General features: G+C 37.6%; 5 protein-coding genes across 14 annotated transcripts in view; all 5 read right to left on the reverse strand.

Moving 5' to 3' along the window:
• Positions 1-10,469: 10,469 nt before the first annotated feature.
• Positions 10,470-13,623, reverse strand: LOC114825979 (uncharacterized). The gene has a single exon (XM_029105424.2). The coding sequence runs from the start codon at positions 13,149-13,151 to the stop codon at positions 12,627-12,629; it is 525 nt and encodes a 174-aa protein (XP_028961257.1). The 5' UTR covers positions 13,152-13,623; the 3' UTR covers positions 10,470-12,626.
• A 469-nt stretch (positions 13,624-14,092) lies between these two features.
• LOC103410030 (5-oxoprolinase 1) lies at positions 14,093-19,228 on the reverse strand. The gene is made up of 2 exons (XM_029105423.2): positions 19,097-19,228; positions 14,093-18,143 (listed from the first exon to the last, which is right to left on the reverse strand). Exon 2 carries the CDS (start codon positions 18,109-18,111, stop codon positions 14,308-14,310), a length of 3,804 nt encoding a protein of 1,267 aa, XP_028961256.1. The 5' UTR covers positions 18,112-18,143; positions 19,097-19,228; the 3' UTR covers positions 14,093-14,307.
• A 15,201-nt stretch (positions 19,229-34,429) lies between these two features.
• LOC114825980 (putative acyl-activating enzyme 19) lies at positions 34,430-45,122 on the reverse strand. Of its 10 annotated transcripts, none has more exons than XR_011582637.1 (15): positions 44,107-45,122; positions 43,435-43,638; positions 42,202-42,927; positions 40,755-41,428; positions 40,362-40,437; positions 40,174-40,260; positions 39,998-40,041; positions 39,385-39,493; positions 38,487-38,546; positions 37,614-37,698; positions 37,433-37,471; positions 36,642-36,701; positions 35,952-35,996; positions 34,883-34,992; positions 34,430-34,785 (listed from the first exon to the last, which is right to left on the reverse strand). XR_011582637.1 is itself a non-coding variant. In XM_029105428.2 (15 exons), the coding sequence occupies exons 1-15, from the start codon at positions 45,001-45,003 to the stop codon at positions 34,596-34,598; spliced, it is 3,432 nt and encodes a 1,143-aa protein (XP_028961261.2). In that variant the 5' UTR covers positions 45,004-45,121; the 3' UTR covers positions 34,430-34,595. The 10 variants fall into 10 exon arrangements, 6 of the variants coding, with proteins under 6 accessions (XP_028961261.2, XP_028961260.2, XP_028961259.2 ...); XR_003774736.2 differs by having other exon boundaries at positions 34,430-34,806; XM_029105428.2 differs by having other exon boundaries at positions 37,433-37,497; positions 44,107-45,121.
• A 13,166-nt stretch (positions 45,123-58,288) lies between these two features.
• LOC114825981 (non-specific phospholipase C3-like) lies at positions 58,289-63,047 on the reverse strand. The gene is made up of 4 exons (XM_029105433.2): positions 62,177-63,047; positions 59,273-59,682; positions 58,942-59,112; positions 58,289-58,766 (listed from the first exon to the last, which is right to left on the reverse strand). The coding sequence occupies exons 1-4, from the start codon at positions 62,800-62,802 to the stop codon at positions 58,432-58,434; spliced, it is 1,542 nt and encodes a 513-aa protein (XP_028961266.2). The 5' UTR covers positions 62,803-63,047; the 3' UTR covers positions 58,289-58,431.
• A 2,974-nt stretch (positions 63,048-66,021) lies between these two features.
• LOC103438873 (non-specific phospholipase C3-like) overlaps positions 66,022-72,089 on the reverse strand; it is a 6,936-nt gene continuing 868 nt past the window's right edge. The window contains exons 1-4 of the mRNA XM_008377416.4: positions 71,936-72,089; positions 70,870-71,279; positions 66,912-67,082; positions 66,022-66,583 (exon numbers count right to left, since the gene is read on the reverse strand). The exon at positions 71,936-72,089 is cut by the window's right edge and continues 868 nt beyond it. Coding sequence (XP_008375638.3) covers positions 66,249-66,583; positions 66,912-67,082; positions 70,870-71,279; positions 71,936-72,089 — 1,070 coding nt within the window. The 3' untranslated portion in view covers positions 66,022-66,248. The remainder of the gene's footprint in view (positions 66,584-66,911; positions 67,083-70,869; positions 71,280-71,935) is intronic.

Raw genomic sequence — 72,089 nt, forward strand, 5'->3', positions numbered from 1 at the left:
ATCTAAGATCAATTGTTCGAATCCTGCCCACCTCAGTTGAGATGTATACGGGCCGTGCTGTCGGTCCTAATTATGAGTCCAAAACGATTGATGAGTTGCTTCTGCTTGATCCTGTGTTACACAAGGTTAGTTTCTTATCACCAGCCTGTTAACAAAAATAGCATCTTTTTAATAATAGAATTTTAGTGGTGCATCTTCCTTGGCTATCTCTTGCTTTGTTTCTTTATTCATTTATATTCCATGTTTACAAAGTGATGGTTAAATGTCTTTCATTATCTGTGATTCCATAACAGAATGCAAGTTTCGCATGCTAAGCGACTGTCGTTGGATTCGATTTGACTAGGGATTGGTGGTACAAGTCGTGCCTGTCCTGCCATAAAGCTGTCAAGAAAATGTCTGGATCGTTTGAGTGCAATGAACATGGTTTGTTAAACAGTTTACTCGAACCATGGTAATTTTCATTTTCACATGTTTTACATCTAACTGTTATATTAAGTTGCTTAGTCATTTTTTAATTTCTTGCAATTATAAAATTGATGATTGATGATGTTTTTATACCTATAATCTTTTGTGCAACAAGAAGATTTAATGCATGACAAAACTTGCGTTACGTATGTCTTTGCACTTAATAGAGAGATTGGTGTGCATGTGTTATGAAACTGCCCTTTTTGTGTTTATCAATCGTTAATTTTGCTATAACGAAGAATGTCTTTTAGTTTATCTTTATACTTCATGACTCAATCTACAACCTCTTGAATTCACTCTGATATACATATGGATGGAAGTGTGTTTGGTTGATAAAAGTTTTGGAACACTCATGGATTTTTATTGGAAGTTGTTTTTGTAAAGAAAGCATCTTTGTATTTGGAGTTCCAATTGTTGGACTTGCTGTAGATGTCGGGCCATCGAACCCTCATCATTGCATGTGAAATTAACACAAAAATTGAATTCGATTGCATTTTTTGTAGTGCATCCCATCTGGAAAGTGAGTGTCTTTGATGATTATAAAGGGGTTGGGCCATCAAACCCTTATCACTCATGGATATTTATTAATGTAGTGCATTTTTTGTAAACAACGGGAGGAAAGTGTACATCATATATGTGTTTCACTATTCTCACTCCTTACATTTGTGGTTGAAACTGTTTAAATAATTCATTGTGTGCTACGTTATCCACAATGGTGCATTGAGTTGTTCAACATTCAATTCAAGGCTTTCCAAAAGGGCATTTGGTGTTTCCAAAGTCATGTTGATGGAGTTTAATGTGAATGTATTTGGTTGTTGGTTGTTGGTTGCTGCAGATTTTAGGGATTCCTTATTCAACTATTTACACGTGTTTATTAGTTTGGGATCCAATGGATCCCCTTCAATTTGAAAAGGTATACTCTTACTATGTTTTTCAATCGGATCTTGAACTTCTTCTGCTCAGTTTTGCAACTTTATTACTTTCATTTGCTTTTTATAATTTTTTGTATTTTATTTGCATTTAATTTGTTGAGAAATATTGAATTCGATTGCTTGAGTGATTAGAGATTTGATTGCAATTGCTTGAGTGATTAGGGATTTGATTGCTTGAGTGTCCTTAAGAGTAGTAGATTGAATCAATTTTTGCAGCTCTATATATGCCCCACACACTGTCACTATGCATATTTGTGTGGCGGTGAGGGCAATTTTGGTGGTGTTTGGTACCCGACAGTGTTACAAGAAAAAAATGCGTAGAGAAAGATGAAATTGGAATCTATGTTTGTCTAATTTTTTAAGCTGTGTTGAAATCCAGAGGTTTATTTGACTATCTATATATTTGATTTAAGCACGGGTTCTGCCATGGTTTTGCATTCAATGTGCATCCCATCTAGAAAGAATGAGAGATGTGAGATTTGTGAAACTGTTTTCATTTGGGTAAACTTTGTTTTCATTTGTGTGATGTCTGGAGGGAGATTGGTTTTCTGTCTAAATTTTTTATTGAGATGTTTTTGGCAATCTGGTGTTTCATATTGATATTGGCAGTAATGGTTGCCTGACATAAAAATATCCAACCCTTGCATAGGTTCAAAATAAATCTTATTATGAAAGGTAGCATGAATCAGCACAACTTCCTCATGATAGGAAGGCACACCGAAAAGATACTATGTTTCTTGCCACACTTTGGTGATAGATGACAGATATGAGGATCTTTTCGTGGTGCCGCAGGCTCTGAAAAAATTGCTTAGCGAGGCAAAAAGATTTCAGCTCTTTTGGGAATCAAAACAATGACTTCCGGAAGACAGACTTCATCATTTATGGACCGCTTCAAGATTAGCTGCCCTCGAACCCAGCGATTGCTTCAATCGATCCACAAACGCCAGCTGCCACCACAGGAAAACAAATTATGAGTGAAGCGACCCCCGCCCCATTGACACCTTCCCAGCGACTAAATCAATAGCCTCAATCAGTTGCACCTGCCAAGACTTCAAAGAGAGCGTTGTTCCTTAATCAAGCAGACAAATCTGACAGGTAAAGTTTTCCTCTCAATTATCGTCTCATGTGTAAATCTTAATGAATATGCTTGCTTATCTTGGGTATACATATGTTTTTGCCGCTTATCAAAAACTGTTAGCCAATCTTTTCGCACCACTCTTTCACACACTTTTCGATGCCTATCACGATTCTCTCTGGCCTTATAAATTGTACCTTCATTCACAACAAAAAAACCTCGCAGCGGGCAAACAGAGACAACCAATTCTGCTAGAATTGCTAGAGAATTCCACAATCTGGTTGTCCCTAAGATTGAGCCCACGAACAAGAGCCGATAGCCGCAGTCAAAACAAAATCTCAAGCCAAAAAAAATCAAAGATAGGTAAATTACAATTTGTTTTTCGCACGCACGCCTGCATAACATCTGTCATACCAATGTTTGCTAAACTATGATTTATGTTTTTTGCTATAGTGCCGAAGATGTCCGCCTACAAAAAAAAAAATTGAATGACCCCAGTCTCCATTATCAACTGATACAAAGCCGTTCTCCATGTTTTTGCCTTTGAACATGTGTGCTTGAAAACTTGCTGAAACGACAGCAAAACAGTTTTTTTTTGTTTTTTGTTAACTGCTTAAACAGGTGCCTAGCCTGGAGGACATGTATTTTGCCACCTTAACTGCAAGGACAAAATGTGTGTGGACTGCATCTTCCTTTTGTTTCTTCTGTAACTTATGGAACAGGCATCTTGCATCTTTTTTGCTTTGAACATTAGTGCTTGAAAGATTAGCTGCTGAAACAAGAACACACTTTTTTTGTTTTTTTGTTTAGTTGTTAAAACCATGGATTTAAATATCGATATTATCGGCGAAATATCACCGATAATATCGATTTTTCGGGTAATGGATATTTAAACTGGTTTCCGTGTGGTTTTCGTCCAAATATCGCGATATTTATCGATATTATCGATAATATCGCGATATTTTGGAAATATCGAGAAATTTCGTTGAACGGTGCAATCGGACTCCGATATCGGATGCCGGAGAAGAACGCCGGAGATGGTGTGCCTGTTCCCGAGCCCATTTCGTCCCAAAAACCTTGCAAAAACATGAATTTTAACTTAAATTTCACATATAAGCTTCAAATTTCACGCATGCATCAACGATTCAACATATGTGATATCGGTTTAGGGCTTAGGGTTTCAAATTGAAACTTTCAATGGAATCTCACCTGAAATATCGATGACTGGGCCAACTCCTTGCTCAGCGGCGCACCACCAGAGACGACTGAGCCAAGTTCGACTTCGGCAGACCCACGATCAACGGCAGCGAAGGATCGAGAGAGTGGGAGAAGGGGGAGATATGTGTGTGTGTGTGGGTCGAATGGAGAAGGGGGAGAAGAGAGGTCAGGCCTCAGAGAAGAAGAGAGAATGATCGAGGGCCTCAGAGAAGAAGAGAGAAGGATCGAGAAGGGGGAGATATGTGTGTGTGTGGGTCGAAAGGAGAAGGGGGAGAATAGAGGTCATGCGCCTCAGAGAAGAAGAGAGAATGATCGAGGGCCTCAGAGAAGAAGAGAGAAGGATGGAGAAGGGGGAGATCTGTGTGTGGGTGTGGGTCGAATGGAGAAGGGGGAGAAGAGAGGTCCGGCGCCTCAGACTCAGAGAAGAAGAGAGAAGGATTGAGAATGAAAGAGAGAGAGAGAAAGAGAGAGCCGTATGCGTGTGTGATATGTGTGCGTGTGTTGTGTGCGTGTGTGATGGCATGTCTCTGTGTGTGTGTGCCTCTGTGGTTGAGTGACCCATCTGACTCACCTCATGAATTATTCAATCACTTTTTACAATTGTAGACAATGGACAACGAATAATAGCATGTCTGTGTGTGTGCCTCTGTGGTTGATTGACCCCATCTGACTCACCTCACTAATTTTTCAATCACTTTTTACAATTGCAGACCATGGACAACGAATAATAGAACTTTAATAATGAAACCGTGTATCACTGTGAGTCTGTGATATGCTTTCACAGGCAAAACCATGTTCCACTCTCTGTTATATACTTATATTCCCTCAGAGCATGTGCAAAACCTTATGAGAGTTGGAGTATCAGAGGCATTCCCTCATAGCAATTTCGTTTCTTCTTCTTCCCTTACCATTTTCAAAGTCATTCCAGATCCATTCCAAAGGTTGAACACAAAGGGTTCCATATTTAAGGTAAGTTTACAAACTTATATTTATATTATTGTAATTTATACAACAACAAATAAATTTGTATGGACTCGTATGTTAATTTTTTTAAGTAATTAATACTTGCATGTTAATTTTTGTAGGTAATTAAGTAATGTTAACAATTACATGTTAATTTTTTTTAAGTAATTAAGTAATGTTGTATAATTATTCCCTAGGATTATTTTAATATGTTTAATGTTATTTATTATTTTATTTCCCTTACCATTTTCAAAGCCATTCCAGATCCATTCCAAATCTTGAACACAAAGGGTTCCATATTTAAAGTAAGTTTACAAACTTATATTTATATTATTGTAATTTATACAACAACAAATAAATTTGTGTGGACTCGTATGTTAATTTTTTTAAGTAATTAATACTTGCATGTTAATTTTTGTAAGTAGTTAAGTAATGTTAACAATTACTTGTTAATTTTTGTAAGTAATTAAGTAATGTTGTATAATTATTCCCTAGGATAATTTTAATATGTTTAATGTTATTTATTATTTTATTAATATTAGGTTTTATTATCAAATAGGATTATTATTCATTAATATTAGGTTTTTTTATTATCAAATTGGATTATTATTCATTAAATTAGATTATTATAAAATTGGATTATTATTCATTAAATTGGATTATTCATTAAATTGGCTTATTATCAAATTGGACTATTCATTAAAGCCCGCTCAATGTACTCTCCAAACTTGACCTTAGGCCCAATTCTCAAACATAACCACACTTGGGTTGGGTTGGGTTGAACCAAAAGGTCCAAAACTTAGGGAAAAAAAACGAATTATTCATTTTTATTCATTAATATTAGGTTTTTTTTATTATCAAATTGGATTATTCATTAATATTAGGTTTTTTTTTATTATCAAATTGGATTATTCATTAAATTGGATTATTATTAAAGTGGATTATTATTAAATTGGATTATTATCAAAAAGGAATATTATTCATCACTATGTTTTATATTAGGATTATTTTCATGAAACATAATTATCATCATTTATAGTAGGATTATTTATATTAGGATTATTATCAAAAAGGAATATTATTCATCATTTATATTAGGATTATTTTTTTATCAAATTGGATTATTATTCATTAATATTAGGTTTTATTATTCCATATTATTTTTTTAATTACTTAAATTTTTACAATCATTTTCTTTACTTCATATTGTATTCTTCTGTAGAATAACTTTATTATTTAGGTTCTCTTAAAAAACTTTATTATTTAATTCTTTTGTCTAATTTTCATGAAAAATAAATGTAGGTGCGTTTAAGATGTCTAGTGGAGCTAGTAAACGTGATCCAGCATGAGAACATGGCGACCCAATAGACGGAAACAAACATGGCACAATTTGCAAATATTGTGGTCAGGTAATGAAGAGTGGTGGAGTGACACGACTTAAGTACCATCTTAGTGGATTAGATCCAGCAAAAAATGTCCAACGATGCGATAGTGTCCCCCCAGAAGTGAAGGCATTCATCAGCACATTATTAAAAAATAAAAAACAGCAGAAGGAAAAGATGACACAAGGAATGGAAAATATTCGAGCTGGGCTACGGGGAGAAGTCTATGGCCAAGCGGTTGACAGTGATGATGATGACGATGAGGACGAATGTGATGATGACATGGGACCTGAAGAACGACGTAGTTTGAAACAAGCATTACGTGCCTCCAAACAGTCAGCATGGGAAAGAGAACACCTTCATAAAATTCCTAATAGGGGACAAGGTTCCGGGACAAGTGGTGGTGCACAAATGAGACGGGGAGGCAGTCTTAGAGAATCACAACCAACACCACCAATAGCCCCAAGTTTATATAAGTCATCCAACGCACGTCAAAAGAGTGTTTGGAGTTATTTCAAGGGAGGTAATGTGAAGGAGGGAATAGGGCGTCTAATTAGCAAGTTCTTTATCTATGAAAATGTCCCTGCTGCGAAGGCATCATCACATCATTTCAAAAATATGGTAGTGGGATGTCAACAGGCCGGTGTTGGAGTACAACCTCCCACTCCCTATGAGATAAGAAACAAATATTTGGATATGGAGTATAAAGACATTGGCGAGTATGTTAACAAGTTGAGGTCAAAGTGGGAAACTAATGGTTGCACAATCATGTGTGACGGATGGACCGGCCCGACCAGATTATCTATCATCAACTTCATGGTATACTCCAAGGGAAAGACAATTTTTTTGAAGTCTGTTGATGCTTCAGACCATATAAATAATTACAAGTATATTTACAAATTATTGAGGGATGCAATCATGGAGGTGGGAGAGCATAATGTTGTCCAAGTCGTGACCGACAACGGTTCTGCATTTGTCAAAGCTGGAAAAAAGTTAATGAAGCATCATAATGTGTTTTGGACATCATGTGCAGCACATTGTATTGATCTTATGTTTGAGGCAATGGGGAAGAGAGAGAATGTTGCTACTGTGGTCAAAAGAGCTAGAACGATCACAAATTATATTTACAATCACGGTTGGTTGTTGGCAAAGATGCGTGAATTTTGCAGAGGAGAAATTATTCGTCCAGCTACCACTCGATTCGCCACCAACTATATTGCATTAAACAGCCTACTCAAGAAGAAAGCAGGGTTGAAGTAACTATTCACTAGTGACGATTGGGCCAACCACAATTTCAGCCGCTCAAATACAGGTCGTATGGTGGAAAGTATAGTGCTTGATCATGCTTTTTGGAGTCAAACAGAACATGTGTGTCAAGTGTTTGAACCTCTTTACAAAGTTTTACGGATCGTTGACACAGAAGTGTATCCTACTATGGGGGCAGTATATGAGTTGATGCGTGTAGTGAATGATGAATTGGAAAGAAAACATGGTGCAAGGTGGGTCGTAAAAATAATTGAAGACCGATGGTATAAAACATTATACCACGATTTGCATGCAGCAGGTATAAATTATGTCATAATTTGCAATTCATTTCTTTAGTTGCATAAGTATTATTTATCTTATTAGAGTATGTGTTTCTTTGAACAGCATATTATTTGAATACCCGATACCAATACAGACCCGGTGTTGGAGATGATGGTAACCTTATACGTGTTGTACATAATGTATACTCTAAATTAGACCCTGCATCACCAGCAGTTGGCCAATTTGGAAATGAGGTACACAATTACTTAAATTATAATAATTACTTTGTTGGATTAAACTAACACAATTTATTGTATTCAGCTAACATGGTTTAAAGATGCAAGAAGAACATTTGGAGAACCAACATCAGTTGCTGCTCGACCAAATATGTCTCCTAGTGAGTATAAACATATTTCACTATAAGTTTATAATAGAATTTGTTGGAGTTATTAGGCTTATCAACATTATTTTTCATTGTAGCTGAATGGTGGATCATGTATGGGACCGATGCACCAACTGTGAGAAAGTTAGCAATAAAAGTATTATCACAAACAGCTTCCTCATCTGCTTGTGAAAGAAATTGGAGCACATTTGCACTCATACACACAAAGCAAAGAAATAAGTTGGCTCATAGTAGCTTGGAAAAATTAGTTTATTGCTACTACAACATGAAGCTTCAAATTCGAGATAAGGAAGCAGAAATCGATCATGTCGACCGTGGTGACCCACTAGATGTGTTTGATATTGTTGGTGAAGATGATGATACGGAGGGTAACCAACTTTTTCAATGGATTAGACCTCTTCATTTAGATGATGATGAAGGCAACCCAGCTCCCAGAGTTGCTGAAGAAGCACGTAATGAAGGGATAAATGTAGAAAGAGTATTAGAGGAGGAGGTGGGATCTAGCAGCGCTGACTCTTTCGAAGAACTTTTGCACCCAAGACCAAACAACACTGGAATTCCACATTTTTCCAATCCTACACAACCACAACATCGTGCTGATACTAATGATAGCTCTAGTACAAGATCAGGAGACTCACCTACCACCGGAGGTGGGAATGATGAAGGACATAGTGGAGCTGGAGGTAGTGGAGCTGGAGGTAGTGGTGGTGGATATGGAAACTATTATGGACCACCACCTCTCGGATATATGAGCCCCTTCACTGGTGAGGCAAACTTCACGCATGCAACACAGGATGATGACCATGGCAGTAGGCGGGCAGGACCAGGAATTGGTGCCATAGGGAAGGACTATACTCGCAGAGAAAGAGACAAAGGGATTTTGTCAAGTCAAGAAGATGACTCGTTATCTAGAACTTCAGACTCTGTTGGATTGGGAAGTAGTAACTATGGTTATACTCATAACCAACCATTTCCCTACCCTTCATATCCCATTCCTGTTGGGATGGAATCGAGCGACTCATGGAAACAATCCCAGCCTCAATCTTCAAATGATTTTTCTTATGGACAACCTCAACCAATCTCGGATCCATATGGGTGGCATATTAACAATTACATGCAAAACTATTTTGGGGATTTATCATTTGATAACTACTCTTCACAATACACTCATTCTACACATAGAGATGATGAAGATAGTGACAAATTTGAACCTCATAGGAACTCTATGTGGTACTAAAGTGTAAAATATTGTACTAATTCATTATATATAAATGATTATGGTGTGTTTAGACTTCTTTCATTAATTACTACATATTTTCTACACTCATAATGTTTGTCAGATCGCTATATAATCAACTTGATAATGTTAAATCCATCATGCAATGCATTTCCTTCCAATTTTTTGTGATAAACTAATAGATAATTGACTAAATAAACATCCTACAAAGTTTCAATAAAAATTTCCAAGTTTTTCTTACAATTTCCGTGGTTTCCATGTAATTTTTATCGATATCGATATTTTACCGATATTTCCATCGATATTTCCGTGTTTTCGGACTACCGATATTTCCAATATCACCGATATTTTCTTCCTTGGTTAAAACACATGTCTGACCTGTAGAACATATATTTTTCCATCTTAACTTGAAGTGCAATATAAGTGTTAAATGCATGTTGCTTCTGTTTCTTAGGGAAACATAGCATTTTTTGCAACTATATCTTTTGTCATCAACTTGGTTATGTAAAAGTCGAACTGCTCATCTTACCGACACCGTTCACTCATCTATCCCTTTTGTTCGTTCATGGTTATATTGAATTTTTTTTTCCAAATTAAATGTGTCTTATTCATATGGTTAAAGTTGATGCATTCAAGTCCCATAGCAATGCGTGGACATTTTTACTAGTTTGACCGAAAAAGGAAACAAAGAGAGATAATTTTGATTTAAAAAACAGAGAATTTTGTTGACTAAATTAATCACCAATAATTTGTAACTAAAAATGTCCGTGCAAATAAGGAAACAAAAATAAAACCTACAACTAAAAAGACAAGTTTGAAAATCAATATATGGCATTTTGGTTTAAAAAAACACAATAATTACATGAAAATTAAATTAAATATGCTGACATGGCCTTTAGTCAAAGCGCCATGATTAAACTTTGAAAAAGAATGGATGTTCAATAAAAAAAAGTTGGAAATCATCAGCAAGGTTTTAGTTCATTTTTGCACTCTACTCCCAAGTTTTGTGTGTTTTCAATTTCATCAATGAATATCGTATTGTTTTCTCAAAATAAAAAAAAAAAATTCTGAAAATGAGTGAGCGGTTCTAATTATCTCATTCTCCCGCATTGGTCATGCTAACCTTCTATATATTTTTCCAATTTTACTAGAAGGGTAATATGAAACCATATTTCCTTCCTCAATCACAAAACATTGCGGAGTATTTGAAATTACAATATGCATATATACACTGGCATTTGAAACAACCCTATCTAATCATGTATGCTTTTGTTCTGTATGGCTGGTACAAAAAGGACATACGGTTTTATCAAAGCTACAGTTTGCAGGTTCTTCTGGCTGAAAAATCAGCCAAAGTTGCTGCCTTACTCAAACGGAAATCGCAGACCCTCTTGTGCTTGTTGCCAGATTCTACCACGGCTATGAAATTCAGATGTCCACTGAGAATGTTGTACCTCTCATTTGTGTATCTCACTACCTGGAAAAGACTGAAAACCACAGCAAAAATAATCTGTTAAGTAGGGCACTTTCTTATTTTCAAGGGAGAATCCTCCCTAGCTGGAATGAAACTATCAAGGCTTTCCGAGCCACAGAAATGTTCCTCCAATGGTCCGTGAAGCTTGGTTTAATCGATGCCTGTATAGAGTCTGTCATTCAAAAGGCACTAGCTAATCCCAGCCTTATTGGACAGCCAATGAAGAATTTGATATGACGATAGTGAGGATGATGACGAAGAAGGCTATAGGCTGATTGGCAATCGGAAGACTTTTGACAACACTGTCCCCTCCGGCTCTATGAGCCTGTCATCCTTAAAATGAATAAGCATGGAGTTCCATTGCCGTACGTGGCTGCATCGCTTTGTGACTATACAAGGAAATGGATTTTCTCTAGCAGTGGAGAGGAAGATAAGATGAACCATCAAAGGGAAATACTTGAAGCAGTGGAGAGGCTGTTGCCTCGTGACATTTGACTACTTCCATGCACATTATTCTCCGTTTCATTATTCTTTAGGAAGGAAGCGAGCTGTGACTGTAGAAATGGGATAGAGATCAGAATTGGAAACCAACTGGACCAGGCAACAGTCAAAGACCTCTTGATACCATCTCAAGGCTATTCCAAGGAAATGCAATACGAGATTGGGTGTTTGAGGCGGATACTGAAAGTGTTCTGTGGGAGTTTTACTTCTTCAGACATATCCGGGCTAGTTGCAGTAGCTGAACTCATTTGAAGAATTCTTGGCTGAAGTTGCCAGTGACATAGGTAAGATAGATACATTTGATGAATTAGCAGAGATGTCAAATGCAGCATCGTTGGGAATACAAAGAACCTTGAATGGAATATACAGGGCAGTTCATGTCTACTTAGATAAGCACAGGAACTTGACAGAGATGGAACAAGAGGAAGTGGCAGGTATGGATTTAAAGAAATGTCGCCCGAAGCATGTGAACATGCTACCAAAAATGAAAAGTTGCCTCTGAGGGTGGTGGTGCAGGTTCTATTTGCAGGGCAGTTGCAGCTGTGGGTTACAATCATCAAGGAGGTGCAGGGTTCGGATGAAAGATCAACAAAGCAGGCTGCAGAGGAGAATGAAGCAAAGTTGGATGTTGGTGAGGGAAAAATGAGAATCCAAAATGCAGAAAATGAGCATAAAGGGGATGGAGCTTGAAAGAGAGTGCTATAAGATGAGGAAAGAGAAGAGAAACAGGTTGTGGAGATTGAGCATAAGGGTGAAGGAGAACACCAGCTTCACTAGAGAAATGGAGAAGAAGTTGGGGTGAATCAGTAGCGTGTGCGATTCTAACTGCCGATTGAAGAAGAAGAAGAAGAAGGTGCATCCAAAACATGGAGTGTGACGTGTAGATTCTCCTTCCATCTTAGATTTGTTTGCCAAATATCTAGCTATTCATTGAAATGCATAATGAGAGAGTTAGATGAGGAAAGAAGTTGGTGTTCTTGAAAGTTAAAACTCAACTAGAAAACCGAGGTTCCCGAAAAACAGAAGAGCAATTGGACAATCTGAACTTACATTATGCTAATAAGCTTAAGAAAATCAAATTACAACAAAGAAAACCGTTCCTCTTTAGTTACTTCACTTTCTAGCATCAAACTACACGTATGATCATTGTTGGGAAAGACTTTACATGGTTCCAGTTTACCTCTAAAATATTTTCCTGCTTTCTTCAGACAACATTAACACGGTCACACTCACACCAAGAATAAACTCCATACTCACCTCCCCATATACTTAATCGTCCTCGAGCTTTCGTTCCCCGTGGCAGGAGAAGGATGTTATACATAGTTGCATATGATTCTTGCCATTCCATGGCAGTTGCCACGAGACTAGTCCATTTGCAGGGGGGCGGAGATATATATCGACTACCAGCACAGCGCTACTCGGCAACATTCATACCATTATAAAAAGAAATCACACCATTAATCTCAACGGCATTTCACTATCCGTAGAACCAACTGAATCATTGATCGTATCATGATGTTCCATGTCTATGGCTTGATGATGGTTGTCGTTTCCGTTCTGGCCTCCGCGTCCACCCTCATCTTCGTTCCCCATTACAACAACCCCGGCAAACTGTACCCTTCGGTCACCATCAGGTGAATGAAAAGGGGAGTCCGCAGATGATGCATTGCCAGCTGTCAATGCGCCGCTCGTGGTGGGGATGGTGGCTGCCCGGCTGCTGCCTGCCTTGGCATAGCGACCGCTGTCCCCGGTATGCATGGCCCCGGCGGGCCTAAAGCATCTGTAGAGACATGTCATGATCCAAAATGCCCATGGAATAGCCACAAGCACCATTCCTACAAAGGGGTACCATGGTTGGGTTTTTTCTTCGGGTAGAAGCATGTAAAGGAAAAGAAATACTCCGCCTGCGATAATGCAGACGAAGAAGAGACCGGAGATGACAGAGACTCTAGCATCTCCTTTCTTTTCCTCCATCGAAGGTAAAGAAAAAGAGACAATGATCCTTCTTCTGCGGCGCGACCGACAATGTTTTCAGAGTTCTGTGTAATTGTTCTTGTCTCTCTTTGTTGATTTTTTTTTGTTAGATCGAGTCAAGTTGTTGCCGGAATCCAACAAAGTGGTGGATGGGAATTATGGAGGATATATCCGGTGGTGGGAAGGTTTCAAAACAGAGCGGTGAAAGCGGGGCTGGTTTGTAACCGCAAGGCATTGTTATAAACTGATTAATTGTTTTATTTATGTACAAATCACCTACCTTAACAGAGTTAAAAAGAAATAACGACGACGACGAAAATGCTCTTTTTGTATTTTTACGTTTTTTTCGCTACTTTTTATTTTATGTAAGGCGATATTAGAAGAGAGAGGAAGTGACTGTCCTAAATTTTATGCTTTCGGTCTTGTTATGTTAGTTGAACTAACAGAACTGGTCTTATTTGCTTTTTGACTTTCTAGGACCTTCTACAATTGCCAACTACCTCCAAACTCCCCAAGAGATGGTGAAGAGAAACAATAATGTAGAGAGGTTTGTTTTGTTAAATAAAGTTTGACAAAACGAATCATTGAACATTTGGTCTAGTGACACAAAATTTGAACTTTACTCGACGAAGGAGGTCTGAGCCTTTTATATAGGACCTTTCGTTAGATGTGAATTAAAAATATTTACATCGCTTGCTAGAACGTTAAATAGCAAACTCGGCACAACTACATTCCAATTATGGCGGCCACGACACCGGGAAACAAAAGAGGCAACTGAGTATGCAGCTCCGTAGCATGAATGCAAAGGAACCAAATCCGGAGGAGGTTCTGAGTCCAATTCTCATTGACAAGAAATCGTTGGATAAAAAAACACCAAACAATGAAAGGTTTGACAAAAAGAATTAGTAGAGTAACTAAGTTTAGCAGATGAAAGTAAAAGGTTGGTAACTGAATTTTATTTCATTAACAACATCAAATGGAATAGCTGCAGTATCAAATTTATGATATGTTCTCTCAAATTTTTTATCACGACGGATTTATTTGGAAATCAAATTTACCAAGTATCAACTGGAAAACATGAAGGTGACCACAAATACTAAAATCTTACCAGATAGTGATGTAAAGAGAAACATGCTAGACATATCAAGACTCGGCATCAACGAGGAGAGCCCCATCCACCACCACCAGGAGTTAAAATCTGAAGAATTTCCCCCGACTGCACTTCAACCGTGTTCTTCCCGCCAAGATAAACCCTTCGCTTATCTTTTGTGATTAGGAAGTTAGCCCCCCGAGCACCATCTTTCCCTCCTTTCAACCCCCTTGGTGCGTGAACACGCCTCTCTGAAAGAATGCTCACAACAATTGGGCGCTTGAACTCTATCTCCCTTACAAGCCCATCACCCCCTCTATGATACCCAACTCCACCGCTGTTCTCTCTCAGGCCAAATTTATGCAAAAGAACAGGATATCTCTGTTCAAAAATTTCTGGATCAGTCATTCGGGTATTGGTCATATGACACTGCACTCCACTCGTCCCATCCCAAGTTGGACCAGCTCCACTCCCACCTCCGATTGTTTCATAATAACCAAATGTATTATCCCCAAAAGTGAGATTATTCATACAACCCTGTGAACAAGCACAAGCTTGGAATGCAGTAAGCACAACGTCAGTTATTCTCTGAGAAGTGAGAACGTTACCACCCACGACAGCAGCCTTATCACTTGGAGAAAGGAAAGAGCCTGGTGGAATATAGATTTTCACAGGAGCCAAACAACCTTGATTTAGAGGAATGTCAACATCCACCAAGCAGCGAAGACAGTATATAACTGCTGCAGCAGTTACGGCTTCTGGAGCATTCCAATTCCCATATACTTCCGGACTGGTTCCACTGAAATCAAAATTTGCTTCCCCTTTAACAGAATCAATTGTAAGTTTCAAATGAATAACGGATCCATCATCCATGTAATCCTCTTCTTCAATAGTAACAGAACTCTGATCTCCAGAACTAGCCGACTGAGATAAAACTCTCGCAGCAACAGACTTAAGCATTTCTCTCACTGCTTCTTCTGCATTTAGCTGTACATAGGTCATGTAAGCCTGAACAGTGTCCAAACCATACTGCTCAATAAGCTCTTTGATAAGTGTAATTCCCCTCTGGTTCGCAGCTACTTGAGCTCGAAGATCTGACAGATTATCTTGAATCCTGCGAGTGCCTGGGATCTTTTGAACCAATTCATCAGAACAGGGGAATCGAAGAAGTCGAATGATCCCTTCTTCTTGAAAAATTCCCTTTTCCACAAGCTTGAATGCTTTTATGGCAGCCCCTTCTTCCCATATAGATTTGGAAAAAGGTGGCATGCTTCCAGGAGTAATACCCCCAATCTCTGCATGATGCCCTCTACTCGCCACAAAAAACACCAGCCTTCCATTATCAAATACAGGGGTAATAACAGTTATATCAGGAAGATGACTACCTCCGGCACAAGGATGATTGGTGACCAAAACATCTCCTTCATCCAAGTTGTCACCCCAGTAATTGATCTGCCACCGGACAGTACTGGACATTGCTCCTAAATGCACAGGGACATGAGGGGCATTGGCAACTAGTCCCCCATCAGGTCCAAAGAGGGCACAAGAGAAATCTAGCCGCTCCTTGATATTGGTTGATATGGAAGTTCTCTGCAGGGTCCTTCCCATCTGTTCGGCTATACCCATAAATCTATGATTGAAGATTGAGAGCTGCACAACATTAGCAACTTTGTCCGCTACTTTCATGGTGCTTGGAGTAGAGTCAATTTCAATTCTAATGTTACCATATTTGGTTATTATAGCTTTACATTTAGGTTCTACTATTACAGTACTATTCCCATTCATGATTATTGCCGGGCCAGGCAAGATATGCCCATACCCGAGTTTCTCAAGCTTGTATAGAGGTGTTTCCTGCCACCCACTCCCAAAATAAACCTTGTAATTACCTTCAACTTTAGGAGAACATGAGGTAGATTCCACAGGCAGGGGCTTCAATATATTAGTGACACCTACCCCACGAACCCTAACATCACATTTTAGGATATTCCTATTCAGTAATTTAAAACCATACTCCTGCTGGAATAGTTCCACAAAGTCAATATCATAGTTAAATCCTCTCCCATCTTCAGAAATTCGTTTCTTAACCATGATTGAGGTGTCCGTACCTTCATATCTCAAATTCAGATATGTCTCTGTTGTCATGTTTTCATCTTTAAAACCTTGATCGTGCAGCTTCTTCTTTACTTGATTCAATAAAGTAGCTTCCCTGTGAGAGGCTTCCTCGACAGATTTAAGACTGTAAACTGCAGAGTAAGGCTCCTGTGCGTCTTCTACAACATCTGCCAATCCCATCCCATAAGCACTTAAGATTCCACAAAATCTGTGTATAAGTACTTCTTTCATACCCAATGATCTAGCAATTGCACAGGCATGCTGAGGCCCAGCACCTCCAAAGCAAGCAAGGGCATGGTTCCTTGTTTCATGGCCCTTCATCTCCGTTAACTGCCTTATCGGACGGCACATAGTCTCATTGGCAACATTTACAAATCCCAGTGCAATGTCCTCCACTGTCATGTCCTTTGCAGATGGATCCTGGCTTTTCCGGTAGGAATTTATTTGGCTTGCAAGGTTTGCAAACTTGTCTCTTGTTGCCTTGATATCTAGAGGCTCATCTTCATTGAGCCCAAATATTGGTGGGAAATAATCAGGAATTACATATCCGAGAACTAAGTTTGCATCTGTAACTGCCAACTCCCCACCTTTCCGGTAACATACTGGACCAGGATGTGCACCCACTGATTCCGGTCCTACCCGGAAAGATCCAAACTGGAACTTCAACTTTGATCCACCACCAGCAGCTACTGTACTTATGTCAAGCTGAGGTGCTTGTATTATGGTACCTGCAATCTGGGTTTCCAGGACTTGTTCATAAGTCCCAGCATAACGGCTCACATCTGTAGATGTGCCACCCATGTCAAACCCAATGAGAGGTTTCTCAGTTTCAAGCCCAAAAAGTGTTTGTGAGTAACCCACAACCCCACCAGCAGGACCAGATAAAACAGCTTTATGCCCTGAAAATCGACTTTCTGGTGCAAGTCCACCATCAGATTGCATAAACAAAACATTCACCTTCTCCACCCCTTCATCAAATTTTGACATAAACCCTGTTAGATACTCTTTAATTACTGGCGTCAAATATGCATCAACACTAGCTGTTAGACCCCGAGGAACAGCTCGAACCATGGGTGTCAACGCTGAAGATAAGGACACATGTCTGAAGCCCAAATTCTCCGCTAGGCTTGCAACCGCTACTTCATGTTGTGGGTAAGTATATGAATGCATTAACACAACAGCCAAACAGCTAATGCCCTTCTTCAACAAACCTTGGAGTAACGGTTTCAAAGTTTCTACATCAATAGGCTTTACAACTCTAACCATCTCACCAGAAATCCCCTTAACTAATGATGGTGAAGAAGAAGAATCTTCATTATCACGAGCAAGCTCAACTCTCTCATCAACTTCAATAACCTCCTCATAAAGGTTTGATGGTTTTGATACAGTGAGGTCAAATATCTTGGGACGAGCCTGGTTGCCAATCTGAAGCAAATCACGAAAACCTCGAGTCACACAAAGAGCAATCCTTTCCCCTTTTCTTTCCAAAAGTGCATTAGTTGCTACAGTCGTACCCATTCTTATCCACTCTATCTTATCAGTGGGAATTTTTGAAGCACGGGGAATTTTCTTCCCCGTAAACTCTTCAAGAATCCTCCGAATTCCTTCGACAGGAGCATCGTCGTAGTTTGATGGATCTACAGACAAAAGTTTTAAAACCCGTCCATCAGGCTGACCTGGGATCTCAGCATAGACATCAGTGAAGGTTCCCCCTCTGTCAATGCAAAATCTGAGCTTGTCGTCATTGACACTCCCCATTTCGATGCTAAGAGATTAAAGTTGCGAATAACCTACAGATGAAAAACCAAACAGAACAAAATAGATATGATCAATTGCAACAATAAATTTGACATCAACTGAACCCCAAAGATCATAATGGACGGTGCATGCAATACAAACCCCAAAGGTAAAGAAAAGGTTCAGTTGATAACACAGGGTTTATATAATCTACAAATAACAATCTTCTGCAACTCCATAAACTTAGACTAAAAATAGTGAATATATTTGTAGGCTTATAATCCATTAAACTTGAACTAATTACTAATCACAGCAGAGTGCATCACATCCCATTTTAACGCACTCAAAACAGCCACAACGAGAGACAAACAAGTCCATCTAAAACTTATTTCAAATTTGAGTCCAAACTTGCCGATAACAAGTAACCGTCTGGAACCATAAACCAAAACCGAAGACACAATTTCCAAAGAAGTCAATCTAGATTTCCTTCCAGGAAATCATTAATCACATTTGACCGAATCCGCTACGCAATATTCTGATTTGTGGACTCAACACAAATGGGAAATCCTGTAAAGAACTCGTATATAGTTGCTTTTAGTTTTAGTTTAGCTGATCTCAATCATTCACTCGTCAATATCATCACTTCCAACCTGCTTCCTAGCTTTCCACCATCTCTCCCTACCATCGCTGCTCCAGAAACCATATCTCCTTACTCACCCCTTATACATTTTTGCAATAGTCCTAACGATTAACGATATCCAACTCGTACTGTGATGGAAATTTAAGAATCAGAGAAAAATAAATCAACTTTCCCACATCCATATTTCTAAAAGCTACGAAATTCTAATACAAAGTACGAAATATACAGAATCTACGAAACCAAGAACCAAAGCAGGAGAAAACGATAAACAATCAGAACCCATTTGTCAAACCTGACAAACTATGAATACCCAGAAACTAAAACGATGAATTATTGAGAAACAATTAAGGTAATTAAGAGACGTACTCGTCTGGTATGTATGGCGTTGTTGAGGAAGAAATGGAGAGCAGATGCGTAAATCGTTCAGTCAACTGGGTGCACTTGAGTTGGAGCTGGCTAGGCTAGCACCAATAAACGAGATTTATTTGGGTCCCAAACTCGGTAAAGTCCATGTCTGCTGGGCTCAAGGAGCCTCGGCCAAGCCTGTGACTTGTGTGATTTGTTGACACATGTCTAGCACCTAATCTGATACTGTTAAAAGTTGAAAATACTAAAAAGCGAATCATTTTAGATCCGATAATGTTATTTTTGTTTCATCTTAGGAATATGATTGTGTAAATTCTAATGTGTATAGGATATCTTGAAATATTCTTTTTAGTAGTTAATATCCTATTAGAATTGCAATCCTAAAAGGATAAGGATTTAACATATCCTACTACTATAAATAAGGGCATAATGGAATGATATAACACATACTTCAGAATTACATCTCTCTCTTCTCTCTCTTGCCGCCGGCCCTCTCCCTCTCTAGTCTTAAATACATTTCAGTAAATTAGGCCTACAACACGTTATCAACATGCTCTTACCAGAAACTAAGGAACTGAAGGATCGTGGATGAGACTTTCTTCTACAACATTAAGGGCTTTCAATTATTGTCTGCCAATCAGGTTCTTTTAAAATAAATTAAGATATTTGAAATGACTATGAAGCATGAAAATATTTCCATGATGCATGAACCCCTTATATTTATATTTTACTTTCAATTATATATATATTGCATATGTGTTCAAATATTTTGTCAATATATATATATATATTTGTTCATGCAATACGCAATTATGCTATGTGGAATTTGTGAGTCAATGCATCGAAATTAATTTAAAAGCAATTAGGGTTTTTATCCCTAGAATTAAAAAAAAAAATTTGGGATTTTTCGCAGTTGAGTCATGGCTCCACGCCACAGCTAGGAACAGCATCGTTTCGACGCCATGGACCTCTCGCAATAGCCTTATGGGCTTGCTGCCACTGTACTGCAACTAGGCCTCGGCCTGGGTTGGTTTATGCAGGACCTGAAGCCTTGAGTCCACTCCAGTAGGCCAGCAAGCCTTTGTTGGACTCTGTCCTTGTCTCGGCCCATCAAGCCAACAAGCTTTGCTTGTTGGGCTCGCCATCTAACTCGGCCAGCGATCACTAAAGCCAGCCCATGTGGCTGGGCTTGCCTAGAACGCCCACAACGAAGCTAGCTCTCGATGGGTTTCGCACACACCCATCACGGGCTAGCTTCGTGTTGGGTCTATGCACATGCACCTTTTGTGGCCCACAAACCAACAACTTTGCTGCTGGGCCTGTCCCACACACACGGTCCATGGCCTGCATCCATGATTGGGTTGTTCCACAGCTAACCCGTGGCCCATTAAACCTCTTTTAAGGCATTACCCTGCACACAGCACCCAAGCCCACCAAGATTGGGCTATAATTTTAACCCGAATGTTATTATGATTTTTGCTTCTACGATCAAACCTGAGCGGTTATGATCTATTGAAATAATTAAAGTGACCAGCAGTCCATTAATTTAATAATTAATCCAAAATTATTGACTTGAAGTTCACTTTTTGGCAATTAATGATTCAATAAATTATTTCATTTCTTTGAACAGTTAACTATCTTTCGTAGTCCCAATGCACTCACACTTGAGTTCCTGAAGCAATCCACAAATTCACTACATTTTTTATTGTATATTGTCTTATGTGTTCTTGCAGGTACCCCTATATATGAATCGAACGTTCATAATTAAATCGAACTTGTAATTTCAAATTTAGCTCCTTTAAAACCCGCAGTTTTCATTCAAAACTTACCACATGAAACCCGTAGCTTCCATGCTTAAATTAAACCAATACATGTGTATAGAACCCGCATGTTCTACGATATATGTCTATGGCTTTCCATACGACTAACCACGTTTTGTTGTACCCTCTGTTTTAGGGACATGTCGAACTTGAACAAGCTCGATTTCACAGCTCTGGATGTCTCTGGATGAAAACACCTAAAATGGGTTTAAGACGTGAAGCTCCATCTTACTACACAAAGTCTTAGTGCTACTATCGAGAACCTACCGACGATGAACCTGTTGACGAAGCTTAGAAAGCTACTGCTATGATCTTCATTTGTAGACACATCCATGATGCACTGCAGACCGAGTACCTCGCAGAAGAGGATCCATACACACTTTGGCTCGCTTTGGCCGATTGCTTTGATCACCAGAAAGACATTTACTTGTCTGAAGCAAGACATGACTGGCAACATTTACGCTTCCAAGACTTTAAGTCTGTGAATGAATACAACTCTGAAGTTTGTAGAATCCGATCACTGCTTAAGTTCTGTAAAAAGGACTTAACCGAACAGGATCTCTTGGAGAAGACATATTTGATCTTCAATGCCACCAATATTGTCCTGCAGCAACAATATGGGCACATAAGTTCACCAAATTTTTGGATTTAATATCTGTTTTACTTCTCGCTGAAAAGCAGAACCAACTATTAAACTTGACCCACTGGCTTAAACACTCCGCTTGAAGCGCATACGACTAATCTTAGCAGCCACAACCGACGGAAACCCTGTCATGGCTATTGCCAAGTATCATTCACGTCGTGAAACTAACTTTGTGCATGTAGAACATCTCGAAGATATTACTACAACTTTGGAGGTTTCAGATTTTTCAGGAGGCATCCACTCACATGGAAGAATAGAGTTTTATTTTTCTAAGACATGTTAGGGTGTTTTTATACCCCTAATGGCCGAACCTCTCCCTTAAAATTTAGGTTTATGGTTTACTTTTTGGATAATTTTTCTAAGTCTATGGAATGATTTGTTTGGATTGGTTTGTTTTGAATTAATAATTATTTTATGGATACTATTTCTCAAATTGATTAATTGAATGAATGGAATTTTATTTATGCATGTGACCGATTCAATTAATTTATTTCTAGGTATGACTAGTGGGGAAGTTAGTTGTTTGGCTGATAGTGACACCACGCACACCATATTGTGTGAGAAACACTGTTTTACTAACTTCATACCTAAAAATGCACCTCTGACAACCCTCTCAAGCCATCTAATCTGATAGAAGGATACAAAAAAGCTCGTATTATGTTGTCTAATGGTACTGAATTAACCATTAAAGAGGCACTCTATTCTCCACGTTCCGGCAGAACATTGCTGAGTTTTAGAGATATTCGAGATAATCAATATCATATTGAAACCATTGAAGAGAATGGTTATGAATTTCTTTGTATGACTTCTTACGAATATGGCCAGAAGTGTATTCACGAGAAGTTGGAATGTCCCCCGAGTGGGTTGTACATAACAACCATTCGATCCTTGGAGACACATCACGCAGCCAACCCTATGACTGGGTTCCAGAGCACTCTTCTGCTTTGGTATAATCGAATAGGACATCCAGGATGAGATATGATGTGTCGTATCTTTAAAGTATCACATGGGCATTACTTAAAATCTTATCATGACCATCTGCTTTGTAAAGCATGCTCCCTGAAGAAGTTGAACATTCAACCCTCACTTACAAAGATTATTCACGACCCTCTTAAGTTTCTTCAGAAGATTTAAGAGGATATTTGTGGACCTATCCAACCAACATGCGAACCATTTAAAAACTTCATGGTGTTGGTTGATGCAACGACGCGATGGTCACATGTCTGCTTATTGTCCACACGTAATGCTGCATTTGCAAAAACTCCTAGCACAAATTATTAAGCTTAAGGCTCACCATCCTGATTATCCGATCAAGTCGATTCGACTGGATAATGCTAGAGAGTTTACGTCACAGACTTTTGACGATTATTGCATGTCTGTTGAGATTGAAGTTGAACATCATTTACCCCATGTTCACACCCAAAATAGCCTGGCAAAAGCTTTCATAAAGTGCCTTTAAATAATAACTTGAACTTTGGTTATGCATATCAACTTGCTGATATCTGCCTAAGGCCATGCAATATTGCACGCAGCTATGTTGGTCCACCTGAGGCCGATCGCTACCTAACCTCATTCACCATTACAGTTGGTTACTGGATACGAGTCTGATGTCTCGCATTGACGTGTGTTTGGGTGTGCAGTCTATGTGCCAATAGCGCCACCACTATGTACCAAAATGGGTCCTCAAAGAAAAATGGGAATCTATGTTGGTTATGATTCACCATCAATTATTTTCTACTTAAAGCCCTTGATAGGAGATTTTTTTACCACACGTTTTATAGATTTTCACCTCGATGAGACAGTCTTCATGTCGTTAGGAGGAGATAAGATCACTAACGTTCATGTAGAACGCCACGAATTATCGTGGATTACTCCATTATGTCTCATTTAGATCCATGTACCCTCAGTCTGAAACTGAAGCGTATCAGACACTTTGGTTCAAAGGATTCACAACCCCATAAGAGGAAAATGGCACAAATTAGTAACCCTAGTCTAAATCCGACCATTGCTTACTCATATGTTCCACTACTACAAAATTATCTATAACTGACGGTCCAAAAACCAACAAAAAACGTATATTACTGTCGGATTTTAAGCAAAATCCGACAGAAAATAGATGCAGTGGCGGATATAATAAGCGACATCATTGCCAGCATCAAGGAATGAATTTTTCGACAAAAAATACTCTAAAACGACAGAAATTGTGTCGGATATAACCGAAAGAGAATATATTAATAATGAATAAATAAGAGCATTTATGTTGGCTAAAGCCGACAGAACTTCTGTCGGATATAACCGACAGAGAATTTATTAATAAGAATAAATAAGAGCATTCTTGTCGGATAAAACCGACAGAAAATATATTAATAAAAAAAAGGAAAGGCTGCGTTCCTCACTTGAACTGTCTTCTGGCATTGGTAGCAACAGTAGCTGCAACAGTGAAATGAAACGCCAGAAAATGAAGAAGATGATGACGGCGCTGAGAGGGATTGTACCTGATAGGAATGAAATAAACATCGTCGTTGTTCTGGATGAAGCTGTTTAGTACTTGAAGGCTCTTAAGATTGAGCTGTAGAAGATTAGGGTTGAGAATTTGAACGACTGAACGTGCACTTGAGCTATGGTGCTAATAACGGAAACTCATCATTCCCCGCTCTGTTAAACGAAAAAAAGAACAAGTTGTTCAAATGTGCAAAACCCTAAAAAGATAAAAGAAGAACAAGTTGTTTGTAATAGTAACGTGTATTAGGAAAAGAAATCAACCTGGTAAGAAGAAGTGATGAGAATATCAGCGCCGGCTTCCAAGTAGTCCACGTGAACCTGAGGAATTTGAAAATTTCAACCCAAACCCAACATTTATCAGAACAATTAGACAGAGAGATCCAATCAAACAGTGAAGAAAATGGAGGGAGGGAGAGAGAGAAACAGACAAACAGACCCGTTTGATGAGGTCGGGTTGTTTGATAAGGCAGACGGCTCTCCAGAGATGGTTGTTGATGGCAGCGCCGTGCCTCTCCAGTTGGGTGGAGCAGCCTCCGTCCACCACAGCACAACCCCTTGCTTTCTTTATTACATCCTCCAACGACGAGGTAATGGCCTTCTTCAATCTCATCTCTCTGGCTATTGTAAGTCTGTAGAGAATAACAGAGATTGCAGAGTAATGTGGAAAGAAGAACAATAAGGGAAGGAAGGGGGAAGGGAGAAGGCACTGGCACAAGGAAGAGATGGAAGGGTTTTATTTTGGAAAATTTTCATTACTGTCGGTTAAAACCGACATAAACATTTTTAAAATATAAACCGACATAAATTTTTCATTAGTGTCGGTTATAACCGACAAAAAAAAATGTCGGCAAAATTCCCTCCCAAAATTTTGTTACGATTTTAAAAAATAAAATAATAATTGTTTTGTTTAATAAATAAATAAAGAATATGTATTTAAATAGAATACGCTTTTAAAAATTAAATAAATCATTGTTTGGTTTAATTGATAATAACCCATGTAAAATATGCAAAAAAGAAACAAAAAGATAATTGTACAATGAAAGTGTCATCACATAAACTAAATATTGTCTAAACAATACTTGAAAAACATAAATAAAAAATTAGCACAAATTACTTTTCCCACTTCAAAATTTAGGAAATTTAACGGAGATATGCATTCTACGAAACCAGTTTCAATGATCTAACCGTCAAACTTATTTGTACACACTCCAAGATCGCATACGTAAAAAATCACAAAAAAAAAACATTCAAAGATTAGGTAACGGGACAAAAGTTTTCAACAGTTATAAACGAAAAATCACAATTTAACGGTTATTTTAGCTTCGGTTTTGATGATTTATTTACAGCTACACTCCTCGATCCTATAAGAATGCAATGAACGAATTCAATCTTCAATTTAAAATATTTACACTAGTAGATACCACAAAATCTTATTTTATACTTGATGCGGAAGTATAACATTAACTCTAAGTGTTTGTTTAATCTATCGTTTTGATGTGATACGCATTCTACAAAACTTTTTTCAACGATCAAACCGTCAAACTTATTTGTACACACTCCAATATCGCATACGTAAAAAATCACAAAAAACAAACATTCAGACATTAGGTAATAGAACAAAAGTTTTCGACGTTTATAAACGAAAATTCACAATTTAACGGTTATTTTAGCTCCGATTTTGATATTTTTTACAGTTACACTCCTCGACCTTATAAGAATGCATTGAACGAATTCGATCTTCAATTTAAAATATTTACACTAATTTTATACTTAATGGAAGTATAATATTAACTCTAAGTGTTTGTTCAATCTACCATTTTGACGCATATGCATCCTACGAAACTTTTTTTAACGATCCAACCGTCAAACTTATTTGTACACACTCCGAGATTGCATACATAAAAAATTGTAAAAAAAACATTCAGAAATTACGTAACGGAACAAAAGTTTTCGACGGTTATAAACGAAAAATCAAAATTTAACGGTTATTTTAGCTCCGATTTTAATGATTTTTTTACAGCTACACTCCTCGACCATATAAGAATGCAATGAATGAATTCGATCTTCAATTTAAAATATTTACACTAAATCTTATTGTATACTTGATGGGGAAGTATAACATTAACTCTAGGTGTTTGTTTAATCCATCGTTTTGATGCGATATGCATTCTACAAAACCTTTTTCAACGATCCAACTGTCAAATATGTTTGTATATACTCCGAGATTGCATGTGTAAAAAATAACAAAAAAAAACATTTAGAGATTATTCTGGCGGCCATCCAAAATTTTGCTTTGATCGTGTCGGTTATATCTGACAGGACCATGAGTGAAAAAAATAATATTTAAAACATGTGTTTATTTATTTATTTTTAATCATTATAACATTTTAAAATAATAAAATAAGACATGATAGAGTACACCAGATGTTCATGAGTGTTTATGTGCTAGACAATGTGCTTTGTGAGCATTGAAAAAAATTGTTTGAATTTCTTTGTATCTTGTTGCTTGCCTGTGAGGGAGCATAATTCTTATTACAAAAATGATAAAGCTTTAGATTGTGATATGTTGTTATTATTCTCTCAGAAAATTTATGGCTCGTGGGAATTAGGTTCATTAGACTTTAGGATCATGAGTGAAAAAAAAAATTTTAATATGTGTTTATTTATTTATTTTTAATCAATATAGCATTTTAAAATAATAACTTTTTTATTTCTATCGGTTATAACCGCCAGAATACTAAAATAATAACCGCCAAAAATTAAAATAATAAAATAGTCAATTTATGTCAGTTATAACTGCCACCATTAACTTAAAAACCGCCAGAATCTGTCAAAAATATTTTTAAAAAAAAGATTCAAAAATATTGTCGGTTTTAACCGACAGGATTTTTTTGATATCCACCACTAAATATCCGCCAGGAATTTATTCAGATATAACCGACAAGATTTTTCTAATATCCGCCACCTAAAGCTAATATTGTAGTAGTGTTCCAACGCATGAGGTTATTCTAGATTACGGTGATGTCTTAGATGAGACGTACCGGCCTCCCAAGAATCGTGAGATTTCGGTCCATTATGTAGTATTGGATGAGGTTTGGAATCGAAATGAGATGATTGTCGATGATGCATTCACGTATACAGTTGCTTCCGACATCATGCTTAGCAATGACATTGAACCACATTCGTTGATGAATGTTGACTTAGAACAGATTGGTTAAACTGGAAACAAGCAATCCAGGTCTAACTCAATTCGCTTGCAAAACGTAAAGTGTTTGGGCCTGTAGCTCCTACTCCACCACATGTGAAGCTTGTGGGCTACAAGTGGGTTTTCTTGAGGAAGCGTGATGAGAAAAATGAAATAATGCGATAAAAAGCATGTCTCGTAGCGCAAGGCTTCTCTTAACTCTCTGAGATTGATTACGAGGAGACATATTCCCCTATAATGAATGTTATAACATTCCGCTACCTTATCAGTTTGGTAGTTTCCTAAAAACTAAATATGCAACTTATGGACGTGATAACCGCGTATCTCTATAGGGATTTAGATACGAAAATCTATATGAAAGTTCCAAAATGACTTGCATTGACTGGTTCAAATAGTTTTAGACCATGGAACACTCTCTCGATTAGATTGAGGAGATCACTTTACGAATTGAAACAATCCGGGCGGATGTGGTATAACCGTCTGAGTGAATACTTAACAAGTCAGGGTTATATGAACAACGAACTATGCCCGTGTGTGTTCATAAAGAAGTCATATTCCGGATTTGCAATCGTTGCAATTTATGTCGACGACATGAACCTTATCAGAACTCCTTCAGATCTTGGGGAAATTGCCGTTCACTTGAAATCGGAATTTGAGATGAAAGATCTTGGGAAAACTCGATATTGTCTCTGCATGGAGATCGAGCAAAGTTCAGATGGAATCCTAGTACATCAATCGAACTACACCCAAAATGTGTTGCGACATTTTAATGAGGATAAAGCAAAGCTTTTGAGTACTCATATGGTCATTCGGACTCTAGATGCTAAACGAAATCCCTTATGTCCCAAGGAGGATGAGGAAGAGATTTTGGAGCCTGAAGTTCCATTCCTAAGTGCAATTGGTGCTTTATTGTATTTGGCTCAATGCACTAGACTCGACATCTTTTTTGTCGTTAATCTTTTGGCTAGATACAACAATGTGCCTACATGCAGACACTAGAATTGTGTTAAAGACATTTTTCTGTACCACAAGGGTATGACAGATTTGGGCTTGTTCTACACCCATGAATCCTCAAGAGGAGCCGCTTGATTCATGCTTCATTGGTTAGGTAGATGCTGATTATCTGTCCAACCCACATATGACACGTTCTCAAACGGGCTATGTCTTTACTGTTGGAGACACTGCTATATCTTGGAGGTCTACCAAGCAAACACTAATTGTGACTTCTTCAAACCATGTTAACATTGTCGCCCTGCATAAAGCATTACGTGAGTGCTTTTGGTTGAGAATAGTCATGTAACATATTTGAAGCACTAGTGGTCTTACCTTCGTCGTTGACTTTCCTACAACGATTTTTGAAGATAATGCAGCATGTATCAAACAGTTAAAGAAGGGATACATCTAGGGAGACAACACCAAATGCATAGTGCCAAAGTTTTTTTATTCTCACCAGCAACAACAACATCAGAATATTAAAGTCAAGCAAATTCATTCCCAGGACAACCTAGCCAATCTCTTCACCAAGTCATTGCCCAAGTCTACTTTTCAGAAGCTCGTCCAAGGAATCAGTATGCGTAAATTATCTGAGTTGAATTGCTTGCAGTTTTTTTATTTGGAAGTTATGTCTAATTCAAGGGGAGTATCCAGAAGCAAACTCGCTTGATCTTAATGTACTCTTTTCCCTACAATTAGAAGCATTTTTCCCACTAGGTTTTTGCTACCTAACAAGGTTTTAATGAAGCACCCATCCTGGGCTCCTTTGAGTTCACTACTTTCGTCCTGTTTGATGTTTGTTTTAGACACTATGCATACTTCTCACTTTTCTCCTTAGTCTATGGGTTTTTACCTACCTTAGGTTTTACCATAGCAAGGTTTTGTGAGTTTTACTACCCATGCATACTTTCTTTTAAATTTGAGACTTGCATTCACCTGTTGTGTCGACGACTTCATCAACTGGTCTACCTCATCTACTGAAGATCTGATCTGATGTTTTGTTTGAGTATTTACACACTTAAGGGGGAGTGTTGCAGTCCTATTAGTTTAGGAATGTGATTGTGTAAATCCTAGTGTATGTAGGGATATCTTGGAATTTTCCTTTTAGTAGTTAATATCATATTAGAGTTATAATCCTAACAGGGTAAGGATTTAACCTATCTTACTACTATAAATAAAGGCACAATAGGGTGATACAACACACACCTCAAAATTGCATCTCTCTCTTCTCTCTCTCTTACAGTCGGCCATCTCCCTCTCTAGTCCTAAATAAAGTTTAGTAAATTAGAATTACAACAATTTTTACCATATATTCGTATCAGTATTTTATATCATCAAGAAAATAACTTGGACTATTACGCAATCAAATTTCCCTACCTCCCCAAAACCCATCCAGCCTTACCCAATCAACTAGGCTCTAAGGGGTCTCGTCTCCACACACGGGCTCAAATCACCTAGCCCACTCACTGAGTGGATCTGATGTTAGCCTGGTGTCAACCACGTGAACTTTTTTTTTCGACGAGGCGTGAGCGTTATATGCACAAATTCTGGCGATTGAGCCAACACAAATACAAAGATGGGGACTCCGTTGTAGGTGTACTCGACTGATTACAGGTGGAGGCGACATGGCTTTGTTTGGGCCCTTGGATCTCCAAATGCTATATTTCTAGGCCATTGTATTTCTAACAGTTAAAAAAAATTGAATTTAAAAAATAACGGCAAGTACACGTGGCAAATTCTGGGCTGTGAGATATTTTGACCAACGGTACATATTTTTCGGGCTTAAAATAATTTTTTTTTATAAGTGTTTTTCCTTGAAAGAACAAACTTAATTAAAAAAGAAAGGAAAAATCAGAAGAAGAAAAAAAATCCTATTGAGCCAATTTCATTAGCTTCCATAATTTGACCATGAACATTAGCGCAATCAAACATCCACATAAAAAAGAATAATAAAAAAACATTAACAAAACTTGAAAAGAAGAAGAAAAAAAAGTCAAATTATTCAACCATTCTCCAGGAACACATTCAAAGCATTGAGTCAATTTGAATTAGAACTCAAAAGGTTTTTACCCTATCGTGAGCATGTGGTATGAGTTAAGGAAATGGGGAAGTGAGCAATACTACTAGACTATAGTAAGAGCATCCCTAATGGGAGCTCTATCTTTCATGATGCTACCATATTTAAAGCCCTAGTGAGAAATTTCATCTCCAATGAGCTAGAAAATGGGGTTATATCCACCACAAAGGCTATCAATTTCCTTTATTGGATAGCAAAAAGTTAGGCTACGTATAGCCCCAAAAATTAGTGGGACCCATATAAAAAATGGAGCACATACTTTTTTTTTCTTATTTTTAATTCAAAAATGGAGCCCACCATGTATCATATGATGCAACAGCTTCGAGGACAATGATTGGGTGTCCTTTGTGTCCAGTATAAGCACCATGGTATGCTACTGGACATTTGATCCAATCCCAGTGCATGCAATCTAGGCTCCCAAGCATACCAGGAAACCCTCGTTCCTTAGCTTTTCTCAAAAGTCTTTGCAACTCACCCTTCGTTGGTTTACGATGATATTCTGGTCCATAGACGGCGTTGATGGCATGACAGAACTTCTTGCAAGACTATAAAGTTGTTGTCTTTGATTTCGGAGAATGTGTCAATTAGAGAAATAAACCAACATTTGAGATTGAGATAAGATAATTCAATCTAGTGGTTGTCATGAAGTGAAATCTTATCTTATCTGATTGCATAGAGCAAACAAACGGATGAGATTAAGATAAGAGAACCTAATCCGACTGTACATATGTGAAGAAATCTAACTTTGTCAGAATTTGAATTTTTTTAGGTTCAAAAGTTCATTAAAAAAATTAAGATAACACGCTAAAAATCAATTTAAGAAAAATTAAGATAAAAATAAATTTATTGCATAATCAAATTACTATATAAATAAATATATAGCTCCATATAGAGCCCGAAAGATATATATCCCCTCATTAGGAGTGATTCTTTTATAAAGCCCCTAAAGATTCTTCGGAGCTCTAAAATGAGCTATATTTATCACTTTTTCAGCCCTATATAAAGCCTCTCACTGGGATGCTCTAAGAGTCTAGAAATCCTAAGGAAATAAGGATTCGTAATCCTACTTGTTTACGTTAATATGTTTCCATTTATTATTATTTCTGAATCCTGGTTTCATTTGGAAATATGATCCTACCCTAACAAGGAAACACGCGCATATAAGTGGTCTATATAAACGCTATATGCCTACCTCAAGTATTTCAGATTTATCTATTGCTTCATTCGCCTTCGGAAGAACTACAGTAGCTCAAACACTACTAATTCGATCGTGTGTTAATTAGTTTCTGGTTAATTTTCTTTATTTCTCTTCGTGATCCACCTATGGAAGCTGTAAGTGATCGGCAAGTGGTGGGATACCATTGCGAATCGAAGCAGGCGGAGGTTTTTGAACCTGACAACGAATTGCCATGGACCCAATTCTTGCTGGGTGTCGATGCCAGAATATTGACAAGTCAGCCTGCCTTGCATTCCGAGGACGACGACGATTCACTTCCAGTAGAAGAAACCTACTTCGACGAACTCGAACTCGATTTGTTGATGGATGAAGACAAGTCAAGGGCTGCCCTAGCTGAGGCCCTGGTTTCTAGCCTGCATGTCCCTCCTCAGATTTGCCACTCCGTGGTGGATAAAATAGTACAAGATTTCCTAGTCGCAGAAACTGATTCTCGACCTTACAGTGATCGCATGCTTGTTCATATGCCAGTGTCCATCGTTGTTCTTGTCGATGAATTTGGAGGCCTGGACACGGATGACCCTAAATTTGTACCTGCAAGTAAGTCATCGATCGAGAAGCTGGAAAGGGTGAGAGTGGAAGTATCAGCAGATTGTTCAATTTGCATGGAGGAGATGGAGGTTGGTTCGGAAGCAATCCCCATGCCGTGCTCGCGCTCGCATCTTTACCACGACGACTGCATTCTCGAGTGGTTGAAGAAAAGTAGGGTTTGCCCACTGTGCCGCTTCGCCATGCCTCCCGAAATAATAACAACACAAAATTAAGTGATTAATTTGGCCAATGAGGGCTTTTGCTTCACGATTCGCTCAACATTAATTGTTTTGTTTTGATGATATCTATTAATCCATTTGTAAGTTTGTGTAATTAATGTAAAAGTTTGATCAGTTACTTGTTTCTTGAGTCTACATATATGGAATTAAAATTCTTTTTCTTATCTTTTATGGAATGGTGGCTATATGTTCTTTGTCCAATCTAGGATATGATCCAAAAAGATAAAACGAAATCAAGCCGACAAAAACAAAAATCAAACATGAAACAGTGTCATGTCGCTCAACAAATACGTTCATGTGACTGATTTAGGATTTGTTCCTTATTTTAGATTTTGTGTTATTCCTTTAGTACTACATCATATATGCTTCGAGTTGTGAGTTTACTTGATTGTGGCCACGGACAAGTGAAATTCCTCATAATCTCTCTGGTCCTAAAAATAATGGATAACCGTGGCATGCCACCAGTTGTCATTTTTTTTTAATAAAAAAGAACTCTATCATAGATGGAAGTTTAGTTAAGAGCCGCAACTCCACCATTAAGGAAAGGAAACATTTATGTTTAGAGAGATTATTTCCTTCGGAACAAAATATATGTATGCATCATAAATTGTATGTGATTTAACTCCAACATTTGTATGGGTAAATTGAGAAATGAAAAGTCTGCAATCAACTAAACTAGTCTCTCAGTGCTACGGTCTGGTGGTATTCTTTTCACTTGGAAGTGAAATGTATTAGATTCGAACTCCCCCTTCCCTTAGTGTAAAAATATCGATGTACTAAAAAAACTAAACCCAAACACAACCAGTATTGGCTAGTTTGTTATTGGCGTAGCTCTTTTCAAACACCCAGAACATAAGACGGTACAACATGTGTCATGATATAAGTGAATAAACGATATAATTTTCAGTTTTTTTCACCTGATTCTGATAGGTGAGTAACCTTGTGTTCGAAGTACAGTAAAAATTTTCTCACGTTGAAAGGGTTTTAAACCGTGGACTTGACCTACTCTTGTAAATTGTTTATTTAACAGTGAATCATAATATTTGGAGGCTATATTTAAGAACAATGTTAATCAATTAATTATGTAAGAAACTAGAATTTTTGTGATAAAAATAAATAAATAAAAATCCCAACGGCTTCGCGTCTTCCTTTTTCCTACCCCAGGACTCTCTCCATCCTATTCCTTTTTCCAACCCCAACCCCAACTAAGACCCTTTGAATTCTACAAATATCCCACACATTATACCGCTCATTCTTTCTGCTGATGGTGGTCACTACGGAGGAGACCTGGGAGGTTCTGGGCGACGTTTGCTGCAGCACGAGGCTGCTCGGTGTTTCTGAAATCCCGAAAATGGAGGACGACTTGAAATCCAAGTTGTGGTTGGACGTTAAGGCCAATGTTACGGTGATGGTGCTGCCGAGGATCTTAGAGGACGAGGAGGATTTCGAGAACCACTACAAAGTCATGCTTTTAGAAGATATTGATCAAATGGGGAAGAGCATCGACAGCATTGATTTTGAGGACAAACTTGAGATTGACCTAGACAAGACCGCCATGTCGCCGGCCGCTTCCAAAGCCGTCTCTCGCGCGCTTTCTGGCCTGATCAACGTCCCTTTGCGGACTCTTTTGTCCGTGGCCGATACAATCGTGTGTGAGGCCCTACGTGCTAGGGCAAGGTGTACCAGTCTTGTGCACATGGAGGCACTCATCAAAGTTGAAGTGGTTGAGGAGTCGGATGATGATGGTATGAACGTAGAGCCAGCGTTTGTACCTGCAACAAAATCTTCCATTGACAAGTTGGAGGGTAAGAGCGGAAGCCTCATCGGGGTTTTGCTGTTCTATTTGTATTTCGGAGATTGGAGTGGGTACTGAAGGACTTCGCATGCCGTGTTTGCATCTTTACCACGAGAACTGCATCGTTGAATGGTTGGAGACGAGCAGGTTCTGCCCGTTGTGTCGAAATTTGATGTATTCATTTGTTAATTTGTGTTATAAGATATTCTCCCCTATTGTTTCTTGAGTCCAACTCTCAATTGGTTAAACAAATTCTCCTTCAACTGAAAACACTGCTGAACTACTGGGGGGAAATGGTAAAAAATGGAACGATAGGGACTTAATGTTAAATCGGGCCAAACTACAAGGACTAAAATTGCAATTTGTCCTATAAAAATTTGACAACCTAATTTGTCCTAAAAAGGACTTTACATATTTAACAACAAAATTCATGTTTAAGGAACTTACCGTTCCTGCAGACCTAGGGCTTAACAGTAATGCAGTGCACATAGTCATCTCTACAACCAACAAAAATTCTGCCTCCAATCATCACAGGTGAAGAGAATACGTCTCCTCCGAGGTCCAGTCTTGCAAATTCCTCAACATCCATTCGTTGATTTGCAACTTTGGCAGCACCCGAGTTAACCCGGAGCAAGTACACGCTTCCTGAGCTGGAACAGACACAAACCAACCTGGAAAAGGTTGTGGATAGATATGAAAATGATCACTTAATGTTCAAGTTATTTAAAGTCTTCTGCAGTTATTTACCTGTCCGGCAAGTTTGGCGGATCAGATGCCAAGCTCAAGTGCTCATCCACATAAGCGGATGAAGTAATCGGATCCTTAACATTGTATTCCCAAAGTAAATCTCCAGTTTCCTACAGCGAACAAAGCAGTGTTGAACGTGCAGTACAATATACTGAATATGAACAAATTATGCTCTTTCTTTTACAGGATGTTAGGAAATAGGGTGAATCCAGTATAATTAAGCAATCAGTACCAATCTGTTTTCCAAACTATCTTTCTGAATAAAATTAAAACCAGCAAGTTTTGCAAATTCAGAAGAGTGAATGCAAACTGCCTATCAGCCCTATCAGATTCTATTAAGAGAACAAAATGGACAAATTCCAATTTGCTCGTGTTTTTATGCCAAACAGTAAAAACAGGCCATTTAGAAAATTTCCGAGATTATGAAACACAAAACTTGTAATGAATATAGGACTGCTGGTTCATGAGATTATTTGATTATTTACTCGTACTAACTTATTTTCTCGTCCATGTTAAAAATTTCAGGTCATTTATCAAGTTCTGTGACATTATACTTATAGATCTCAGCTTGTAGTTCATGCGACCCATTAAATTTGAAATCCAATTAAAACTGTGTATTAGGAACACTACCAGACTCAAATTGAGACAAAGCATTGTAACTAGATTGTCGTAAACTAGTAGTATTACCAGAAATTATTTATTATAAAAAGGTTGCTTAGAACAGATAAAATTCTTCCATTCTTTAGGAGCAATAAAATATTACACTCGCATTTGCCTAATCGAGTAGAACGCCACTCGGTGCTCATCCTACAACTGGCCTTGCCTATAGTTATAGTGTTGAACACACATAAGTAGAGGTTTTGTTGTCCTTACAAAGGTTGTCAAAGACTGGGGCTTTGCACTTCGCAACCCTATCCGAGTATGTGCTTAGTGCAACTTTTATGGTTAAGCCACAGCATAAGATTCGAAATTGGAAATTCAATCATTACAGAACAGAAAAGCTATCAATGGTTATGCCAAAATTACTAAAAGCATGCAGATTTTCATCAAAACATATACTGCACCTTACCAGTTTAAGTGAGTAGATGCTTCCATCTCTAGAACATACGAGTACCTACAGAATAACCAAGACAAAACAATCTTTATAAGAAAAATACGTTGTTCAATACGACCTAGGCTAATTCCATATGCAGTGTGGGCAGGGACATCATGAATTAACATGTAAAAACAACAAAAAACAGAAAATGCCTGAAATTGTTAATCAGATTTTGAATAAATATTTGAATAAAAAGGTCTAGCCCTACATAGCATACCCAAACACTACAGCAACAATAAAACATAAGCATGCGGTTAATATTTACCCTCACTCCTATGTTACTTACATTCACTTAAGAATTAAGCGAACATTCTTACACTATCCAGATGGGGCCAATTATAACAATAATTAGCTTATTTGAACAGGACCTCAGCCCTAAGGTTTTAATCTCTCTGTTAAGATCTCTTTTGCTGCAATGAAATTAAAAAGAAGGTTGATATCTATTTGGTAGTTACAATAATTACAATCACAGGTGTGCCGTAATCTTGTGACAACCAAAGTCGAAGGGTATAATTTTTGTGCCATATGAGAATGTTTAGCAGACTCAAGAAATGATAGATACTTTATGATTTCGCAACAGAACATTAACTCCATAGTATATGCATATAAAAATATGCATACCACACATACATTATATACATATATGTATACAGGTATTTATACCTGCAAAGGAAGATCAGAAGATATGCAGGCTCCAGCAAATATAGGCCCAGCAGTTCGATACTGTTAAAAAATATTCAAAAAAAAGATGCAGGATCAAGAATTGCAACTCAAGCAAAACATGTATGTTAGAGGACTATAAGTCTAGAACACATTGACAAAGAACTGCATCACTGTACATCCATGTCCTTATCTAACAGAGAACTACAACCAGGTGCAATTGTTTGGAGACGACCAAACACAGAATTAAAACACGCTATTTCAGAGATTCATGAGTGTGCTATTTCTAATGAGTCATAGTTAGTAATGCATGGGATGGAATGTAGAGTTCAACTTAAAAAAAATGAAAATTGAAGGTTTAAAAATTTCAGTATGTACAGGTATAATATAACAACAACAACAAAGCCTTTTCCCACTAAGCATGTACAGGTATAATATAACATAATAAAAAATACAGGTATAAAGCAAGATATATTTTTTTATTCCAAGTCAATTTCACAATAAAAATACAAATTTAAAAGAAAATAACCAAGCAAAAAGGATAGAATGTCTTGGGATTAGAGAAAAGGTTTCTGTCATGCAATATAATATGGGTAGTGCTATCCACACACCCATTTTTACCTCTCACAACCACTCTCAATTTCCGGCTGCTAGATCGAATGAATTGAAGAAGATCTATGGACAAAAATTAACAAAGGTGTGTGGAAGGTAACATGTGTGTGTGAACAGCACTACCCTATAATATTATGAAAAAAAAAATCCATATGGGTATTAAAAGCGTAATAAAATTGTACCCTCCAAATAACAGATCCACTTGTATCCAATGCAAGCACCTGACCATCCACCAAGCCACATATAACTGTAGTTAAGAAAAACACATAAGAAATGTAAAACATAATAACAACCAATTCCAACGATAAAATGAGACCAACTTTCATAAATGAAAAAGGATAACATCAAATGAACTGCACATACTATTTCCGTTCAAAGAATTGATGGCAAGAGACCCAAACACTGGAGCTTCTAACTCATGCCGCCACATACTAGAAAATGGGAGTGCCTGAATGTGAATAGATTACCCAAAACAATAATCAGCTTGCAGGCCAAAAAATATGCTACTTGAATAAATCAAAACACGTTTACTTCTTTTACCAAAGAAGGTTAGTTGGGATGAAACAAGCAGAATAGCATAAATATGAGAACCAATAATAGTTGAACATAAAATTTGTGCTAAAATGGGAATAACTTTTGGGCAAAATATCTCTCAGAAACTAAGACATTGAAATCCTGTCACCATGTATTAGTAATCACAATACATGATATGATGCAAGCACATCATTAGATAAGTTCTAACTCTAGGTATTAATTGGGCCAATTGGAGGAACTGGCATGGTAGACCACTAGGTCTACCAGTTGTCCCCAGAGGGGAAGACTTTGGGGCCACCTTTTCCTCTTATTGGTTTTCTTTTTCTTTTAATCCTACTCAGTTTATTCTCATTATGTTGAACACTTTATAGTGTCCGTTTACTTTGAGAAGCAAAATGACATAGAAACAATCATAGCCCTGAAGGCAGTGGCACCAATTACTATTTATGTAGGTAATTGTCATATAGGGCTATTTAATATGAGGAGTAAAGGTAACATTGAAGCTAATAGTCATGCATTTCTAGCAATATTCTACATTCTGAAGCTTTGTTTAGGTATACAAACAAGTTTTCAACCTCATAGTGTTCTTTGAAGATATTTCAATTCTCTGATTCAGCATGTTCAAGTCCGCTCACAAACACAACATTCACCCTTTAAAAGGTATAACAATAACTATAAGATAAGCCATGAAATTTTGTATACCATTATTGATATAGCTGTCATTCGGCCACTCGTAGAAGCCACATAAAGTATGTTATTGGTCTGAAAGAAAGATTAGTAGAAGAAAATCAAATTTACTGACATGTACACAAAATATCACAGTTTACTGTCTGACAAGAGTTCAACTATTTACTGGGAGTGGCCAATTGAACAGACACCCAAAAGAAAGATAAAAATTCCCACAAGTCCAGTTTTTCCACCTGATCATCTGAAACCTCTTATTTCTTTCCAACCAAACAACCCCTGAAAAGTCTCCACCAGCAAGAAATAACAATTCCAAGCACAAATCCCACTAATCCAAGTAAATTCAACAATCAAGCCAGATTTCTGTTCTGAAGGGGCAACTCAGAAAGAAAAGAATAAAATAGAATCAACTAAAACAATATATGATCAGCACTCTACCCTCCCATTTGCACAAAACATACAAATGTGGACATGGACATGCATGCATCCAGTTTTTTTTTCCTGGAGCATGTTACAAGATTTACTATCCCATGGGCCACCAATCAAGCGCTGACTTTCACTTTCATATGAAAACACTTGATCAAAACGATTACTTATCAAATATGACAAAATAAATAAATCCAAAAGCAAGACTAGGACATAATCGTTCATCAAACTGACCAAGATTCATGAAACAAAACTGAATTGAAGGAAACAAGGGAGAGAGAGGTCACTTAAAATTTCAAAAACATATTTAAACATCTGCGAATAAACCAAGCAAACTGCAGTAAGAGAGAGAGAGAGAGAAAGAGAGAGAGGTCATTTAAAATTTCAACAACATATTTAAACATCTGCAAATAAAACAAGCAAACTGCAGTAAAATTTCCCTGGAGAAGAATTAACGATTTACTTAAAAAAAATAAATTCCAAAACTCACCTCATCAATTACGGGTGACCCATAGATGCTCCCACCACATGGAAGTTGATATACACAGCAATGATTTTTGTAATCAAGAGCATATAAGTTATGGTCATATGATCCACACCTGCAGAAATTTTGTTATAGATCAATCTCTGTTTTGTTTTCCCTCTTCCAACATAATAGAAACAAATACAAAGTCAGATTACGTTCTGTAAATAACGTAGTAAACAGAAACTTTTCACCACCCAAAACAAGTCTTAAAATCACAATCATCCCTTTTCTTTTGGTTGCTTCACAAATAGTTTTCAGGGAGAACTCTATCTGCAACCAAATATTTATTCTACCCAAAATGTTGCAGACCATACATAAGTTCACAGTTCCCTTCCTTCCTCAGTTCTTTTACATCAGAATGGTTGTTTACATGAACAGTTCACTTTGTGAGTCCAACGTATATAGTGGCACGTTTATAAAAAGGATTTCCAAGCATGAATAAAACAGAACATGAAAAAAATTGTCTTCTGATTCCATGCATTATAAATGGAATAGTTAGTCTGTGGACACAATTGATCCAAGAAATACAATGTTCAGTTTATTGGAATTAAAAAGCAAGAGGAGTCAGAAATTTTACCAGATCAATTGTCTCCGACTGTCTATGACGGGCTGTGACTTTACCTTCATATTGAAAATACATCAACCGTGAGAGAAGATAAAGAATGAAAATGGATCAAAATGCAAATGAAATGGGGATTAGAAATAAATATAAAACAACAAAACAACATCAACAACAGGTTAGAACAACCCTACCTCACCAGATGTTTGGAAAGTCCAGCAGATGTTACCAGTCAAAGAATCAAGGAAATATATTTTCCCTCTGTAGCATCCAACTACAACCTAATGAAATACCCCATTTGAGAATCATCAACATGTCCCATGGAGCTAATCTACAGATGATTTATGAAGTTAAAAGCACACAAAGTTATGTCAAATTAAACCTGTGTAAAGTCATCAAGAGTTGCTGCTGAACATTCCACGCGTCCTTCTAGTTGTACCTCCCACTGGACAGAACCACTAGAGAAAATAATGTAACAATACAAAACCCGAAAGAAAAATATTTCAAGCTGTTCTAGAGGAACGCCTAAGCTGTTAAAGGTTTCTTCTGTGTTCAATTAAACCACTAAGGAATAATATACTCATAGCATATTATGTAAATATCCCGTCTCGAATGAAGGATATGACTGTTAATACTGACAGAGAATAGAAAGATTCCAAAGATGAGCAAATATCAAATCTATCATGTGGTGAATTAAACAATAAAATGCCTCCGGAATTCTCTAAGAACTATGCCATTTATATTTTGCATTCAGAAACAATGATATGTGCCTTACCTTCTGGCATTAACACACAGAAATTTTTGTGAGTGTGATCCAATAAATAAGTAGATATCCTGATCTTTGTGAACAATAAGTGGTGATGCATCAACACAGGATCCCACGTAAACTTTCCACGATTCTTGCATATTAAATTTTTTTCTCGGGACCAGCACAGAACAGGTTGCTTGATACATATCTTTCACCCTGGACCCACCTTCATAGACAACTTTGTTGCACCGGCTGAAAGAACATGACACATGTATTGCCCCAGAATTCCATGGATAGCCATCTGATGGACCAGTAGCACCTGAAGCAACATTTGAATCAACTTTCAAGCGTTTGGAGATAATTGTATCATCTTCATTTCTTTCAGAAAGAGTTCTTAGAAATCTCCTCTGCCCGTCAACATTTACTGCATTGGGAGTCTCAGACTGGACATGATAAATGCTCTGTTTATCCCCTCCCAGATTCATCTTTGATTTAGAATCTCTGCTAACATTCATATTGAACGATCCTTTTCTCTCTAGAAGAGCAGTACAAAGCTTCGATGGAGTTGGGAAGGAATATATCAGTCGCATATCAACTCCTATATTATTAGAAAGATGAGCAGCAGCAATTGAATCTCCACCCATCATAAAGAAATCATCATCATCAGAAACCTCATCAGCCCTTAAAACATCACTAAAGGCCTGTCAAGAAGGAAACAAATTACTATGAATTTATAGATAATAAAAAATTAACCTGAGTTGAGGAAACAAATAGTCAGTGTGAATTTAAACATAATAAAAATTCAAAGTAAGAGATTAATTGTCATCCTAAAAGTGATTGAGATAACAAATAAATTGTTACTTGAAAGAAATTGTGGGAAACTTGTAGGATGATAAATGATCTTTTTATTTGTTAACATTTTTGCATTTCATAACATACATCAGTTTTCCAGAACTCGGTGACACGCCACTACATAATGGGCTAGATTTAAGTTTCAAAACCTCAACAAAAACTCAGCCCAAGTAAAAGGGCAAGTGGCAGGGAGGGACAAACGAAGTCCCATTCCAGCTTAGGAAAATATATTAATTTGGCTTAGAACCATGCTCAGCTCAAGTTAGCATTTATTCATCTCCCATAATGATATTCATTAAAAATTAAGAACATCATGACTGTTAGTAATAATAGTGCTGACCAAAGTGAAAATTTAATCAATAAAAACGACAGCAAATATTGATAGAAAATTGAAACACTCTGGAGATTTATCCCTAATTTGAAAACTTAAGCCAAGATTCTAGACTCAAGCCCATGATATGAGACCCTCCCCTGCATGCACCCTGTTATCCATAAGAATAACTTCCACTAGTAGATGCAGAGATCAATGGTAAATCAAAAAAACAAATCCGAGCAAACATGTGTAATTTAGCAAATGACTGGAAAAAATGAGTTGGTCATTTTATGAGGGTAAAGAGCTAACCCCTTTAATTACTTGCAGTAGGTTGTGGCTCCCAACATCACCAATCCCATCTCGGACATGATTTGCAAGAAATATTGATTCTGCCAACAACTCATAGTCAATTTTTCCACTAGAAGACACAGGAAATGATTCACTGATGACAATGTGGCCAGGAATCATTACTGATGGAAGTATGTCAGTCATCCAACTTTTGATGGAAGATCTAAGTATCTCACTGGGTCTTTCCTCTCTTAATATTACAAAAGCTACGAGTGACATGAGTTCCCCTTGAACTTTATGAAAAATCACAGCAGCGTCCTTTACATCTGAATGTCCCCTCAATGTATCTTCAATTTCCTCTAAAGCAATACGCTGCCCATTGTACTTAATAGTACGGTCTTTTCTACCCAAGTACACCAAGTCACCACTAGGAAGCTGTTTGGCAAAATCACCAGTCCGAAAATAAGATTGATTTCTGTGTCCATTTACAGAACTGCAACAAGCAGAATCTTGAAGCACGTTTACAGTGTCCAAAGGTGTAAATGTAGAGTCAGAATAGTATCCAGAAGAATTGCATACACCAGCAACACAAATTTCCCCCTCACTGGATGCACCATCGCCATCAACAAGAACAATATCACAATTAACAATAGGCATGCCAATTGGAACACTTGTTAGTGTGTCTGTCTCCAAAGGCAAAATCATTGGCAACCTCTTGCAATCAAAATATGTACAATCACCAGAAACCTAAAATTTAACAATTTACATGTTAGCACTTTTTTAAAAATTGATGTATTATCCTTTGGGAGTGAAACTCAAAGTAGCCAATCTCTCATGATGAAGTACATCACTATAAGTGATACTATGAAATGACTAATAACAGCTTTGTCACTCCTACGCTACGACAAGCTCAACAGAAGGCTAGAATCGATCATGGTGCATTTATTAAAGAGAAGATATGCTGTTTCTTCAAAATAAATGAAAAAAGAGAGAGGTTTTTTTTCGCTCTCTTGATTAATGAGCCCACTTCAGAGTTGTCACAGTACTTAATATAATAAACCTGGCAATATCCAAACTGTATGATGGTCATATGTTGCAAATAACACAAGATTTATCAGTAAAAATATGAATGGCTTAAAACGGAATTGAAAATCATTTCATATTCATCCAAACAGGCAATATTAATTGATCTGATATGTTGGAGACCCAATCGAACGAAAAGAGCTCAATTCAAGGTAAGTTCTAAACTCTAACCTCAGTACTCCCATACAAATTCAAGATCGAGGTCCTGGGTAATATCTTGGAAAGCATCTCCCATAATGATAAAGGCAGAACTTCTCCGCTGAGTACTAACAAATCCAAAGAAGTTGGAAGCCGCTCCTCCTTTCGACCTTGCAAAGAAGGAAGTATAGTTCGCATAAGTGATGGCACAGCAGTAAGCCTACTGACAGAGTAAGCCTACAAGAAAACTCCACATTTAGAAAAGAAAAAAACAATGATAATAATCAACTTATAGTAACACGAATGGTATATGTGACTTATTTCGGCAAAATGTAAACATCGAAAATGATTAACTGTTCAGCTTATGAAATTTCGTTTTGGTTTGCATAATCAGTACACATATTAGAAATTGTAGATTAAATAGTTCGTCCCGCATTGCATAAACGGATACCAAGACGTATCGAGTTTTTATTCCGTTATCTTTTTCCAGCCTGAGGATTTTGTGGATAAGTTGAGCACAATGCATGACGATTACGGCATTGGAGGTCAAAAAACAATTGATCGTTAAAGTTACTTAATTCTATCTAATTAATAATGCTGTATTTTCACAATGTCGCATTCCTAGATCAAGATTTTAATCTGAGCTAAACACAGTAACGAAGCTAAACACAGTTACGAAGCACGAACAAAAGAAAGGCAGTGTACCTGTAAGAAATCCAGAATCGAAAACACATTTCGCTTAAGGTGATCGAAAGGAGGTATGACCAAAGTACAACCAGTGAGAATTGAGCTGAGAAATTCCTGCAGGTGATCAACAAAGCTTATTCCGGTCTTGAATAACAAAACCTCATCACCAAACAGTGGATACAGCTCCTGCATCCACCGGAACCGGTTCAAAAGTCCCCCCTCAGTTCCACACACGCCTTTCGGCTTCCCGGTCGAACCGGAAGTGTACATCAAATAACACCACAACCTCTCTTTCCCACCACTCTCACATTTGCACGCCCAATCGATTACTCCATTTCTACACTCCCCAACCTCTTCCATTGAAAACCACAAAACACTGCGTTTGCAGGTCTCCGGTAGCCAATTCGAGTCGGATTCGAATCCAAACGGCGTCTTACAGGCGACGATAAGGTCGACGTCGGCCGAGGAAATTACCGAAAGTAACCTCTGTTTGGGCCAGGAAGGGTCCAGAGGCAGAAACGCCTCGCCGCATCTCAAAACTGACAGTACGGACACTATGTACTCCGCCGACGGCGGCATGTATATGCCGAAGATTCTTGGGCCGAGCTTCTTGTAACTGCTGGGAAGTTGAGGGGCGGAGAGGAGCTGGGAGGTGAGGGAATTGACGGCTGAGAAGAGGCGGGAGTACGTGAAGGAGTGGTCGCCGTCGTAGAGGAGTTGTTGTCGGACGGGAGCGGGAGCAGCATCGTCGGAAATGGAGAAGCGGGGACGGGGTTGGAGGGAGAGGAGGGCACCGCCGGAGGCGTGTATGACGGCGATTTTGTCGGTGTTGGTGGAGGCTGCCGCGGAGAACTCGCGGGAAAGGCAGCAATGGGTATTTGATCTTGTCGCTTGGGGGGCATCATTTCTCGGCATCTCCCGCTGGAGAGTACAGATTAGAACCCGTGCGTGTTCGAGAATGTGATTAGAGTTAGTTTGGGAAGGTACATTTGAACGACTAAAAATGTATTTTGAGAAAATGATTTTGGGTTTAAAAGCACGGAAGATTTTTTTTTATAGATTTTATTGTTAAGGGAAGTGAGGGTTTAACACTATTAGGATAATACTTAATATTAAGGTTTAGTAGTATTTTTGTTTATTTTGGTCTGTGATTTGGTGAGTTGGGTTCAAAGCACGATTTGGACCTGAGAAAAGCTTTGGGTTTATCGAAGGAACGAAATGGTCCAGTATGGCGAAAGTTGTTTGGGCTGACCCAATAATGATGATTAGTAATGCGGAGGTTGATGAGGTTAGGTTTGACATGGAGTTCGTACTCACTTGAAACTCAAATGCGAAGGATTGTTTCAGCTTATAAAATATTTTGCTTTCTCTCTTAGTTAGACTCAAACAAGGATGAGGGTGTTTTTTTTTTTTAACAAACAATATTATCTACACTAAAGAAAGAGAGGAGCAGGCTTTATCTCACAATGGATTAGCAATAACGTGGTTCAAATTCGTCTTTGGTGGGAACTGAACCTAAAACCTCTTACTTACAAATGAAGAGAAGTACGGAATATCATTAAACCGTAGTACTAAGTGGTAGGATGAGTGGTTTTTTTTTTTTTGGACAAACGATATTATCTACACTAAGAGAGATGGGAGGTTAGGTCAAGCCTCACAATGGGTTAGTAATATTGTGGTTCAAATTCGCCTTTGGCGAGAATCGGACCTAAGACCTCTCACTTACAAGTGAAAAAAAATATTACTAGATCGTAGTACTACGTGTGAGTGGTCTTTTGGCTTCTCAAAAAATGCATGTATTAGGGTGTTAGAGCCTATGTTTGGTCCTTTATCAATTAATTATAAGGAAAACTAATGAAAATGGCTTGAAAACTTTGAGTTTTAATCAAAATGACAAAAATGTGTTATAAGTGAATAGTACTAGGAGTGACTTTTAGAGTTAAAATGTCATTTTCGTTAAAAGTGAACAGTACCAGGAGTATTTCGTTAAAACTCCCTTAATTATAACCCTAAAATGGTTTAAGTGATATGTCCTAGGGCTGGGCACGGGCCGGGGCGGGCCCATTTTTGAAGGGACCGGACCGGACCTAGGTTCAAAGGAAACGGGCCAGGTCCATGGGTCCTTTTCTTTTTTGTTGTTTCAAAAAAAAATTGTACAGATTGCAAACTGTACAGATTACAACACTACCTCAATATTTATGGAGCAGCAGCAGCCCCATTCTGTTCTGCACCACGAGAACCTTTGGCAAAATGTTTCTTGTCCAACTTCTCCAGAGGTGTGTCCTGCATAACATAAACAGATATTTAAGTACTACGTGGAAAGAAGATTTTATTAGAAATAGTGAAAAAATGTCAAATTATCTAACAGACTTCCATAAGGATTCAAATTTATGAATAACACATAATTAACATAACATGAAGTGCAATGACTTGGGTAAGCTAGGGCATTCTGATTTTTGGCTAATTTAATAGTCTTATTGATCCCCATCAAAACAAGAAAGCAATTTTAGGACATTTCCAGTAGTTCCAATTGAAAATACTCCCTACAATACTGATTAAGAAACTAGAGAACATAGAATGTACAAGCACATATCAAATATGCCACTTTTCTCAAAAAGAAAAAGTTACAGAACAATCACCTTTGTAAGGAAAAGCCTCTCTACACGCTGCTGAACAGTACCACCCATCTTCAGTCCTAATGAAGCTAGTGCCTGGAAGATAATTAAAGAGATAATATAAGAAAATTTTCTTTTTTATTTTTGAGAGAAGAATATATAGAGCTTGCTTAAGATGTGTTCTAAACTTAGGATTGAACTTAGATTATATTTTTTTGGGTGAAATAAATCCGTTCTAGCTCTTTAATTTCATACACATTGAACAACATTTATTGAGTACAAGATATTTTAATCCATTTTCGATTACATATGAAAGACTGCACAAGTAATTTTGGAAACTATTCGATTTTGAGTATCTAGAACGAAAAAAGAAGACAAACCCTGATCCCTAACTAATTAACTTCCTCCCATTTTTGGCATTCGCTTCTTTCTCTATGTCTCACTCTAGTACTAAACCGTTTCTATTGGTCAACAAGTTAATGTTGAGCTTTTAACAATCATTATTTACTATAACTTAATAACTTTTTACCTCAATCTGTGAGCATTTAGGGTCTAATTTTTTGCCATATTTTTGCACTGCAAATGTTATGCTTAAAGCTTTCTCTTTTCGAATCCCTAACTGCAGAGGGAATGAACACTGCAAATGTATAAGAACTCTGAAGCAAGAAGGTAGGGGTAATATTTAACCTTCAAGAAAACGTCAGCCAATCACCTTTACCAAGCTATGTAGTTAGTATGTTCCTCTTCAGTCCATGGAGTGCCTACAAGGAAAAAAAGGAAAAACAAAATCAGTTAAGACAAAAAGGAAAACATAGTTTGACTTCTTAAATACGATCCTTGTGTTATAAACATATCATCTTCATACATAAAAGAACAGAAGAATGGTAAATAAAAAACCGTATGATGAACACTGCCAAAACCAAACTAACTACCCATAAGTAGCTTCGCCTAACCACTACCAAAACCAAAAGAGGAATATTTTTTACAGCTCAATAATCAATCTACAAATTCTAACTTAAAACCCCTAAAATCCCTACACCAGAAATTCACATTAATAATAAAACCTAATTCAAAATTACCTAAATTTTAGAGGGATGATGGTTGGTACTGGTAGTAGCAGTGTCCTCGACGGTGGTGATGGGGTGATGATGGGGGTCGCGACGACGAAGGTGGTGCCATTGTGTTGGTCGTGACAGCGATGTGAGAGTCTGAGAGTTACAGCTCGACGGTGGTGATGGAGTAAGTGATGGTGGTCGCGACGGCGGAGTTGATGGTGCTGTTGTGTTGGTCCCGACGGCGATGAGCACTGTGAGAGTAAGTGTGTGAGAGAGTATGAGAGTTGAAGTCGAGGGAAGGAAGGGATAGAGAGAGGGAGTCGAGGGAGAGTCTGAGAATTTGAGAGACTGAGGGTGCTTCTGGAACTTGAGAGGTGGAATTGGCTAGGGTTGAAACTGACAGTTGAGATTAGATGGAGAGATGTATCTTAAATCTCGTCCGTCCATTGTAACACAAACGGGCCGGTCCGTTTACCCGCAATTCCTATACTTTTGGAACCGGCCCGAATCGAATACTTCAATTACCTGGCCCGACTCGCCCTAATCTGTTTTTACAAAATTAAGAACCAGCCCGTACCCGCCCCGACCCGCGATTCCTGTACCCTTTTGCCCACTCCTAATATGTCCTATGTACGAAGGGCCGATTTGAACCTTGTTTATATTCAAAGTGTTTTCATTTAGTATTATGTAATAATGTTGTATATTTAAAAATTGTTTTTATTAGCACTTTAAAACTTTATTGTGCACTTTTATAAGTGTAATTTTTTCTTTCTAAATTAAAAAAATAATAAAAATTGGAGTGCAAAATGAGATATTTGAAGTGTCAATAACAACACTCTAAAAAACAAGTGAAACTTTAAAGTTTGATTTTTTAACCAGCAATATGTCTATTTGCATGTAACCCGTTTCAACCTGTTAAAAAAAGTTTAGTTTGGTAATTTTCAACAACTAAAAAACCTTACTACAATAGTCAGGATTTAACCTTACATAAGTGAGATCAAATCATTATTGTTTGTCAACGCCTGTCAGCAACAGTCAACGTTCGCCAACGGTCAAGGGTGGTCAACTTTGACCGCTCATTATGAACATTTTAATGTAATTTGATTTCTCCTACAAAATACCAAAGCAAATTAAAAAAATAAAGAATCATTAATTTACAAGTGCAAAAAATGTGAAAAAACTATACAAACGTCCGTGATCACATCATCTACGCTTTAACGATTGGTACATCATCATTTAGATGTTTAAAAGGGAGTTTTAACGAAACTCTCTCGGAACTGTTCACTTTTAATGAAAAACGACATTTTTACCTTTCCATGGTACTATTCACTACACCTTTCTTTGTTATTTTTCATTAAAACTAAAGTTTTTTTGGATTTTTTGTTAGTTTTCCTTTTTTAAAACTCTCCCAACCCTAATGAACAATGTTTTAGGTGGAGTTGAAAATGTGTAACAATTCATACTAACTAATTTACAAGTGCAAAGAAAAAAAATTATGTCAACGCGACTTTTAGGTGTTAGGGTTTTAGGGTTTAGAATATGTAGATGCTAATGATATTTTTCATTTGATTATTTGTTGAAGTAACATATATTTTCTTTAACGACTAACAGGTCAGGTCATATTATCGTTATTTTAATAGGTTAAATTTGGGTTGGGTCATATTACCCGTTCAGTTTAATGGGTTAGGCAAGACACAATCCTTTAAGATATCGAGTATGTCACGAAAACGATATGAACACGACTAACATGACACGATTGTCAGGTTTAATGCGAGGGTAAAGGTAAATAGAAAATTTCAAGTCTCTTTTTTCACTTTTTGTCCCTACACATTCTTTTTCTCTCCTTCAATTAAATTTAGGCCACAACACATTATTAAGTAGGTTCTCGACTCTACGTTATTAAGTATGCTACAACCTCGCTCACAATCCTTATCACGCAATCCAAGTAACTTCTAGAACACATAATTCAGTTGGATTTTTTTAGCCTTGATTGCAGGAAACATTCACCATGACGCATGTACCATAATTTACGCTTTACGAATTACATATTCTGCTTTAATTATGGTTCGTAATTATATTGTTATTGTTGCTATTATAATTGGTGATTGAATATGTGTGAATAAGAAAATAAAAAGAAAGATAACAAGGGATTTTTCAAACCCAAACAGCGGAAGAATCACTCGAATGATTTTCGGATAGACTTTCGAGTATGAAAACCTCTTGAATGGTGCGTTGGATTTCCAAATCATAGGGCCATGTCCTGTGTATGTAGCCCGCATATTGTAACCGTACTTAATACAACTTAAGCCTCTTAAGCTGCTAACTGAAACACCACAAAATGGGCTCTAAGAGACTCATTTAATAGTATCATTTTAAATTTTTAGACTTTTCAATATCCGAAGTTTCAAAGCTGTGTGATATTTGGAAATTTAGGGTATTTCATGTACCGCAAAGAATTGTGTGAGAAAGAACAAAGAAAAATATGCACAAGGACGAAAAGATCATTCCTAACTTTTGAATCTTCTGTTCTGAATATGCATTTAATCATGTATACAATTAAATAATCAGAAGTATTTATCTCTTGAAGTACTACCTTTGGACTAATGTTGTTTACCCGTCAAATGAGTCTTCGAGTTGCCTTCCTAGTTCGTTTTCAATAAAGCATTCGAGAATCCTAAAGGATATGTAGGAGTAGATATTTCATCCTCTTAGAAGTGTGATTACTTATGGCGCATGCCAAATCCCTGGGTGTTAGGAATCTTCATGAATACGGAAACCTGGCTGATTCCATACCATCAGGTTTTCATATCTTGCTAAGGGGGCGTTTGTTGCACCAGACTGTCTTGGACTGGATTAGCTTCAAGGACTAAACTGGACTGGCTTAGGCTAGACTAAGCTGGACTAACTTAGTGAAGCGTTTGGTGCAGTATCGGATTAACAAGTAGGATAATGAAAATAATATTGTAGTTTATTGTCGAAATTAATTTATTATTAATTTCTTCACATAATCTCTCTCTCAGCTTCCCTTCTCCATCTCAAGTTCACCAGCAAGTTGCTCCACTTCCCTCATTAACTTCACAATTTCACCATCTCTCTATTCATCGTCTTCTCAATCTCAAACTTTATCTCACATCATTTGCTCCATCTAGGTCAGAACAAAAACACCACAAACACTATTCTCCAACTCTAACCCAACATTTTCCTTACTCTACTCACTCAACTCGCTCACAAGCGGCTCAATCTCCACGGTGGAACTGACTCAGCTCGGACTCTAAATCTACCTTACCCTGCACCAACGACTCCACCTACTGCTGGCGGTCCTTGGTTTCCTTAAGCAGCAGAGAATTCAGCGACTTGAGGTTCTGGAGCTTCTCAGATGGCTCGTCCATGGCAGTGGTGGTGGCAGGAAATATGAGATTGGGGATTTTTTACGGGTGATGGTTGGTGGTGGGAAATATGAGATGAGGGATTTTTTGTGGTTGATGCTGGTGATGGGAAATATGAGATTCGAGATTTTAGAGGATGATGACCATGGCGAAGCGAAGCAGCTTGCTAAGAATAGTTTACAGATCTTAATTAAATCCCATCGAAATCCAAAATTAAGAAGCCTAGAGCTCACAGAAGGGCTTGCATGGAGGAGGAAGAAACCGGTCTTAGCAAGTCCCATGGTTTGGGGAGGGCCTCGCTAAGAACCTTTAAGAAGGCCTTTAGTCCACACGAGTCCTCTTTAGTCCCACTTAACCTATCAAACATGGGACTGCAGTCCAGTCCAGTCCAGTCCAGTCCCATTTAATGAAGCCAAACAAACGCACATGGTCAATCTCAGCAAGGCTTTGGAATAGAATGATGGTGGCATAACTGATCCGTTTGTGCAACTCCAAGATGGGAGCTATTTAGTCTATCACTGAACTATAAAGGCGTACTTACTCCGATGCACCTCACTCTAGATAGTTTTAAACTAAAACTGCTTCTACAATAATCAGATGTAATGTTTGATAAACTTTGTTTGTAAAAGTGTTGTGAACATGAAAAATTAATATTAGTGTTAGATAAAATTTTATGTAGAAATTTGTGGTTGTGTATAATGACCAAAAAGAACATAATATATCTCATCAACACTTGACAATCACGCCAAACCCTATTTTCATAGTTAGCAGTGTTGGAAACATTGGGTCTAATTGCTAGAATAAATCACATAGAAAATTAAGAAATAATTCATGCAATTATGTATCACAATAATGCATGCACATGAGTAACCAATGTTAAATGAACATGATATAATGGATTAGAAAAACCTAGAAAATACAGTCAAGGCAAGTGTTGGACACTTTGTCCTTAAGACAAGTTTACGCCTCACTACGGTGCTCATGGTTGATCGGCGCATGTCTCCCAAGATATAACGACCACGTCCTTATAATAGTAGCACTCCAAATCACAAGGCTCCCTGAACCACGATTGTGTTGAAAACCCTCTCATATGAACTCAATAAGACTCTCTAATATTTAGTGCATTCTACGTATGATTATGTAAACAATGAAAAGTTGTTTAATGATTATAGGGGGCTTCCCTATTTATAGAATGTGAGATACCTCTTTGGAAAACAAGTGACTATTCATGAATAGTCAAAAGTTGCAACACTTTATTTAAGTAGACATATATTTCTACCACAAACTCCACTTCTAATTTCCATTCAATTAATAAATTTAATATAATAATATTAGTATTAAATTTTCCAACGAGCAGGAATTGGCTGATTTAGTTATTCGCATTGCTGCATTGGAAGGTGGGGAGCGTCATGGCGCAATACTGCAACTGGTTGGGTTGGGTGGGGTGGCCCGTTGGGCAGCGAGTCATCGGTGAAGAGTGCAAGCGCGGGGCACGGGACTCGGGGTGTGGTGCTTGGGATGTATGTTATCAATTTATATCACTTTTTTTTTTGTCAATAATCTACTTATATAGTTATATTATAGATAAATTACTTTTAATTACATATATTATAGATATTTTTTCTTCTCTATCAAGCCAACAGTACTTTACCATTTTTATTTGAAAAAAAAAAGAGTAATGCTAAGTAGACCAATTTTTTATACTAAATTTGCAAATTAATTGATGTGTCACTAATATGAAATAAACACGTTAATCAACCTTAAGTAATAGCCCAATCATCAACAACTATGTTATGTGGTTTATGAAATTTAATTTAAATTTTTGGTCTCCCTAACATTACCCTAGAAAATTAAAGTCTTCGTTCTTAAACTTTCAAAAGCAATAATATATTTTTTTCCAGTTTTAATTGACAACTCACAGATACACTCCTAAAAGAAACTATAGCCTACATCAAATTATCTCAAACGTATCTCTAAGCCAATTAAACAGGCAAGCAATCCTTGTTTATGTGACTTATTAGGTATAGGGTATGACAACTACAGCTACTGCAACTCCCCATAACCACCGGATTCGAGCTGATTTGAGACCAACTGCACAGAAAGTAAATATCTGTGAAGTAGAGAACTCAATTTTGACACAGATTTCATTTTGTTTTTCAAAGAGGTAAATGATAAATCTAACATTACATAATTTTTTCATACAGTGATGTTAACAATGTAATAACAGTGTAGTAACAATGGAATTGCAATGTGTTAGCAGTTGAAGGGGGAAAAAAACTAGAGATTAGCATGCATATACTTTAAAATAAAACCATGACAACGGAATCAATTACAAATTACTAATCAAATTAAATTTCTTTCAAAATGCATAGGCTTAGTGGTTTTTTTGTTTTTTTGTTTTTTGTTTTGACAGGAAACGATAGTGTATTTCATTAATCAACATGAACCATTATAAGGGTGTCATTGGGTACATGGCTTCAGTGACCAATAAATTGATCTGAAGTGAATTACACAAATAGACAAATAAGAGGAAACCCCTAAACAACAACCACAAGAGCTAACATACAACAGCCAAGCGCACAAGAGCTACAAGTATATATATGTTACAATAAACGATAGCAGCAACAAAGAAATAGAGACAGCCACAACGGACATCGCTGAAAAGTAAGGCCACAAAAAATCATCGCAAAAAAACGAGATCACATCAAGTCATCGTTTTGTTAGCAAACGAGACTACCAAAACGCATCGCACAAAGGTGAATACCAATTTGACCAAAATAAACAACAACACCACGGTGCACAAAGGCTAGTGGACAACGAGACAACAGCAGAAAGGGGTCCGTTGTACACCTCAGTAATTAACAAAATATTCTGAGGAGGAAGCCACAAGGCAGCATCTTCCGATGGAAGAATGCGCCACTCCTGATAAAGACCACTGCATAGATTTGGATAGCCCCATCAGCAAGTCGAACTAAGGCAGCTAGCTGCACAACGAAAAGCCAGATCTGGAAAAGCCCAAGTGATGCAACCTCAGCAAAAGCACGACCCAGACGGAGAAAACAGAGGGTGGGCACATGTTGCGGTGTGTCTAAATCAAGAGGAGGAAACATCACAGCACCGACAGAGAAGTGGCTTTGACCTACCAAACAACCTCAATCCAAACCCAAGCTTCGAATCAGACCCAAATCAAGAGTATAACTTGAAAAGGGCAAAACCCGGATCTGGGAAAGAGACCCGAAATCACGGGACATCAGTGCAAAAGATGGGGAGAAGAATAGGGATGGAGCAAGCTAAAAAAAGCGGAGGGGGAGGGTAGGCACAGTGAATGAGAGAAAAGAAAAGGAAATAACAGAGGTGCGGGGAAGGGGGGACAAGGGGAGGGAGAGGGAATGAAACGCGGGGGAAGGGGGTGACACAAGCATAAGCTTAGTGGTTGATGTATCTACCTTACATCACATTTTTTTTAAACGGAAGAGAGTGAGATTATACCATTTGGAGCCAATGTTATGGCCTCTGCAAAGTAACTACTATGCTCCTTAGAACCTTGATTGCCCTCCTTGAATCTCCTTAGATATCCCTCCATATATAGTATCAATAGGCAACCTCCAAATTCACGACACCTATAGAGTAGAGCAGTGAGGTGGATGATGGAGCCTAGAAGAGAGATTGAGACTAGAAATCTTTCTTTTGAGGCTGAATTTTACTGTTACAGATGGAGAAGTAATTAATTAGTATTCCAAAGAAACTCCATTGATGTTCTTGAAAACCTAGAATCAAATATTACAGTCCAGAAAGAAAGAGCGGGTGCTAAAAGTATTGGAATTGCACCAATGACTTTTGTGCATTAATTTGGGTCCACTTCCAGCTTAACATACATTTACTAATCACTAGTTGTCGCTTATGATTTGTGGAATTAAATTAACTTGTTAATTAATTTTACTAACAGCTTTTGTTAAAACTTAAGAGATCACACACCTACGATAGTAATAACGATGTTACACAAATGATGATGATAAGTTATAATTAATTGTTAATTACATTGGATTGATTATTTAGGGTAATTGAACATGTTTTTGTTAAAATAAGCATTGTACTTTATTTAATTAAAAAGGGTTCAAGTCACAAGCTCAAGTGGGCTAATGGAATGGACAAAATGGAATGAGTAAAGCTCTTAGGCCATCTCCAAGTGACTCGGCCAAAGAGTTATAAGCCAAAATATAGTCCGTTTTGACACAAAAACTGTCTCCAACTAAGAGCTAAGCCAAAGGACTTGTGAGCCCATACCAGCCAAAAATCAAACACTAGGCCAACGGGCTGGTCAAAATGAGCCAGCCAATCAGCCTGATGCAGCAGAAATCAAACACCAGGCCAACGGGCTGGTCAAAATGAGCCAGCCAATCAGCCTGATGCAGCAGCCTAGCCAGCGCCATGGGTTTGGTATTTCTTGATCATGTTTGTGTAGCTGCATCAGCTTCCGTTTATAATCATATTTAAAGTTAGGGACAGTGGTGCCGGTGAGGAGTCGGGGACGGGGACGACGGTGCCAGTGAGGATGTTGCTGATTTGTTGGAGACAGATAGGCAGATGAGGATGAAGTCGAAGAAGGGGGACAACAGAAGAAGCATCCCAAACCAAGAATCAATTAATTCTGGTTGCAGACAAGCGCAGAAAGGATATGGGTTATTGGGGATGAAGACCCAAGAAAAATCTACCCAAATCCATTTTCTATTCTTTAAGTTTTTAATTGTTAAAAAATTATTGATTTTTTATTGACTAATTCTTTCTTTTCTTTTTTTTTTCTATTCAAATGGTTCAAAGTTGGTAGCCAAGTCAGCACAAATATATATATATATATATGAAATTGAAAAAAATATAAATAAATGTATGAGATTAAAATATTTTAAAGACGATGTATGAAGTTGCAATTGACTCCAAACTTGAGGAAGCAAAATGTAATTGACCCAAATTTAACTTATTTGATAAACCTAACTATTTAGTGATGTTGATTTAGGTACAACCCTTTTTTATTATTGGTTGGTTATTGTTTGGAGGTTTTTTTCATTATAGAACATATAAAAAAATAGTCCACTTCAGTTGGAGATAGGTTTTTTGTCAAACGGACTATGGTTTGGCCTATGGACCTTTGGGCCCCTCGTTGGAGATGGTATAAAATACGGTCTGACACTAGTCATTAAAACATAATTTCTTGCAGGGTTATAGGGCTAAACATGGCCATCACCAACCGAAAGGGGGCCAAAGGACCATGTTTAGCCCTATAGCCTTGTAAGAAATTATTTTTTAATGAACAGTGTCTTGACATATATTATACCATCTCCAATCGAGGGGGCCAAAGGACCATAGGCTAAAACATAGCATGTTTGACAAAAAAAAACCATCTCCAACCGAAGGGGGCTAAAAAATTAGCCCCCCTCAATAATTTATTATTTTAATTGAATTAATATGGTTAATTGAATTAAACTACCATATTAAAATAAGGTTTTCGGACATATTTTGTGTGCCACTTGTCGCTAAATTAATAAGCCTCTGGATTTCTGATCTTTATATAATGAAAAGGATGTGAAAAATGGGGTAGAAATGGCTTAGGTATTTATTGGGAATTTTTTTAATTTCGTCTAAAAAAAATCAAATCCAACAGTAACCTGATGTCAGCATGATGTCAGGTAGCATGTGTTTGGGCTGGACTACATGGCTGGCTGGCTGGTTGCTCTTGGCCAGCTCGCTGGCCAGTTCTCCAATTTTTGGCCGGGTCAGTTGGAGATGGCCTTAGCATCAAGCCCAATGGTAGGGTGCGGCTAGGGGTTATTCTACATACCCCATAAAGTTTTATCATATGTTCTTAATGCAAGTTTAATCAGTTTTGTCCTTCAAAGAAAAGAGATAAACCTTAGCCCAAAATTCTTTGCAGTGCGCCGTCCAATAGTATTCTTCCAAGTGAGTGATAAACCTTAGCACAATTGAAACCCTACTACATCATCTATTGTTGGTGTATTAGTGACGATACTCCTAGAGGCTCAACAATTAAGGAGTTTCTGGCGATTAATCATGATGAGGAAGAACGCAAGCACAAAGATGATCCTACAAAGCGATGCACACGTGGCTAAGGATTCATATAGTAATCTCTTCACCATCTTTCTTTGTTGCTTTATCGATTACAACAAACCATATATATAGTGGGATACCATATTGTAGGTTATTTATTATTTTTTGTTGCATATTTAATCCATCGAACTAAATTTGTACCAACAATTTGCCTAGAAACCCAACAATGTCATGGCTACCCAAGTCAATATAGAATATTTTGGAGAACCTGTTCACTTGCAATTACAAAATAATTTGATCATCTCCCAAACAATAATTATATCACACAATTAGGGTACGGAAGCTTATGTCAAACCCCTATTGTAATTATCTGAATGTATATGATTCAAAGGAGAAGTGTATGGAATGTCTTCCTAAATCATGCTTGATACTTTGGCCAAATAATTTTGAATCATATCGTAGAGTATTCTCCTTCTCTTGCTGAAGGTTAGAGATCCCTTATTGTATGCTCACATGCCTCTATGAATACGTTAATGACTCTAAAAATGCATAGAACACATTCTTGGTGCGATATATGGTCATGTTACATCATCAATTAGCCAACGACTTATACACAAGACAACCATGGTGTCTCAAGTTAGAGGATTACTTGCATTATTGCAACTCTTAGAGTTTACTTGCTTGACATGTAAGTAGAACTCTATGCACACTCTCATTTGATCGGTTACCTATACTCTTGTCTTAGTGTCTCCACATGAATAGCTTGAGATAAGCCATCTTCCCAATTGAGCAAACATAGTGTGTAGCAGTCTTTCTAGATAATTAGGGTCCATTCGATAACAATTTAGTATAAAATAGAGCGACAAAGATTTCACCAATCCAGCTTACTTGGATTGCTTCTTCCTCTATACATTCTCCACGGACTCATTGTTCAGACGTTTAACAATTAATGACACAGTCTTAACTAGTAAACTTGCCCTTTGGTGAGATCAGTTTGACTAATCTAGTTATCCTAAAATATTTCATATTATGATTGACTTTTAGAGCACATCCAGTAGCAGTCTAAATAAAGTATAGATAGAGATACAAGCACGAACTAAAGAATTCATTATTAAAAGACATGCAAATAAATTCTGTTGTGAATCGTCTCTAACAATTTTATTGGCATAAAAAATACTCACGAATCATTAGAATGGAAAACCCCAAGAAACCGCTCCAAACAACTTATCAGTTATCACAAACCAAACAAGAAAATATCTTTTGAGCAAACGACTTGGATGTTGGTAGTGTAGGTGATGTTGCACAGACGATAATCTCAGATTCATCCGTTCCAGTTTTTCTGGCTTTCTCACATTCATCTGAAAATGTCTTAAACGCTCCTTCCACATATTTGAGAGCCTCTGAAACAGTTATGTCCTCCACCAGCTTGTCAGGATATGTATCCTTTCTGTGGTCTCCATTTATTGCAGCGGCCAATTGAATTAGTTCTTCTTGAAAATCACTAATTTTTGTCCCATCTTTAGATGCAGCCTCGCGTAGTTTCACCGGGTCAGGCAAAGTAACTGCAATGAACAAATTAAAGTGTATGGTTGCAATAAGTCAGATACATATGTTTGATCCCACATTACAGTGGAACTCACATACATACAGGAGGAGGAATGTTATAAATGAGCAACTCATACAATAATCATAGGTAATTAAGACACTAGACATCGACTCTTTTAATTAAAGTTTCACCTGGACAATCAATTCTTGGGCTTGTTCTACTCAGGACACCCTCAAAGGTTCCCGCCCAAGCGTCACGCTTAGTCAGAAACTCTTTCAGATTGAAAATTTTCTTAACAGTTGCAGGAATTGAGGAGTGCTCAAACTCTGATGAAGGATATGGCCCTGAAGGCCCATGCAACACTGCATTTTCAATAAGTATGAAAGATAGTGTATGAGTAATGTTATATTCTTCTTTTCAGTTAATAAACAACAATGTTAGATCTTAAACGTCTCAGTTCAGTAATAATCGTAGTAATATGGTTATTAATTATGATACAAATAGTTATATTCTTCAACTAACCTGTTCCAGGTTCAATCCATGGAGAAATTAAGATGGCTGGAGCACGAACACCAAGACGATCGAATTTAAAGTTGTATGGCTCAGGACCAACGACATCATCCGGACTAGGAACATCTGTCACAGGTGTTGGAACATGATCATAGAAACCTCCATGCTCGTCATATATTATAATGAACAACATTTCATTCCACTGGGGACTTGCTCTTAGAGCTTCGTACACTTCTTTTATAAACTTCTGGCCTTCAGAGACGTCATGGGATGGGTGATCATCGTTTGCAGGCACTGATAACACATCAAAGAATCTTTGCTCTACCACCACATAATTCGGTAGCTTTCCCTCCTTACAATGCTTCTTGAATTGTAGATCAAACTGATGGAAATTGTCAATGTACTTCAATTTTCTTAGATTCCTGCCATTTGTAAATTAAAATTCAGAACATTGCTCAACTACTGTGTACTTTCTCTCTTAGTTAGAAAAAATGCAAAGCTTATATTGGTGACCTTTTGATTTTTCAGTCCTCTAAAATTGAGATGACATCGTTTTGCCAACAAAAAGTAGGTAGGCAGTTTGTTTGTTTTGTTAAATGACATATAATTTCAGCTCAATCGAAATCTTGTTACATCATTCAAATAGATATGATGATGTTGCATGGTGTTTATTCTTAAATGTGCTAGTGACGGTGGTAATAACGTACATAGATGTTTCGCTTATCTCCATATGATTTCACCATGAGTTGGCAAATAGAGAAGTAGCCAAACTTTTTGGTGCGAGAATTCCTAACAAAAATGTTATTCTTATCACATATTTGTAATATTTTTCAAATAGAGATGAACTCACGTATATTGGTGGGCTCTATCTCTATTAGAGAGAAGATATAAATAATGTATAAATATGTGATAAATGTAGCATTACTCAATTCTTAATACTTTAATACTTTAACATCACTTCCCCGCCTGTATGATAATAGATAATCATTTTATAAATGTACATGTGAGGGCTGCTTACTAAGAAACTTCAACCATGCAATATGCACAATATGTGTTACAAAATAAAAAAACAAAAGACATATCAAAAGTATAAAGGCAATATGATAATAATCCATGTGAGTTGTGGGACAAAAAATGTTATAATATAGTCCAATGTAACATAAACGATGAAGAGTTCCAATCCGTTACTCTGCAATCCGTCGTATTTCAAGTCAATAGTATAATGTTATTTATAGTTTTTGTTTTCACATGTTATCTTATTATTAAATTGTTAAATCGAACGTCATCTCACAATGAATACTAGATATATTTAAATTTATCAATGGTGGGGCAAAGTTATAGATGATATTTTTTCTCAACCAAAAGCAATTTAACTTTTCCCCTCCACTAACCACTTGTTTTGGGAATATTTTGCAGGCCAAATAAGGACAAAGAAATATTAATATGCATGTGTTAAAACCTTGAATTTGTATTGATTAATTATCTTTTCCAACTAATGACTACTATAAATTAAATTAATGGGTGTGAATAGAATAGACAAAGTCAAGTTATGTAATAATTAATTAAGGGACAAATAATCGGACAGGGTGGGGAACCATTTAGGTGGAGATATGCAAATTGGTTTGCATGTTCTTAACATGAAGCCCGCTAATTATATTAAATAAAAATTTGCTGAGAGAGTTGACAAAGTGGACCTAGCTATTATTTGAATAACATGGTAAATCAATAATATCGACGAGAAATTGTAGTAGGTCCAGTAATTGAGTGTCCTTTATATTAAGAAAATTGTAGTGGTTGGAATGGTTGGCTACTTCTCTAAATTATCATAAAAATATAAAATTCCAATCTCGATCTTCCTTCTTCTCTTTGATCTCTTATGTACAAAATTGAAAAATCATTCTGAAAGAAAATCGAAATAATTAACTGGTCTGTCTTCACAATCTGTACTGCTGTAGACTCCAAAACTCCAACTTGGCATACGCCTTAGGAAATCCATTACTACTTTTTTCTTTGACTCTTAGACCATCTCCAACCCTTGGGCTAAAAGCCAAATTTTTTAGCCCGGAAAATTTAGCTTTTAGCCCAGAAACATCTTTTCTGCTCCAACCCTTCTACCCTCAAATTTTAGCCCGGAATTATTAAAGAATGAAATTAGCCTAAATTTTTTTCTTAAATCAATTTTTTTTTAAATAAATATGTAGATTATTGTAAATTAATTTTATGAACATTTTAATCTAAAAAAATTTAAATTCCGATAAACATTTCGCATTTAGCCCGGGGGGAAAGCTGGGGGGTATTTGGCCCAGAAATAGCATTTGGCATTTAGCCTAAAATTTTAGCATGGATTGGAGAGTGTTTGGGGGGTAATTTGACTTTTAGCCCAGGGTTGGAGATGGTCTTAAAGAACCAAAATCAATCAAATAATACAGGATAAGATTTATGCTACAAATCATTATTCCTCAAGAAACTTGAATTATATTTAAATGTTAGATTTTATTTTGTAACCTTGAATATGTTAAGGGCATTAATTAAATATTTTAATCACTTGTGGATGAGTTAACAGACAAGTACTATTCGAGGAGGTTTTAACACCTTTCCCATGTGTCAAACTTAACATAGAAGGAGCAACCAAAAATTCTAAATATATTTGGTCGGTTTCAAGTAAAAATTCTCGACATTTTCGATTGGTAAGCACTACATTGCCGTGACCCATTATGATTTCACAAGTTTGAAGAGGGTTTCATGAACTAAAACAATAAATGTGTTGATAGTGTAATCTATTTTTAAACGATAAGTGAATAATTATTATGGATTTTCAGATAGATTGAATGGATAATTTTAGTTAATGGATGAATCTAAACGAAAATTAATTCATTATTTTCAAGAGGAAGGGCAAAACAATTTGAAAGTTTTTACCTGTACAAAAGAGTGGACGGAAAGGACTGAAAGTAAATCCCAAAAGAAAAGCCCTCCTCGTCCAACGACTGAAATATTGTCTTCTGAGGCAACCCTTCAATTAGCTTCTGTTTATCATTCCCCGTCAACCCATGCGACGTCGCAGAGTGGATGTACTGCCGGTTCGGCTGCGTCGCAGCGGGCACCGACGCGAACCACCGGTCACATACCGCAAACTCCTTCACCAGCTCCCTGTGAACGGGGACGTTTTCGGGCCTAAAACCATTCATCACGGTCTCAGCTAAACCGGTTTGTGTTGTTTCAGCGTTTTGAGCGAAGCCGTTCATGGTAGGAGGTAGGGTTTTGGAAGCGGAGGCCTCAGTCCACGGCTCGCCGAAGACTTGCTCGTACACAGCTTGGATGGAGTGGCCGGGGTCCGGGTCAACGTAAGCAGAGTTGTCGCGGAAGAAGATTTGGGTGGAGTTTGGGTCCGAGGTGGAAATGGGGTTGGATTCGGAGCCAGTGACTCCGTTGATTTCAGGGTTTATGGACTTCATCCATCCCAGCATGTGGTCGAAGGAGCGGTTCTCTTGGACCAAAACGACCACCGTTTTGATGGGGCTGCTGCTGCTTGACTCTGAAACCATTGTGGTGGTGGCGGTGGTGGTCCGATCGAGTGTGGTGGTTTGTGCTTTGGGTTACTTGGGAATATAAATATATATTGTGTAAATGTTGTTAAGCTTACGTTATGATCATGTGATGGTTGTTATATATAGAGAGGAGAGATGATCATGATCATGGATTTATGATATTGAAGAAGCTTAGGTTGGACTTTGGAGAAACATTGAAGAAGCTTCGGTTGGGCTTAAAAGAAGGGTAAAGTTGATTGAATAACATAAAGTATAAACTTTCGAGTTTTTATAACCACTAATGAGTTTCAATTGTAATGAAAAGTTACTATTCCTGATAATTAGAACAAACAGAAATATGTAAAACTAAAATTTAAGAGTGGGTGAGAGAGGGATGGTAGAAAGAGACAAGGGTTTAGGTGTTTGTGAGAAATGTATTTCACCTTCTGGTTTTTATTTATGATAATTATGATGAGTTTTTTTGCCTTACATGAAATACAAGTTTAGGTATCTCTAAATCTATTGGGATTCCTATTTAAGTTTACACGTATTAGTTACAACACTCCCCCTTGCGTGTGTACAATTTAATAAGTAGTCGCATCATGTTTTCATGATTAGGAGATGGCGGTTGTTGTTGTCTGTTCTCGCCTTCTCGGCAAACACAATAGTTGCATTCACGAGTCTCTTGATAGAGGTGCATATAAAAAGATAATCCCACAAAAACTAGCTATAATAAACCCAGTGAGACAAATTCGTAGTCAAAGGAGAAAAATGTGAGATAATGCGGTATGTTGATGCTTGACATCTTCAAGATGTACACAAATGTGTGACCAACCCAGAATAGATGCCTCATTAAGTTAGCAAAAATTCAATGGGAAAAATGCTCCTAATCTAAGTGAAAAAGAGTACAAGGCCATGTAAATATACTTCATGATACTTCCACTGAGACCAATAATACTCTCCCTAAGAAATGAAAGGGTTTGTGTGGTTTGAGGATTTAATTTTTTGCAAAACTAATTAACCATGCATATATATAATAAGCAAGACTATAAATAGCATGCACATAGTAACGGTGGAAGTGACAAAACTAGTAGTAAACGAAGGAAAAATTTGTTTATTTGAAGATCATTTGAGCAAAATATATAGAGCAAATAACAATACGACGGAAGCTTGTTAATTTATATGCACTCAAAAACCAATCTTTAACCATGAAATTCAATGCTTAGTGGGTGGTGAACCAAAACTCAATTCAATTTTACAAGAAAGAGGTGAGAATTCATTTACCTTTGTAGATATCTCTTTCTTGAGCAAATGATACTCTCCTAAGAGATGACCTTCATTCCTAGCTTCTTTGCTCCTTAGATTTGTGTTAGAATAAGAATCTCCATGAGCCACCGAGGTAGGTGGCCTCTAAGTCTCTTCGCCAAGCTGGGTTTGGGAAAAAATGTGATAACCATGCAAAGAGAGGACTGATAGTAATCTCTCCATGGTGGCCAAGTATTTTAGAGAGAAGGATAATGGTGGCTCTCCATCCTTCTCTGTGCTCTCCAAAACCCCTAGGATGGAGCCATAAAATGGCTTATATAGGTGAGTCACATGTGTGGAACCCCAACCATTTCGCTCCCCAAACCGGCCATGTAGTGTAGGTGGGCCTTTTGGGCTTTCACACTTAAGTTGTCATGCATAACTTGAGTTAGGAGCTCAATAATAGGTCAAGGCCCAATAAACCTAGGAACTTGAAACTCACTTTTAAGGCACAATACGGCGTCTAACATGCGTATGATTGATTAACTAATTTAATTAATCGCATCTTCTTCACAAGTTTTCCAAAACTTAAGCTTATCGGTGTACGAGCCGTTAGGTTCTAATTAGTGAGGCAGTTAGTGATTATAACTCTTACTAATGGATTGTGAATTGAAACTACTTTTCAATTCTCCCTTTAATGAAGATGAACAGGTGCTAATCCTCAGGGCTTCCACACGCCATGGTTGACATCTAGTAGTATGTCATGGCTACCTAAGCTAAGCAAAAGAGGTGGAGAACTTATTCAGTTGGAAGTATAATGCAATACAGTTCTTCTCTAAATCAATATTCTTGATCACATTGTTTAGTTGATATTTTATTCATGTCTACTATCTAATGTGATTCTCCTTCTCTATATAATTTTCGTGAATGTGATTTGGAAAGTACTTCCCAAATCATATTCATGTGCTCTAGGTAAAGACTCTTAAATCATATCATAGAGTATTCTCCTTCAATGGTATAAGGTTAGGGATCTCCAATTTTACACTCACGTGCCTCTGGAATCATGAGTTTGTCAAGAAGGAAATAAAATCTATTTTGAAACTTTGTAAATTTAACACCCCCTCACATGGGACCACGCATTAAGGGAGCCACAAGTGCAAGAAATCTTCATTGATATGCTAAAATTAACGACAATCTTTTCAAAAGCTTAACAAATCACAATCTACCAAAACTAATGCCTCTTTCCGTATGCCCAACTAGAACTAGCGTCAATCTTTTGGAAAGCCCAACTAGAAACGCCTCTTTTCGAAAGCCCAACTGGAAGTCTAGAACTAACGCTAATCTTTTCGAAAACCTAATTGGTACTAATGTCTTTTATCGAAAGCCCGATTAATAAAGCTCTTGATATGTTGGAACTAACGCCTTTTTTTTCAAAAGTTGAATTGAAACTAGCGGTATATTTTTGAAAACCCAATAGAAACTAACGCCTCTTTCCAGAAGCTCCAGTCACCTAAGCTTTTTTTTCCTTACAATTTTTTTTCTTTCTTTTTGTTTTTTTTCTTCCTCAAACTCAAAAACAAACCAAACACACAAGAACAAATAGAGGTGGTGTGGTGACAGGTGGGAGTAATAGCAACAGAAGTTGTAGAAGATCCTGCAATAGTATATTCGGTTTGCAATAAAACTCAAAAAACTACATGATAGGAAACGGATCCTACCATGATATTTTTTTTTCCCCTAATCTCTTCTCCATGGCTACGAAACCACAACTTTTTTCTTCATGACAATGAAAACTATTCTTCTTCGTCAAAAATATTAGAAAATATTCACCCTCATGTTCATGGCATGTGGGTGCACGAAGAAAATTAGTTTTGTGCACCCACAGGGAAGCGCTGACAACAAAGTTCAACAAAGAATTGAACTCTGTTTTGATACCAAGTTGAAAATAAAAGGTTTAAGTAAAATTCAAAATTTTCTAATAATCTCACGAACTTTGGAATCCAACCTCTATATTTTATTCTTCTCCGTAAGGAGTTATTTATAAGAATACAATGGAGCAAAAACAGAAAATAAATAAAATCAAATCTTTGTTCACAAGACAAGGAACTAGACCAAATTAAATCAAACCAAATCACTAATTAGATTAAATCTATAAAATACTTATCTTTTATGTTTTCCAACTGAAACATGTATCGAGATATACCCTAACAATCGGGACATCAATGATCACAAACCAAACAAGAAAATATTTTTTGAGCAAACGACTTGGTGGAGGGCGGTGTAGGTGAGGTTGCACAGACGACAATCTCAGATTCATCTGTTCCACTCTCCCTGGCTTTCTCACATTCATGTAAGAATTTGTTAAATGCTTCTTCACAATATTTGACAGCCTCTGAAACAGTCATGTTCTCCACCAGTTTGTGAGGATATATATCTTTTCTATGGTCTCCATTTAATGCCGCGGCCAATTGTACTAATTCTTCTTGAAAATCACTTATTTTTGCCCCGTCTTTAGATACAGCCTCTCGTAGTTTCATAGGATCAGGCAAAGTAGCTGCAATTGATAAGCAAATTTTAAAAAAAAAAATGTGGCAGGAGTCAATGTATTATGATATATAATGTTTTAGAGACCACATTTTTGTCTGTGAACACATACTTTATGATGTGAACATGTCCCTTAATAATTCGTAATAAATGTCGATTGTATATGAATCACTTGTCAAATGTGGTATTAACGAGAAATATCCCACGTGCCATGTATGTACATGCATGCGAGGCATATATATTTTGGAAAGGTAGATAAGAACTAGAAAGAGAGAGCAGTGCGAGAAAAACTTAAAGTATGACGGTCGTTATCAAAGCTTAAAGTTATCAAAACTCACCTGGACAATCAGTTCTTGGACTTGTTCTATTGAGGACAACGTCAAAAGTTCCCGCCCATGCATCACGCTTTGTCAGAAACTCTTTCAGATTGAAAATCTTCTTAACAGTTGCTGAGATTGAGGAGTGCTCGAACTGTGACGAGGGATATGGCCCTGAAGGCGCATGCAACACTACAATAATAAACAATCAATACATGTTATATAGCATGTTTTGTTGAGGAAAAACTTAGAGTACACAAGTGTTGGAGAGACAACACAAGTAAACAAATTACTTGTATTACACTCACAAAAGATTACAACACACAAACTATCAAGGACACACTTGAGAAGCTATGACAATCACTCACTTTCTAGAGACACACTCTAGACCACTCACACTCCTACAAGACTACTCTTGCTTCTCACTCTCACTTGACTCTCTCTTCTTCTTCTTGCTTGGTTGGTTACATAGCACCACACCCTAGAACTCTCTAGTGCATTTATCAAGTACTCCATCGACTTACACATTGCCCACTGACTTGGGCATGTCATTTTACTAGTTTTCTAGCTCTTTCAACAAGGTTACTTTAGCTTAGATATTTTTATATTTAATATTCATTCACCGACCACCTCCCATGCATATTCGAACTAGAAAAATCTAGTTCCATTTCACTAAAGACAGAGTGCAAGTTTTCCAGAAGCTCTGCCTTCTAGACTTGCTGCTAGAGTCTTCTAGAATCCAAACACCAACTGGTTGATCTTCAACACTCCCCCTCAACATCAGCTCATTCTTTCCTCCATGCCGAGTTGACGACGAAGCTTTTTCTTGAACACCCATTTGCATGAGATGGGTTTCATATCTCTTCGCTTTGGCACTAGATTCCAAGCCTGATTTAGCTCTACTGCAATGACCTCTTCTCCCAACTTTGAACCACTTAGGTTCAGCTGTTTCTTCTTCTATGGCTATGTTGACGTATTTAGGATTTTGCTTCCGGATTCTTGTTGACCTCCTTAGTTGTAATTGTGGACTTGATACTTCCACTTCACTAGGTCTATCTTCTTCTGGTTGTTGATATACGCCAGCTTGCCAAGAGTTTTGGGGCACTGCTTGCTCAACACCATCACCATCAAGTGAATCCTCAGACTCATCTGGTTTCGATTGGATTCGAACAGTTTGCTCCCTCATCTTATATTGCAGCTTATCTTCAATCTCTCTCGAATCAAGCAATGCCTCTTTTTCTGAGGACCGCCAAGAAGATGCTTCATCAAACACCACATCTCGTGATGTGTAACACCTTCTAGTCGTAGGATCACAACATTTCCACCCTTTTCTTTGGATGTCGTATCCCACAAAGATACATCGAACTGCCTTCTTGTCAAACTTGCTACGTAAATGACTTGGAACAAATACATAGCACACACAGCCAAATACTCGAAAGTAACTAACTATAGGTTTCATATCCCATAGTTTCTCAAAGGGTGAGACAAATTCTAACCTTGGTTAAGGAAGCCTGTTGATCACATGAGCTGCAATTTTCATAGCTTCCGCTCAAAACCTTCCTAGTACATTCTTGGCATGGAGCATACTTTGACATATTTCTGCAAGATGCCGGTTCTTTCTTTCCACTACACCATTCAGTTGTGGCGTGTTGGCACATGTGAACTGGTGACGTATTCTACAATCTCTTAGATACTTGGAAAACTCATTCGAGGTATATTCTCCTCCATTATCCGTGCATATGCAACAGATATTCTTTCCCATTTCTCTTTCAACTGTCTCCTTAAACTCTTTAAATTTTGAAAATGTTTCAGATTTTTCTTTCATAAAGAAAACCCACACATACCTAGAGAAGTCATCAATGAACGTCACCATGTATCGCATCCCACTTATCGATGGTTGCTTGATGGTCCCGAACACATCAGAATGAACCAACTTCAACGACTCTTTCGCTTTAAACTTCGACTCTTCATATGGTAGTTGATGTGCTTTACCATATTGGCATCCTGCACAAACTGTGTCTGTTCTCATGTCAAGCTGAGGTAGCCCCTTAAGCATTGACTTCATCATCATGACATTTAGCTTGTGATAGCTAACGTGACCTAATCTCATGTGCCATAAATTTGCTGTCTCATTCTTCCTTGTCTTGTCTACGTATGCGGTTTCTGCTGACATTGCATAGACTGACTGCAATCGTCGTCCCTCCATTTCTGGTGTACTTAAGATCTTGAGGTGTCGATACACCTTCACATCTCGTGGACCAAACAAGACATAATTTCCTAATGACGTTATTTGCGGCACTGAAAGCAAATTTTTCTTCATACCTAGAACATGGTAGACATCTTGAAGCGGCACATGATTAGTGTTGTATCTGGGCTCAATTACTGTCTTACCGATGTGAGCAATCGATAGCCTCGAGTCGTTGGCCGTCACCACCAAGCGGCCTCTTTTGTATCAGTCAGACTTTGTAACTTTTTCTCATCACCTGTCATATGGTTTGAGCAGCCTGAATCCACAATCCAATCATTCTAGTAGTCAATCAACTCCGGACTTGCTGCTATGAGAGCTGACTTTTACTTCTCCGTAGCAACAGATGCTTCAGCGTCTCATTCTTCCTCCAGGGCTAGAAACGCAACGACGTCCCAATCATCTTCACTTTTTTCTCTGAGTTGGCGACGTTACTTTCTGCAGGCCTTTTGAACCAGCAATCCTTCGCCATGTGGCCCTTCTTTCCACAATTGTAGCACTTGCCCTCAAACCTTTTATTATTCTGGGACTGACCATGGTTGCCGTGATACTTCGGAGCTCCCCCTGGTTGAGAACTCCCTCCTCCTTGATGACCTTTTGCCTTATCACCATTTCTTTTAGATCCACTACTAGCACGCCGCTTAAAGCTGCCTTTACTTTCGGTGTAGGGTGCTTCCTCCTCACCTCTTGATAAGACTCCTCCCATTTGGTTTGCCAAAGCTTCTTGATCGGCAAGCAAATTCTCAAACTCAACAATTGATGGTTGGGTCGGCCATCCTTGTACAAAGGCAACGAAGCCTCGATATTCGGGTCTCAATCCATGGATATTATTCTTTTTATCCTGGATTCTACAATGGCAGCACTAGGATCTAACTCAGAAATTTCTCGGCAAATAGACTTTACCTTAAGGAAATATTCGGCAATCGTCATGTCTCGTTGGGCCATTGTTAACAACTCATTCTCGAGAAGCTGGAGTCTTGTATCGTTCCTCTTTGAAAAGAGTGTGGCAAAGGTGTCCCATGCTTCTTTTAGAGTACACAACTCTTAACACAAGTGTTGGAGAGACAACACAAGTAAAAAAATTACTTGTATTACAACACACAAACTATCAAGGACACACTTGAGAAGTTATGACAATCACTCACTTTCTAAAGACACACTCTAGACCACTCACACTCCTACAAGACTACTCTTGCTTCTCACTCTCACTTGACTCTCTCTTCTTCTGCTTGCTTGGTTGGTTACATAGCACCACACCCATATTTATAGCGCATGTTTGCCGACTTTAAACATGCTAGAACTCTCTAGTGCATTTATCAAGTACTCCACCGACTTACACATTGCCCATTGACTTGGGCATGTCATTTTACTAGTTTTCTAGCTCTTTCTACAAGGTTACTTTAGCTTAGATATTTTTATATTTAATATTCATTCACCAACCACCTCCCATGCATATTCGAACTAGAAAAATCTAGTTCCATTTCACCAGGACAGAGTGCAAGTTTTCCAGAAGCTATGCCTTCTAGACTTGCTGCTAGAGTCTTCTAGAATCCAAACACCAGCTGGGCTGGTGTTGATCTTCAACATGTCTCACTTTTGGTGAATAACTATGGGATGTTAATCAGATCCTTGATAGAGGGGATCCGTGTAAGTTGGTCGTACTTTTAACGTTGTAATGAATATGATGCAACTGTATATAACATATATAACTAGTATTATTGTTTGAGTTATTACCTGTTCCGCGTTCAATCCACGGAGAAATTAAAATGGCTGGAACCCGAACACCAAGACGATCAAATTTAAAGTTGTATGGCTCGGGACCAACGATATCATCCGGACTAGGAACATCTGTAACAGGTGTTGGAACGTGATCGTAGAAACCACCATGCTCGTCATATATTATAACGAACAGCATTTCAGGCCATTGGGGACTTGCTCTTAGTGCTTCATACACTTCTTTTATAAACTTCTGGCCTTCAGCGACGTCGTGAGATGGATGATCATCGTTCCCAGGTATTGATAGCAAATCAAAGAACCTTTGCTCCACCACCACATAGTTTGGTAACTTTCCCTCCTCGCAGTGCTTCTTGAATGTTAGATCAAACTGATGGAAATTTTTAATATACTTCAACTTTCTAAGGTTTCTGCAATGTTAAGCAACATTCAAAACGCGTGAGTGGCGTGTACTCCTTTACGAGCTAGAAAAACTGAAGATTTGAGAAGCAAAACACTATGCATTTCTTTTCTAACAAAAAGATAAAAATTAAATTATCAAGGTTGTTACTGCATTCTAAAAAAATGGTCGTGCACTCATTGCTCATACTAAAGTTCAAGGTGATCGCTTTTAAAGAGGGCTTTTTACAGTACACGTGTACTAATGCACCAACTTTTGAAATAAAACATATGCAAGTCAAAAAAATTTCAGTATATTGGGAATACGGCTTGATACACTGTTCTCGTGCAAGTCTATGCAAAACCAATCTTTAGAGTCATAAAGCATTGTCCACCAGTACACGTGCACGGTAGAAATTTCCTTTTGGAGTGACAGATAAATTGATGTACATGAAGAGGAGATAGCCCAACTTATGTCATAGGACAAAATAAATTTTGTTGGAGAAATCACAACAAGAAATCCTGTTTTCTTCTTAGGGTATCTCGGAATAAAAAAAACTGAAGTGCGAATATTCTAACATGCAGTTCGTTGGAACATAAAACAAAAATAATAATTCTTGTAATTAACAACTAGGTAAGAAAACTAAGTTCTGTACCTGAAATAAAAAAGGAAAGAAGAAATTTGTACCTATACAAAAGGGTAGCAGGAGGGTATTGATAGTAAATTCCAAAAGAAAAGCCTTCTTCGTCCAACGACTCAAATATAGTCTTTTGAGGCATCCCTTCAATCAGCTTCTGCGTATCGTTGCTCGTCAGCCCATGCGACGTCGCAGAGTGCACGT

Source organism: Malus domestica, chromosome 07 (assembly GCF_042453785.1).
Source record: "Malus domestica chromosome 07, GDT2T_hap1".
NCBI lineage: Eukaryota > Viridiplantae > Streptophyta > Magnoliopsida > Rosales > Rosaceae > Malus > Malus domestica.

Coding starts and splice junctions, on each gene's coding strand:
- LOC114825979 (XM_029105424.2), bottom strand. CDS start 13,151: ATGGAGGAAAAGAAAGGAGATGCTAGAGTCTCTGTCATCTCCGGTCTC.
- LOC103410030 (XM_029105423.2), bottom strand. CDS start 18,111: ATGGGGAGTGTCAATGACGACAAGCTCAGATTTTGCATTGACAGAGGG.
- LOC114825980 (XM_029105426.2), bottom strand. CDS start 45,003: ATGCCGAGAAATGATGCCCCCCAAGCGACAAGATCAAATACCCATTGC. Junction 42,928..43,434: donor ATTTGTATGGGAGTACTGAG/GTTAGAGTTTAG, acceptor GTTAAATTTTAG/GTTTCTGGTGATTGTACATA. Junction 38,547..39,384: donor GGTCACCCGTAATTGATGAG/GTGAGTTTTGGA, acceptor TCTTTCTTTCAG/ACCAATAACATACTTTATGT.
- LOC114825981 (XM_029105433.2), bottom strand. CDS start 62,802: ATGGTTTCAGAGTCAAGCAGCAGCAGCCCCATCAAAACGGTGGTCGTT. Junction 59,683..62,176: donor CCGTCCACTCTTTTGTACAG/GTAAAAACTTTC, acceptor TACAAATGGCAG/GAATCTAAGAAAATTGAAGT. Junction 58,767..58,941: donor CCCAAGAATTGATTGTCCAG/GTGAAACTTTAA, acceptor TGTTCATTGCAG/TTACTTTGCCTGACCCGGTG.